Consider the following 72089-nt stretch of genomic DNA (forward strand, 5'->3'; position numbering starts at 1 on the left):
TTAATACGCGGTCAACTGGGGGTAGATTGGGTCGAAAGTTAAACGAAGGGTGCACTTGATCTGACATATTACTGTATGCGGTCACGCTCAGTTATCCTGGGCTAGCTCAGTCGCTCGTCAAAGAGCATCACTTGAGATATACCTGGAAAGTTCGTTAAAAACTGTGATACTAGCAGTCATCAACTGCCTTGTACAGAAAAGTCTTTGCAGGCTGTCGGCAATTATAGAATATTCGAGAGAAGCAACATTTCTGAATGTTGTCGATGTGACAGGCAACTTTCGCGATAGACCGTCAGACGTCACAAGTGGAAGACGACGAGATGGAGGAAGTGTATGGCAGTATTGGACGGGTAACGCAGTATTTAAAGGAAATTGATAATTTAATAATTACGGGAGATAGTTATGTGATTGTAGGGAAATGAAGAAAAATTTAAAGTAGAATATGGACTTGGTAGTAGGAGTGAGAGAGGAGAAAGGTTAATTATGTTCTGCAATAAAGTTCAGTTAATAAAATATAATATACTGTTCAAAAAGTACCGAGGAAGCGATGTACTTGGAAAAGGAGTGGATACGCTGGAAAATTACAGCTGACTGACCACATGATCATAGATTGCGAAATAAGATATTGGAAAACGGCGTACCCAGGAGCAAATACAGACAGGAATCATAATTTAAAAATGGTAAGGGGTAGATTGAGGTTTAAAATAGTCGTTCCGAAGAAGGACACTTTATTTCTTTTCAGTAAAAAATGAGTTTTCGTTACAAGGACACATTATTTCTTTTCAGTAAAAAATGAGTTTGCGTTTTTATACTTCCACAAAACGTTCGTTCCTACTGAAAAATTAAATTTCTTTTAACTGAAATTACTTGTGTTTTGGCAAATTTATAGTTTACAATGAAGCCACATTATGGCAGAAATGCCACTAATGGAAACATACTGACTTTATACAGGGTTTCGGTGTTCAAAATACCCTACGATTACGAACTAATTTAAGGACAGAATTTGCAAAAGTAATTTTTTGTTAATGTGTTTAATCAAGATGTTGACTGGTTTCCCTATTGCTGACTATAGCATTAAACGTAGTCTATATCTAGACCTAACGCAGGTAATAGTATAGTATTAGAGGCACTAAAAGATGTTTCTTAGCCTTTTTATTTACATAATTAGTAGACCACGGATTTTTAGGTCGTAAAAAGTGTGTTTTAGGCACCTAAAGTAGGCTCCTTCAGTAGTTCATTTAGGCTATATAAAACCTAAAATAGGCTCTAATAAAAATGATGCAGTGAAAATAAAAATAAATTAAAATACACAGTGTTGACAGTATGAACATCTTATTAGTCATTAAAACAAGGAGAATGAATATTTACACAGTTACAGAGCTAAGCAATCTACAACACTAATGTTGAACATAACTCCTAATATTTTTGAGTTCCTTCAAGATAAAGATCTCCGTAAAAAATATGTGGCAATGGTTTAATTAATACATTCGTAGTTTCACATATTCTGACCATAGTTGGCTTCACAATAAATAACCAAAATCTTTCCTAGGTTTGTCAGTCAGAATAAATTTATACGCTGAAAAAGAACGTTCTACATCAACAGATGTGGCAGGGGCGTACTTGACTTTCGGCACATGTTGGACAGGAAAGCTGCAGTCAGGGGTGCTGGATTTTCTACTAAGTATGTCGGCAGGTGCACACAACTCCTTCATGCCAGTGTTCTTCTGCAAAACAATTTGCCTTTTTGCCCGTACTTTTTCCCCTACTTCACCTGGCACTTCACTAATTTTCATTTTGACTTCCTCAAGCAAAGAAATATTGTCGTAGATATGTCTCCCTGAGCCTTCTGATTGTGAAATTATTCATGCCATAAATGTGTAGTGGGCCCTAATGTAAGACCCGTTCTGAAGAAGAATCTTTGAGTAACTCCATTGCTGCAGTTACGGATGCAGCATCCTCCGGTATATTTTCAACCACCTTCTGGACAGCTGAGAGATGCGTACTATAGTATTCTGCTGCTATCAGCCACGTGCCCCAGCGGGTGACAGCAGGCTCTGGCAGCAATGGGACATCTGGAAGCTGTTCTTTAAATGCCTGTATTCTTTATGGTGCCTTAACAAAAATTTTCTGCACCATAGACATTATTTAGTTTAGGAAATTGTGGCCTTACTTCCTTTGCTATGTGGTTGATCCCATGCACTACACAAGTTACGTGCAGCATCAATTGGTAGAACACTTTTAATAGTTGAAACGCTGCTATCATATATGCAGCAGCATCAGTGACGGCCAGAAACACCTTATTCTCATCCACTCCGTTTGGGTATAGCACCTTAAGCCCATTGTTCACAAACTGTGCTATTGTTTGTTGGTTAGCTTTTGTAAGTTGTTTTGTATAAATCAAATGAGCCCAGGGTGAAGCATCTGGATCTAGCTTGCCAATAATCAGGTTTGCAATGTAACGGCGAAGACTTTCAGTAGTTTGATCCACAGAAATCCATATACAAGATTCTCCAACATCTTCTCGGATTCTGTGCAATGCAGCATTGTAAGCTGAATCCACATAATTCTTACGTAAAGTAGACTCTGCAGGAATAGACTGACAGCAGTACTTCTCAAGAAAACCTCTGAAAACAGGGTTTTCTAGTTTCCGAAAGGGGATGTTTGCTGCCACAAGTGCATGACATAAATCACTGCAGAATTGGTTTTTTTTTCGGAGGATTCACCAGATTTTTTGGTTAAAAGAGTTTGCTTCAATTTTGACTTTCGTTCAACATTAGCTTTATGCGCGATTCCATCTGCACGCTGAGTTAAATGAGATTTCTTAACACTCGAAACCTAACACGAGAGAAAAGGGAAATGCAGTTTAGAATCGCATATAAATAGTATTTCATATTACTAAAGGATAGCGATAAAAAAGAATCCTAAGTGACAGGAAAATAAAAAGTCTAAGAAATACATCAACTAACCTCCTTGTTGATGCTTCGCAGAAAATAATTTTCCCATCTGTTTTATAATGCCGAAAATCTTGCAGCCACTGCCTTATATTAGTAGACTTTGAACTAGCTGTTTTCGGCATGGCGTAGTATTCTCACACAGTAACTAGAATTTGTATTGCACTTAGAACGTCACTTAACACGTCGGTCGCTATACAATGTATTGATTTGTTTTCGCTGGGAAAAAGTGAACGATGACCTGTTTCCTTTCCTTTTACTGCGGTGCATGGGAGCGGTAGGAGAAGTACCTTATTCGTTGCTGGACATATGGCACCTGACAGATGTTCGCCCTTCTGAACAAACGAATGGACTCTACCGGTGCTTCAGATGAAAACATCTCACTACCGGCACATTATATTTCGAACCGCAAAATTCACGTAAAATCTTTCACGAAACAGAGTAGTTTGATAGGACTGCCTGTAGACAGCAGCGAGAAAATTCGCAAAGGGCAGTAATGTAGATATAGAGGGCGTCTACGACTGACATTGTGATTTTTTAATCCGTGCTCAGCTTAAGGCCTATGAAACCGTTTCTTTGCGAATACACACAGCTGGCCAGAATTCTATGAACGAAATATTTTCAAATATAACATGTAGTACTCCCACTTTCGATTCTAATGTGTAACTCAAATCTTTGACCGGTTCCCATTCGCTCACCGCTCGGCGCGTACTTGGATGGATGACCATTCAACCGTGCCAAGTGCTGTTGATAGTAAGGCAAGCAAAGGAATTGTAAACAGTCTCTAATGACCTTCACCTTCGACGAGACGTAAAGCCCTAAGTTTACTTCCTCTTTCTAATTTTCGAAAACACAAGAACTCTATGTCAGATTAACGAAATAGGTACTTTTTAGGATTTTGATGCCGAAATAGGCAAAATTAGGCGTCAAAGTCGAAATACGCAAATTTAGGTCCTATAGAACTAACGGTATTCAGTTTAGTTAGTCATGATACGCATAAGTACCAACTTATATGCAAATTGGAGCTTAGGAAGAAAAATAGGTTTTAGCCTAAAGATCCGTGATCTGTTTTTTACATATGAATAATAAAACACTTATAAAGAGTATTTGGTATTAACAGGGATAGCGATATAAAAAACACCGAAGTGTTAGGCAAATACGAAGCATGAGCGCATATCAACTAGCCTTCTTGCTGCACGCTGGGCAGACAATATTTTTTTCCATCTGTCGTATAGTGAAACTTCATGGCAGATTAAAACTGTTTGCCCGACCGAGACTCGAACTCGGGACCAATAGTGTGGAAAAATTTGGAGCCACTGTGTTATATGTTGAAATAGGCAGGATATTAAAGCCGAAATAGGCAAAAATAGGCACTAAGGTCGAAATAGGCTTTTGTAGGTCCTATAGAAATAACGCTATTAAGTGTAAATAGTCAAGAAACGCACAAGTACAAATTTATATGCAAATAGGAACTCAGGAACAAAATAGGTTTTTACCTAAAATCCGCGGTCTAATAATTAGTTACAGCATTCACAGAATATTATTTCTCGGCGAATTTTACTGTGCGACATCTAACTTGGCAGTTAGGGAAATATTTTAATCCTTAACTACCAGTGGTGCACTAATTATTCAGTAAGAGTCAGGCGGTGATCATCAATTTGTTGACCAAATGACATATTTACGTTAAAGTGCAGAATAAATATTATATTAAGTTATTGGTTAGTCGCCTGGGTACGAAACTCGTTGTATGCACCTCTAAAATAAAAAATTCCAAAAGCAGTTAAACTCTAAGAGAACAGGTGAAATCTTCAGGTCGTTTTAATTCTCCCTCCCCCTGAATAAAGATAGCACTGTAGCTTACGGCAACTGGACGAGTAAAAACGAACCGTGTGTCCAAACAAACGTATGCACTGGAACCTATATATATAGGGAACTGCTTTTAGTTTTTGTCCTGAAATGATAGAAGCCGGTAAAATCAAACACAGTTTATTCTTCCTTTTGTATCTGGTTTATGGTTCGGCATCAGTTTGTCTCTCAATTCAGCACTGTTCAACTCGCTTAGCTTCATTAGTTGGTTTCTTTATCTTACGAACATTTCAGTATCATTTAGTTACTTCAGAAATTGAACAGTTTCCGATATTCAATTTTTATGCGCAGTCAACTAACAAATTAGTACGCAATGTTCTACTAATTACAGCCATTCATGTAATACTCCAGGATCTTGAAATTGTTCAGAACTCCTGATTTTACACACACTGTCTTTGTAAAACTATTTCCGATGATATTTCCATTACGAACATGACACAAATATTTCTCCCCATACCTTCCGAACTTATTTTTATTTAATCGTCGGTTTTCTGAACGGTTTTGATACAGCGCATAGCGAATTCAGTCCGTGGGCCATACACTTCTCAGAGGAGCCCTTGCACCCTAAGTTCTCAACGATTTGATGGATGTATTCTGATCTCCGTATTTCCATGCAGTTTTCATCCTCTACAGCTCCCTTAGTACCATGTAAGTTATTCCTCAATATCTTAACATAAGTTCTGTCACTTTTGGTCAGTTTTTTTCGATACATTCCTTTCTTCGCGTATTCTCCCGAGAACATATCAGTTCCGTATTTTATCAGTCTACCAACAAACCAATATCCCTCTATAACACCATATCTCAAGCAAACATTATTGTGGACCGTGGTCTTGCTTTTCTGTCGATTCTGATGAGGAGAAGAAGGGTATCTCTCTCACTCACTCCCCTACTTTCCAAAACATTACGAATCCTACTCTCGTTATACCATTGCGTGCTGCTGTTTATGTTACCATATATTGGTCTGACAGAAATCGTTCAGCTCCATTAACCCCTCCTTTGCTTTTCCGTTTTCAGTTTGTGCAGCTTCCCTATGACGTTAAGACTACTGACATTCCGCACACCGTCTCGTAGTTTGTTTCCCTTTCGTTAGTTATTCAGTCTTTTTCTCATCTTCCCCCGGGGACACAAAAGGGAGAACAACCCGTAGCCTTCAGTCGATGAAGAGTTCATCATGACACTTTTACTATTACAGTGGAAACGTTGTGTGAATAAACAACGTGTGTCTTTAATGCAGTGGTTTGCATCGTCATGCAGTTGATCACTGCTGTTTCTTCCGCAGTGTCCCATTCGAGTCAAGAGGTAGTCTTGAATGTCTGTCGACTCCTCCGGCGTCTTTTACAACGCCGTTGGCAGTAGAAGCGTAGCTTTTGTAGCGAAAGTCTTCGGCTACCATTGCTAAAGATTTTTATTCAAACCTGAAGCAGTATCTTGGCTCTAACTCGCGATGTAGGATGGTTCGACTGCTAATCAAAGACGCTACTCCTATACCGTGAGTCTGATACCTTATCTAATACTGCTTTAACTGCATCTCCCTTTTTATAGGCCATTTGTAACTGAGTTTACAGTGAGATACTATCGATATTTCTATTTTATTTCTTTTTAAAAGATGTCATATTTCCTTTCAAACACGTCTAAACTGAAACGTAATTCAATAACGATGATAATCTCGTACAGTGTATTAAAATTCAGATTATTCGAGGGGTTTCTGTGTCAGACAGTCAGAATTAATAACTAGTCTTTGTTTGTTCTTGCCGTTCATCAGAACCTCCTAACGACATTTTGACAAGTAGTGACCAGAAGAGTCACAGGAAACCCTCTATACGACGGTCAAAGTAATAGTCGGCAGACGAGCTGTAGAACAGTAAAGTGCATTAAAACTTTTTCCCCTAGTGCGTCACTGAGTTTGAATTGAGGGTAAACACTCCCATACCCATATGGGTGCCATATAAGGAAGTTTCTTCCTTTCTCTATTACAGTGGTCCGTCACAAAAATAATCCATTAATTTCAGTCTCTGAATTTGGTAAGCCTGTCGAGTGGTTCTAGGCGCTGAAGTCAGGAACCGCGCGACCGCTACGGTCGAAGGTTCGAATCCTGCCTCGGGCATGGATGTGCGTGATGTCCTTAGGTTAGTTAGGTTTAAGGAGTTATAAGTTCTAGGGCACTGATGACTTCAGAACCTTAAATCCCTTAGTGCTCAGAGCCATTTGAACAATTTTTTTAAGAATTTGCTAATTACTTCTCCAGGAACACATTCCAATCGACACAAAGCAAAGAATTCTTAATTACATTCCCTTCACGTAAACTATTTCCAGGACTTATGTGTGCCTCAGCTATCAGAAGTACACAGAAAATCGAAATAGTTTTCACGGACATTTCGAGACGCCCTCATGTAGAGACACCAAACATAGAAAGATTACCCCACTATATACAGGAAGATCACGAATGGGAAGCAGCAATGTAAAAAGGCTCATTGTAACATCTCACTGGTCGCTAGAGTACCGGGAACAACTATTAGCATGCATCCTCTCTCGAGTTGTGATTTTATTAATTGATTTTTCCCCACTATCCGGCTTACACTACTTAGACAAGAAAAATATGGAGAACGCATAGAGCACGTGAGCCAACGGCCTTAACGCAGGGATAACAACGCTTCCCGTCAGATTACCGATGTTGGGCATGGCTATCACTTGGACGGGTAACCATCCGGGTCTGCCGAGAGCTGTTGGCAAGCGGAGTGCTCTCACCTCTTGTGAGGTCAATTGAGGAGCTACTTGATTGAGACATAGCAGCTCCGGTCACGAAGACTGATGACGCCCGGGAGACCGGTGTGCACACTACAAGCGCCACCACATTGGTGTCCAGGGTCACCTATCGCCAGAGGATGACACTGCTATCGGGCAGTACTGTTCGGACGGATAGAACACACGGTAGAAGCACCCATAAAGAGTTGTGGTTTTGGTAATAGTGTCTTATCCACACAAAAGAATTTAGGCTACTCGTAGTACACAGGAACGGTTTATCTCAACGTGTTAGTGAGCGACTATATTCCGATCATCATTGTTGAACAGTGTCCTCATATCGTGACATGTTTCATCATAAATGTTGAACTAAGTGGCAACGGTCGAGATGTCTACAACAGAGGTGGTAGTGCGCACAGACACACACACATACACACATAAATAAGAAAAATAACTGTCAACTGCACAGAGTCCTGCACTCAAAAATGGTGCAAATGGCTCTGAGCACTATGGGACTTAACTTCTGAGGTCATCAGTCCCCTAGAACAGAACTACGTAAACCTAACTAACTTAAGGCCATCACAAACATCCATGCCCGAGGCAGGATTCGAACCTGCGACCGTAGCGGTCGCGCGGTTCCAGACTGTAGCGCCTAGAACCGCTCGGCCACCCCGGCCAGCTCCTGCACTCCTCTGTTATAGTGTATTAGATTTAATACATAGTTTCGACGGACTGAAGAACACTGAAAAGAGAACACCCTGTGTGCCACGATCCGATAGCAAATGTCTGCACTGCAGCTATCGTCCATGCATAATCACGTTATTATGAAACCAACATCGATGTGAAATACGTCGTCAAATATCGGAAGTTTACTATCCATGTGTTTAACAAATAAAAGCATAGGTGCACCTAATTGAGCTTGTTGGATTGTATCACGGAGCTGCTCGTAAACACACGTTTGCCGAACGTGCAGAACCTCACGGCAGAATTGGCACTGAGTAACTGAACACAACGAATGATACGCTTTTGGATTAATTTAGAACCAGCAAAGATTTAAACAGGGAAAATTTTTGCATTCACATTTCCTTGTTTAAACAACTCTCAACTCAAGTAAATGATATAACCAATTTTCTTTGCATCAATGACTACCGTGTTCACATTTGTCCCCGTATTCTAAAGGTAGTGTCCTGAACACTGACGGATGAAGTTAAATCGAATTCTTTCTCTGTTGTTACACCGTGAAAAAATCTCTCCCCATTAATCTCGTTTATTTCCAGGCACACTGGTTTCAGTCTTGTTAATGCCACCTCAATTCCAGGCTGTCGAAGCTTCTCATAACTCACGGTGTAAGCGGAACGTTGTCTGGTTTCCAAACGGATGATCATGAAAAACGCGGACGTAGTTTCGATGGCCGATATGCTGTGTCAACATTAGTTTCAGCTGACCTGCTTCCAGCACAGCGCAGCAGGCACGATAGCTTATCAATACTTTGTGTACAGCAGCTGCCTTCAGTCGAGCGAGACGCTGATGATATTTCGTCCTCACTGAATAATAATAACAGCAAAAAAAGAAAACAGCGTAGTTTGTTTGAGGCTATTCTAATGCAAACAAGGGATCTCAGTCGCAAGCGCAACAGTGCACTCAGGTGACAAAAGTAATGAGATAGCGCTAAGCACATGTATAGACGACGGTAGTATCTGACACAAGAAGTACCGTCTAAAAGGACAGTTCATTCGCGGAGCTGTCATTTGTACTAAGGCGATTTGTGAGAAAAGATTTCCGACGGGATTGTGGACGGACTCTGAACGTGGAATGGTAATTGCAGCAAGACGCATGGGACATCATTTCAAAAATTGTTACGACGTTCAGTATTCCGAGATCCACAGTGCCAACCGTGTGCCGAGAATACGAAATGTCAGGCATTACGTCTCACCACAGGCAACACTGTGGCCGACGGCCTTCATTACCGACCAAGAGCAGTGGCGTTTACGTAGAGTTGTCAGCGATAACAGACGACCAATATTGAGTGAAATAACTGCAGACATCAATGTGGGAGTTACAACTAACATATCCGTCGAGGTTGTGCAGGGAAATTTGGCGTTAATATGTTACAACAGCGTAGAAATTGGAAAAAAACTTCCATAATGTTCGAATACAGCATTAGTATTGTGCTGCTTCAGACGATGTTAGCACCAGACCCAGTCACACCCAAGAAGCTGTACTAACTTTCTTTGAGTTTTTACCAGTTCATCGCTGGTACTCACTCAATTTTTGACGAAATACTCCTTACCAGTACACCCTTAATAACTTTATGACATTTACGTGAAGCCGAAAGGCGTAAATCTAATTTTAGACATTAAAATGAGAATTTAATTTCCTGGAAAAATTATGATAACAGACCCTTCAATGATTTGATAACGGTACTAAATGAAGGAGAGTCGACCAGGAAATGTTATTGTGACTTTCAGAGAGAGTATTTGGTAACGAATGGCTGAAACAATGGAAAGGACACAATGGGAGACAATTGGGTTGGTCTGAGAGATGAAAACGTGAAGGCAACAGAGAAAAAAGTAGGTAAATATGGAAGGCCTAGGAGAAATCGCTCGGTAACACAAGAGATCCGATTCATCAGAAGACAGGAGAACAAATGCAATAAATGGCCAGGCGAAACGCTATACAGTGGTCTGTAAGATTGTTAAAATTCATTCAAAAGCAAAGATGCCGCAAAATATTTATTTTGGTCACAAAAACCAGTTTGAACTCTCGTTGTGCTCTTAGAAACCTTTTTGTAGTTAAACATGTTTATTTTACACTGAACCTCACGCACAAGATGTCAGGTTGATAAAACTCAGCACATTGTATACGCTTGTCTTCGCTAAAATATTTAAAAACACAAAGCACATTGAACGAAAGGCCATGTCCGTATACATATCGCTCACAGATTCATCATACCTGATACAAATACGGTACAGAACAGCGCATCGTGTCCAGCATATGTAAACAGATGTGCTGTTGTGTACCGTCTCTGTATCAGGTAACAGGCATCTGTAAGCGATATTTATATGGACATGGTCTTTTGGACAAGGTACTTTGTGTTTTTAAATATTTTAGCGATGACAGATGTTTATTATGGCCTTATTTTTATCCGCTTGACGTCTTGTGCATGAGGTTCAGCATAACATGAACATATTTACTATAAAACATGTTTAAGATAACAGCAAAACCTGTTCAAACCGATTGTCCTGAATAACAAAATATTTTGTGCGATCTTGACTTTTGAATTGGTTTTTAACAATTAAAACAGATAGCCCATTAATACTCTCATAATGAGAACATTCCATCGAACTAAATAATATAGATCGAAAATGAAGAGCTGTACGAAAGCTGTATGAAAGCTCAGATGGTAATCTAGTACTACGCAAAGCAGAAAAATCTGAAAGCAGGAAGGAAATGTTGCGAAATATTGAAGGGATTGTAAAGCGTGCCTTGAGAAACAAACAGGGGATAGGAACCCATGTCCAGAAACAACGAAACTACGGTGTCGAAGTTACAGACATAGCCCCTGCCACTAGGTCACCATATCGGCAGCAAACATTACTTGGCACACTGACGGGCCATAGGAGAAACATCTCGCAATATTTTCTTGATATTCAGTGATCGAGATTAATTGCCACGATTGCCAGTGGAGAAGATGAAGCTACCTGTAGAGTAGAAAGGCCTCTTCTGCTACGAATTCTATGGTCTGTTGCATCGGTGGATGACGGTTTCAGACACGTGTTCCCTCCCACAGTTTATTTTTCTCCTGGAATACTTTAAATGTAATTTTATTTTGTACAAAGGAGGAAAATGAATTGCTGAAGGAAACCTGTGTCTGAAACCGTCATTCACCAAGGCTTCAGAGCATCGCATTCGTAGGAGACAAGGCCGGTCTAGGCGGCAGCCAGCTTCATCTCCTCTTTCCGCTTACAGGCCGTCAGCGTAAAAATTCACATCAGCTACCGAAGGGATGGCCTAAAGGCAGGCCGTGGCGGCTACAACTTCGACGCTCTCTAGCGGCATTGAATGACATTTCGAGACACGGGTTTCTTTCCTCTAATTGTTACTCCTGATACTCTCTACAGCTCCTCCAAGTTTGTCGCTAGATTTATGAGACGTCCTATGTAAGATTAATTCAAAATAAATGTATTAAATGAAGACGAGAAGGGCAAAAGGACACTGAGTGAAGAATTTGACAGAGTACTGGACGAAGAAGTCGAAAGAAGCCCTCTTCAGTAGGCAATATTCTCTCAGAATTGTTTAGTTTCTTTGGAGATCCACCAACGTACAAACCATTCACTCTGTTGTGCAACATATATGAGGTGAATTACCCTCAGCCTTTAAAAAGAAAGTAATGATTCTAATTGCGTGTAGGATGGTGCTGACTAGTGTATTGCCGAAGCTAAAGTTTAATAAGTTAAGGCTAAAAAATACTGAAACACTGACACAAATTATTTACTGGGGAATGGAAACACTGAAACAAGCCGACCTCACTCAGTTTGAGTTACAGAGAAATTTAGAAACCCGCTAGGAAATACAGCTCTTGGACTTTTCTTAGGAGATAGGTTGAGGTAAGTCAAACTTGTGTTTACTCCACTTTCAGATATAGAGAAAGCTAGTGACAAAGTTGTCTGGAGATTCTGGAAGTATCAGAAGTTAAACAGAGGCAGCGGAAGGTTATTTACAACATGTAACAGAAACCAGACTGCAGTTATAAGAGTTGAAAGACATTAAAAGGAAGCACTGGTTGTAAATGGAGGCAGACGGAGCTGTAGCCCAGTGCCGACGGTATTATGTCTGTACATAAAGCAGCAAAAGTCAAGGAGAAATTAAATAAGCGATTTAAACTTCAGAGAGAAGGAAAAAAATTAAGAGGTTTGCCGACGACCAGTTGTAGGAATGGATTGTGCTTGCGGAAGATATTACAAGATGAACATCAACAAGTACTACACCAAATCTCTTATTTAGGCTGAAAAATTATTAATGAGGACAATGATCGATGAAGAGAGGGCATAAAATGCAGCATAGTAGCATTAATCAAAGCATTTGTGAGAAAGAGGAATTTCTGAACATCTAAGACAAATTTAAGTGCTAGAAAATCTTTACCGCAGCTATTTGCCGACACTATAGCTTTGTTCTAAGTGAAACATAGACTGTAAGAATTTCAGATAAGAAGAGAATACAAGATTTTAAATCATGTGGCTAGTGAATAAAACTGAGGATTAGATAGGTTGGTAGAGTAACTGATGAGGAGGGAAAGCGAAATTTATGACACATCTTGAATAAAACAAGTGATCGGTTGATAGGAAGAGAGCAATTGATACGATTTGAAGTGACAAGGGTGAGGGGTTGAAGTTTGAAAACTATTTTGGGAGATCGAGAGATGCAGTTAGAAATGGATGTTCGTCGTTCTAGCAGCCAAGGAACTAAATAGGCGGCAATATGCTGAAAATTTTCCACTGATTTTCATTTTTGTCACTATTGCTGTTGAGTATGCCAATTTGTATTACGTCATTCACACTTGTTTGACCACAGCGGAGGCGTCTGCGTCACTATGTCGCGTGATAGTACATTTTTGCCGTACACTGCCACCAACTCAACATTGATTTTTGCATCACAGATCCTATTCTGAACCAGAAATCGACTTACCGCACAATACTCTATCAATTGGAGGCACTGTTTCGCTGTCGCCTCTAGTGGCATGCTACGGTATTGTGATGCGAATTTCGATGTGTGTCGTGAATGCAGACATATGTCTGCAAACAAAGTAATGAACGATTATGTAAATTCATGTTTTCGAGATGATAATTACAATTTTATGACTACTTTTACGGTATGCCGTAATTCAGAGAAACTGGAAATGAAGATTTTTCATAATTTATCACGTTACTTCAATGCTGTGTGACGGGAGTGAACGGATATGTGCGGACGCGCTAGAAATGATTTGCTGGCAGTTATCGAACGTAAAGTGTGCGTTGCGGGCTCACCCCTGCGGGTATTAACCCAATCAGGTCAACTGATTGTTTGCGTGTACCGGAATCGATTAGCGAATATCATTAAATGGGTGCTTTTAATTGGCATCTCGAAGTCTTTTTCTGAGTGAAGAGACACTGTTCACTTCCCAATGAAACGTTCTGGCAGCATCCCACGCACCTCTTTACCTATCCAACACAGACATTTACTCAGTCCACACTCGCGTGTTGTTGAGTAATTCTATTAATTGGTACGTCATAACTACGCGTTTCATTTATACTGTTTCCTTCACTGTGTTACAATTTTCGACTACACTAGGATTGTATATGTCGTATGAGACTAGGCAAGCACTGTGGAACATATTTATCTGTGTAAGTAGGCTGTTTAGGTTTTCATGTTGGTAACGCCACTTAGCGCTCTGTATGAAAATCACTGACTGTGCTGTGCGCAGTCTATGGCTGGTTTGCATTGTTGGAATATTTACTATTGTACTGTTGGGCAGTTGGATGTGAACAGCGCATAGCGTTAAGCAGCTGGAGGTAAGCCACCAGCTGTGATGGATGTGGGGAGAGAGATGGCTGAATTTTGAGAGCGGACGATCTGGACGTGTGTCCATCAGAGACAGTAAAATTGTAATATTGGATATCATGAACTGGTATATATATGATGACTTTTGAACGTTATTAAGGTAAATACATTGATTGTTCTCTACCAAAATCTTTCATTTGCTAACTATACCTATCAGTACTTAGTGCCCTCAGTAATTAGAATCTTTTATTTAGCTAACAGTATTGGCGCTCGTTGTATTGCAGTAGTTCGACTAACAAAGATTTTTGTGAGGTAAGTGATTCACGAAAGGTATACGTTATTGTTATTCAGGGCCATTCTTTTGTACAGATTATTGAAAGTGAGGTTGCATTGTGCTAAAAATATTGTGGGTCAGTTTATTGAAGATCTGAATAAGTAAAGAGAGGAATGTCTGTGCATGTTCAGTTTTGCTCTGCTGTTTGAAAATCAAATAACGTAAGGGGTTTATCAGCACAATCATTCATAAATATTTTTAAGGGGAGGTTTCATATGACGACCCTGCCAGGATACCTCACTGGAAACTTCTGATTTTTTCTTGTAGTTTGTGTAATTAGTGTAGCTTTTGTTTATTGCCTGTTCATAATTGTAGAGATAATCTCCTTAGTAGTTGTAATCTTTCATTGTTGTACAGTAAAACAGTTGTGCCATACAAGTAGATTTGCACCAAGTATTTCGCAGCTGCGCTTGCGATTAACTAGATATTATTTTCAGTGCTATGTTAATGTGTTTTCTTGTTTTGGCACTTCAAATTGTGCTTTTCTTATTATTGTGTGAAATACGTCATAATTATGGCGTGTGAAAACGTAACACTAGGGTCCAGAGTAAATTGAGAAATGATAGTGATGACGAGGGTAACTTCTCGGCATCACCGTGCACTGAATTAACAGACATTCAAAGTAGTAATTTGTTAATTGTGCATAGGGAAATGGACTGAGCGGCAAATAATGGTGTAGACAGTGAAACAATTAGTGAACAGGGAAACATGGTCGATCGATGGGTCAGCAACAGCTCACCTCAAGAATCCGAAATGACAGGAAATAATTTTGCAAATGCCGCAGATTCAGGTTTTGCGTCATTACCCGATTCTCAATCAAGTCAAGACACATTTTCTGCCTTTCAAAATGCGAATGTTGCCTGTTATGCACTGCCGATAAGCACACAGGAACAAGTTCGAGACACTAATACATTGTTAATGCATTTCATGCAATGAATGAAATAAAACCAGGAACGAACAAGGCAACAGCTGCACACTTTAGACACAATGGAACAAAATCTTCAAAATTTAAACACAATTGACCAAACGCTTGAACGAACTCATAAAGATTTAACTGCTGAGTTACTTAAAATCTAATCGAAATGTCAAAAAGCCTGTAATGACGTAAAAACACAAATTTGTGAGCATTTTCAACGTATTCTTTCGCTTCATGAAAATGCATTACAGAATCACAAAGCAGCCCTAAAAGAACTGCAAACTATTGTTCCTGAAAATCACCACACCTTGCAAGCCAAAATTGACTAAGTTGCATCTACCGATTCGGTTACGCAACTTGCAAAAACTCAAGGAAACTTAAAGGACATTGTAGATACGTTTCCAACACAAATGGACACTCTGAAACATGGTTCAGAAAAATACACTGACGAAATAAGTTCACTATGGGAGAAAGTAGCCGAACTTTCGGATCAGTTCACTAACTTTTCTACAAAGGTAGATGATAATCTGAGTGACACAAGACCGGTAGTCTTTAATGACACGGAAGAGTACGAACAAATTAGGAAATTCAAACAAAACCAGAATCAAATTAATACACAGTACAAAAGAGAAATCCGGGAAGTACAAGATCAGTTGGCACAAGTAATACAAGATTTATAAATTTCAGAGGACACTCGCGCTCCAACACGGAAAGAGGGACTTAGAAATAGGGAAAAGCCACAAAAAAATTCACACAGGGCATTTCGGAAATTATGAAAGAAATGGGCAAGGTGCACCGAATTTTTAGATGGAACCGCCCACACGACGTAACAATGACCCATATGCGACTCGCCGTCACGATGACTTTGACTATAAGCTGTTCATCACTACACATTAATTCGAAACATTTGTAACTATGGCAAGTAAGATGGGGCTGGACGTTTTAGCTGTTAGTGACATTCGGATAAGGGGTGAGAAAGAAGAGGAAGTGGGAGAATACAATGTCTACTTGTCAGGAGTCAAAGCAGGAATACACAGTGGGGAGTAGGGCTTTACATCAGGAAAGAAATGGAACCCAGCGTAGCTGCAATAAGGTATGTAAACGAACGACTGATGTGGATATATTTGACAGTGTCTAGCAAGAAAATTAGGATTGTGTCAGTATATTCGCATTGTGAAGGGACAGATCAAGATAAGATGGATAGTTTTTACGAGGCACTCAGTGATGTAGTTGTTAGAGTAAAGGACAAGGACAGTGTCCTTCTCATGGGTGATTTTAACGCCAGGATTGGAAATCGAACAGAAGAGTATGAAAAGGTTATGGGTAAATTTGGAGAGGATATGGAGGCCAGCAGGAACGGGAAACAACTCTTGGATTTCTGTGCCAGTATTGGCTTAGTAATCACAAACTCCTTTTTTAAACATAAGAACATTCACCGGTATACTTGGGAAGGCAGGGGAACCAGATCTGTCATTGACTATATAATAACAGATCAGGAATTCAGGAAGGCTGTGAGGGACACACGTGTATTCAGGGGATTCTTTGATGACACTGATCATTATTTACTCTGCAGTGAAATTGCGATTGTGAGGCCGAAAGTGCAGGAGGTCAGGTCCATATATAGGAGGATAAGAGTGGAGAAACTTCAGGATAAGGAAATCAGGCACAAGTACATAACAGCGATCTCAGAAAGGTACCAGTTAGTTGAATGTAGTCAATTACAGTCATTGGAAAATGAATGGACAAGGTACAGGGATACAGTACTAGAAGTGGCTAAAGAATGTCTTGGAACAGTCGTGTGTAAAAGTAGGATGAAGCAAACAGCTTGGTGGAATGATACAGTCAAGGCAGCCTGTAAAAGGAAAAAGAAGGCGTATCAAAAACGGCTACATACCAGAACCCAGGTAGACAGAGAGAGTTATGTTGAAGAAAGAAACAAAGCCAAACAGATAATTGCAGCATCCAAGAAGAAATCGTGGAAACAGGTTAGAGACTATGGGTCAAGCTGCTGGAAAACCTTTCTGGAGTGTAATTAGCAGTCTTCGAAAGGGAAGTAAGAAGGAAATGACAAGTATTTTGGACAGGTCAGGAAAACTGCTGGTGAATCCTGTGGATGCCTTGGGCAGGTGGAGGGAATATTTTGAAGAGTTGCTCAATGTAGGTGAAAATGCGATCAGTAATGTTTCAGATTTCGAGGTAGAATGGGATAGGAATGATGATGGAAATAGGATCACATTTGAGGAAGTGGAAAAAATGGTCAATAGATTGCAGTGCAATAAAGCTGCTGGGGTGGATGAAATTAAGTCGGAACTCATCAAATACAGTGGAATGTCAGGTCTTAAATGGCTACACAGGATAATTGAAATGGCCTGGGAGTCGGAACAGGTTCCATCAGACTGGACAAAAGCAGTAATCACACCAATCTTTAAACATGGAAACAGAAAAGATTGTAACAGCTACAGAGGTATCTCTTTAATCAGTGTTGTGGGTAAAATGTTCTCAGGTATTGTTGAAAGGAAAGTGCGAGTATTAGTTGATGACAAATTGGGTGAAAATCAGTGTGGGTTTAAGCCTCTTAGTGGTTGTCAGGACCAGATCTTTAGCTTACAGCAAATAATGGAGAAGTGATATGAGTGGAACAGGGAATTGTATCTATGCTTTATAGATCTAGAAAAGGCATATGACCGGGTTCCTAGGAGGAAGTTATTGTCTGTTCTACAAGATTATGGAATAGGAGGCAAACTTTTGCAAGCAATTAAAGGTCTTTACATGGATAGTCAGGCAGCAGTTAGAGTTGACGGTAAATTGAGTTCATGGTTCAGAGTAGTTTCAGGGGTAAGACAAGACTGCAACCTGTCTCTCACAGGATGGCAATATGGGGAAAGAACTGGAAGCGAGGTGTAGCAAAGGTAATGCAGTGAGCGCTCAGCTACGATCTACTCTCTTCTGCAAGAAGGAAGTCAGTACCAAGACTAAGTTATCTGTGCACCGTTCAATCTTTCGACCAACTTTGTTGTATGGGAGCGAAATCTGGGCGGATTCAGGTTACCTTATCAACAAGGTTGAGGTTATGGATATGAAAGTAGCTAGGATGATTGCAGGTACTAGTAGATGGGAACAATGGCATGAGGGTGTCCACAATGAGGAAATCAAAGAAAAACTGGGAATGAACTCTATAGATGTAGCAGTCAGGGCGAACAGGCTTAGATGGTGGGGTCATGTTACACGCATGGGAGAAGCAAGGTTACCCAAGAGACTCATGGATTCAGCAGTAGAGGGTAGGAGGAGTCGGGGCAGACCGAGGAGAAGGTACCTGGATTCGGTTAAGAATGATTTTGAAGTAATAGGTTTAACATCAGAAGAGGCACCAATGTCAGCACTGAATAGGGGATCATGGAGGAACTCTATAAGGGGGGCTATGCTCCAGACTGAACGCTGAAAGGCATAATCAGTGTTAAATGATGATAATGATGATGATGATGATGATGATGATGATGATGATGATGTAACTCTGGCAACGACATTCATCCACACACGTGGCTTCATCAATCCTCTCATTGTTTTCCTACCAACTGGTCATTAGAGCAAATATTAGAATTTATGTGTGGCTACTTAGAGAATGAAATGCTGTAAGAATGTGATCGGTCATTCACGATTGTCACAGTGAAGGAGAATTTTATCATGCCTTCCATTTGAGCATATTGGTCTCAAGCTACAGAAGACCAAGTGAAACATAGCATCATAATGATGAAACATTTCGAACAATCTGAAATCCCAGTCTTGTGAAATGTCTTGAACTACCTGTCAAACCCATACAGCCCCTCACAACTCATCCGCATTTGCTTAATCAAATTGCCTGAACATTTACGACGTATTATTTTGGCAGGACGTTGCAAAGACGACATTGAAGTTTTTCAGGGACTCTTACAAAAATTACAAATTGACACAGACAGTCGCAGGATACGAAAACATTAAAACAAACCTTACAGATCACATCTGTCACAATTCCGCGATGACAGAAATAATAACTGGACATGACAAGGCTATTCTTACAACGCAAATCGTGACCATGACACCACCCGTATCACAACAGTTGGCAGAAGAATAGTTACAGAGAAAGATCGATTTCTGTAGTAATGAATATGACTGAGATAACCATAGAAACAGACAATATGGGAACCAAAACAATTATTATCAAGAGAGCCAGATAACTTCAGACGCAACTGTTCAGCACACAGTTACAATTCAATGAGAAATTCTCCACCACGTGACCGACAAGAAAGAAACAATGGAATCTACCGACATGACGACAGATGATATAATCATAACGACAGGCCTGAATGTCATCAGAACTGGCGAGATTCAAACAGGGAAGGGCCCTCTCGACAAAGTGAATTTGTATTAGTTAGGTCTCCTAATCCTAATAACGACGCGCGCCAACAAAGAGACAGACAATGACTCGCACCGCAGGCAGCCACGTGCGCCGGCTGGCGCAGAGAAAAATAACATAGACGCTAACCTTGAGAAAAATTTTACCATTCCTTATCGACGCATACAACACGATAATTGCTTTGAAGTTGAAACTCTGCGCATGAGGAAGGGTAAAAGACTGCACCACATTTCACATGTAAAACCGTTTATTGAGAGATAACCTGCTTTTTAACTTAGTCTTTGCTATAAAATTTTTCACTTCACATTACTAGTACGCTTTGTCACACTTAGAAACTGTTGACATGCAACAATGTTTTGAAGTTAACCATCCAGTCTAGAACCTAGGGAACGTATTTAGACAAAATTACGAATGCATTGTTATAGTGAACAGACGACACAGTGTTATTGTGTTCCTTCGTTCTTGCTTGTGAGTTGCACGATTACGTAACGAGTATAAGGCTCACATACTTAGAACATTTACCACTACTGGTAATGAGATTTTAATAAACATTTTGGTTTACTCCAAAATAATTCTGGATTTAAAGCGCTTTCTGCGAGATACCAGATGACACATTGGTTAATTTATTTGACAGCTACATGAGTATATCACGACGCTACTAGTGTGCGATACAATTTGCATTGTTGCTTTTGCGGTGTATCCGTTTTATATCTGTACAGTTTTCTGAATTTTTCTGGAAAGGAAAACATGTTTTTGTAGTAACTTTTGTGGTATAGCTACAATGAGACAGCCTTTTTCGTAGGACAACAGTACTTTAGGGTATAGTACTTTCTTGATCACAGTACAGAACATAATAACTACGATATCTATACCCATAGCATTTCGCTTTTATTTATTACGAGGTAAGTACATTGACATCTACAGAACTTTGCTTACGAACGACGATAATTACGACACTTGGCAAATTTTTTACCATTAAGTAATGACAGAGATTATCTTACAACAAGACACACAGTTTAGCACTGCAGTACATGTATTTGAGTGATTAATTTTGTACTTAAAACATTTATTTTTATAGATTTTTGAATTACAAAGATACAAAGGTTTTCCGTGATACATTTCATTCCATTGCTGTGATCTGCAACACCTGAGGGTACAATTACATTAATGCTCAGGGCGGTACAGGCCTACTTTGTGTACTAAGTGTGTAGCGAGCGCTAGGAGCCATAGCTAATATGGTATTTGATTATACAACATTACACATAGGTATCATATTTCTGTAACACAGAATTACATAGCTATCTGATCATTTAACTGAGAGAGACAAACATTTTTTTCACTACGTCAGTGACATGTTTACGCAGTTACACAGTTTGATAGCTTCACACTTATGTAATTGTATTTTGTATGTACTTTGTAAACTGTTTACATTTTTTCGGAACCATTGTGATACTATGAGAGCTTTGAATGATGTATTTGGTATAGGATCATGATTTTTAAAGTACGTTTGAGGTAGATGACACTATTGAAATGAGGAGAGAATTTTTTTAGGTTTTGAAATTATTGGAGGAAGCTACGACGATTTTGAGATTTGATTGATGTGCTATGATGTTATTATTACGATGACGATGTGTATTATGCTGTTGAGGTATGTTTATGATCAATAAGCTGATGCTATATGACGAATTTCATTATGCCATGTATTTATTATGATGAAATATTGAAGAAGTTTCGACCATAATGTTTATGTTTAACAAGGTAATGAATAATGAGTAGTGGTTAGGGACTCTGGTTTGTGAAAAAGGGTGGTGGAAACCAAGACTCGTACTTTAAGAGCCGGCCGGTGTGGCCGAGCGGTTAAAGGCGCTACAGTCTGTAACCGCACTACTACTATGGTCGCAGGTTCGAATCCTGCCTCAGGCATGGATGTGTGTGATGTCCTTAGGTTAGTTGGGTTTAAGTAGTTCTAAGTTCTAGGGGACTGATGACCACGGCAGTTAAGTCCCATATTGCTCAGAGCCATTTTTTTCGTACTTTAAGAGTTATGAAAAGTGTGTACATGCGTGAATGTATCACGTTGATGGCGACAATTTTTTGGACACTGTTATATTCATAGGATTTAGTTTCTACACATTTGTAACGCAAAATCTCGACCTGTGAAATTTTTTATATGATACTGTCACTGTAGCGCAAACTGCTGTCGTAAATATTTCGGTAAGAAAGCTAAGTGACCTTGACGTGCTGCGTTATGGGCGCCCATCTGTTCCAGTCACCTGGAGAAAAGGCCATTAGGTGGAGAAAAAAGAGGCCATTAACCTCGCTATTGACATTCCTTTGTAAAAAGCATCGCAAATATGACATGCAATTACTTGGAAACATATGATTATACTGTGGAGCATGTACTTTGTGCTACTTATTGAAAAGCTTATGAATTGATGGGAAATATTCTTACATCTGCGCACCTGATTGTGACAAATGTCTTTCTACGAGAGTTGAGAGAATTTATTCTGACTTATGAAATGCGACATGGCTATTGAATGATGTTTTTATGCTTTGCGTTACATAGTTGCTTATTTCATTTGATATCTTGTTTCTAGCTGTGTTGCAGCATTGGTTATATAAAACAAAATTAAATGCATTTGCTAATGTGAACACTTTCTGTCAACAGATCTATTAAATAATAATTTTATGATCCACATTCTTCGAGAAAGGAGCACTTGGAAAGGAAAGAACAATAAGAAAGGACTAATAACAGTAACTGCAAACATAATTTTCTTTTCAAGTACTTGGTAATTTTTTTGGTAGAATAAGTTGTTGTGGTACACCACCTTAATGACATAGACACTAAGATGTGAATAGACATTTCCCTTATCTGCATTGTTGTCTTTAGTGTACTATTTTTTCTGCTTGAGCTATGTCATATTTGGGTATAAGGTATTGCATTTGCTGCTGCTGTTTGCCAGGCATAGTGATACTTTGTATTACTCTGTTAAGCCTCTTTTACTACTGATTTATTTTTCTTGTTGCTGCACATTGGCTCATATTAGGTGTAATGTTCCATTTACTTTGCTAATTTATATTTATAGCTACTAACTTAGCCAATTACATTTTTTTGTCATTGCTGTTTGTGTTAATTGTTTTGTGCTGCTGCATTGCCTTATACCTTAGTCTATACATCTGAGCTCAGTAGATGTAAGTTAGCTTCAGAGGGGGTAAGCTATATAAAGAATGAGTTGTGATGAATTGGAAGAAATGCATTGAGAAGTTATACGACATTTTCCTTTTTTAAAAAAGGGGTACTGTACAATTAAGAATAATTATTTTGAAAGAGAATATGAATATATTACAGAAAGAAGGTATAGATAGGACTTTTTGGGAATAATGATGAACAAAGGGAGATCTCCGAGAAGTAAAGAAAGTTTTGTTTGCAAAATACTGCAGTAAAACAAACCCTGTCCTTTCCTTTTGTGTTATTCTACTATGTGTTTGTGTACCCTTGTGTACTTGTGTTCTTCCTGTCTTTGTGTGTTTATCTGATAAGAGTTATGTTGTAGAATATTTTAAATAATGTGTTATTTACTTTGTAAAGATGTTTAGGCATTATTTATTCTGTTCTAATGCTCATGTGTGAAATTAATGTATCGAAAACTATTCTCATTATTTTATTTATTTACTTATGTCATAATTCCTGTAACACTGATAAATGGCCTAGTAGATAGAGTCGGAAGTTCCATGCCGCTTTTCGCGGATGATGCTGTAGTATACAGAGAAGTTGCAGCATTAGAAAATTGTAGCGAAATGCAGGAAGATCTGCAGCGGATAGGCGCTTGGAGCAGGGAGTGGCAACTGACCCTTAACATAGACAAATGTAATGTATTGCGAATACATGGAAAGAAGGACCCTTTATTGTATGATTATAGGATAGCGGAACAAACACTGGTAGCAGTTACTTCTGTAAAATATCTGGGGGTATGCGTACGGGACGATTTGAAGTGGAATGATCATATAAAATTAATTGTTGGTAAGGCGGGTACCAGGTTGAGATTCATTGGGAGAGTCCTTAGAAAATGTAGTCCATCAACAAAGGAGGTGGCTTACAAAACACTCGTTCGACACATACTTGAGTATTGCTCATCAGTGTGGGATCCGTACCATATCGGGTTGACGGAGGAGATAGAGAAGATTCAAAGAAGAGCGGCGCGTTCCGTCACTGGGTTATTTGGTGACCGTGATAGCGTTATGGAGATGTTTAGCAAACTCAAGTGGCAGACTCTGCACGAAAGGCGCTCTGCATCGCGGTGTAGCTTGCTTGCCATGTTTCGAGAGGGTGCGTTTCTGGTTGAGGTATCGAATATATTGCTTCCCCCTACTAATACCTCCCGAGGAGATCACGAATGTAAAATTAGAGAGATTCGAGCGCGCACGGAGGCTTTCCAACAGTCGTTCTTCCCGCGAACCATACGCGACTGGAACAGAAAAGGGAGGTAATGACAGTGACACGTAAAGTGCCCTCTGCCACACACCGTTGGGTGGCTTGCGGAGTATAAATGTAGATGTAGATGTACATGTTTATTTCCATTCTTTCGTAAAGCCTGTATTACTACAAATGTTATCTCTATTATTATGTTATAATGATGTTTTCTGTACCTTTGTAGTAGTATTCTCATGTTATAAAATTGTAATTGACACCAGTTCATCAAATTAAGTAGCTAGGAAGCATTCATCTCTGTGCATACAATTCTGTTGGTCATAGTATATACACAATATGTGACATGTTTGGTCTGTTATTGTTTGTACGTGTGTTAATAATTCAGAAAGGGACTGGTTAACAGCATTGCTGGTTCTAAGGACAATTCCAAAAACATTGTGAGTGCACAAGTTGTGGTTCATTGACTTGCTATATTCTCCGCAAGACTCTTCGATGGTGATTGTGCACCTGCAGAGTCGCAACAGATGGCTGCTGGCCGTCTCTACAAGGACTACAATGGATGTACACATTTGATGACCCACCAATACCATTATTTCTGCAAGAACTGCAGTGGGCCTGCACCTCTGGTGGTCCACCAAGACCGTAATCTCTAACAGGACTACAGTGGTCTGCTCTGTGATGACCTACCTATCAATAATCTGTAAAACTTCGACTGACTCTGCTGTGGGTTTGCTCTGTTGTGGCCCATTACCTGTCTGCATGTCAAGAGTCAGCGTTGTCTTTCCGTCGGAAGGACAAACCACTACTTCAAAATTGCATAGAAATCCTCTACTTCCGTGTGCCTCTTCTTTTACTGCTCAGACTTTGAGAAATGAAAACTCCAATTACTACTGTGATGAATGATCAGGACTGTCTTTATAGAATGTGAGAAAATTTTAGCTTTTGACGAAGATTGTATCGATAAGTGTGTGCATTTGATATATTTGTTAGCGTCAATATAAAATATTTTTAACAAATAGGTATTGGCCGGTGCCCAAAACAATTTGTAAAACTTTTTGTTGGGAGCACGGGGACTATGTAAGTAGGCTGTTTAGGATTTTATGTTGGTAACGCCATGTAGCGCTCTGTATGAAAATCACAGACTGTGCTGTGCGCAGTCTGTGGCTGGTTTCCATTGTTGGAATATTTGCTATTGTACTGTTGGGCAGTTGGATGTGAACAGCGCATAGCGTTTGGCGGTTGGAGGTGAGCCGCCAGCAGTGATGGTTGTGGGGAGAGAGATGGCTGAATTTTGAGAGCAGACGATCTGGACGTGTGTCCATCAGAGACAGTAAAATTGTAATATTGGATATCACGAACTGGTATATATATGATGACTTTTGAACATTATTAAGGTAAATACATTGTTTGTTCTGTATTAAAATTTTTCATTTGCTAACTATACCTATTAGTAGTTAATGCCTTTAGTAGTTAGAATCTTTTATTTAGCTAGTAGTATTAGCACTCGCTGAATTACAGTGGTTCGAGTAACGAAGATTTTTGTGAGGTAAGTGATTCACGAAACGTATAGGTTATTGTTAGTCAGGGCCATTCTTTTGTAGGGATTATTGAAAGTCAGATTGCATTGTGCTAAAAATATTGTGTGTCAGTTTATTGATGATCTGAATAAGTAAAGAGAGAAATGTTTGTGCACGTTCATTTTTGCTCAGCTGTTTGAAAATCAAATAACGTAAGTTGTTTATCAGTACAGTCATTCATAATTTTCTCTAAGGGGAGATTTCGTCAGTAATGCAAGAAGCGAGCGAGGGACAGGAACAAGTGACCACACATTTTTGATTACGTATTACGAAGAAAATGACGGATCTACTGATAAAGTAGCAGCCCGAACTCCAGTAACGTTGGATTCGGTGACTGTGTGAACTAACAAAAACTTTTTGCATCATGCCACCTATCTTTACTAAGTGCTTGACAATTTCATTCCACTCTGTTGTTAAAAAATGTTCATGCTACGGATGTACACATGAATTCGCCCACACCTGTAGTGTTTTCCCTCACTGACACATTTTACTCGTAGGATTGGCTTATTAGATGCCACTAAACTCCTGTACCAGCAAAGCCACTTCACCAAATATCGGTCTAGGTTGTGCTCTGTTACATTATTTCTTTGTACCAATACACTAACGTTGTGACTATTGTGTTATTACTTGATTCTTACTAGTAAGGAAATGTTGGAAAGTATAACACTTTTCACAAAAGTCAGTTAATGCGAGACAGTACTGCGGTCTCGACAAAGTAATATATAACTGAGCCATGATCACTGGTATCGGCATCTGCTTCGTGGCCTAATGGCGTAACTTCACCGTTCTGTCGAGCCGCGAGGTGGCGCGTCTGGGAGACGTTGCGAGTTTTGCAGTGGTTGTTAACCGAGTGCAAGTCCGGTGTTACCGGGGAGACGGAGAGGGGAAGAGACGGCCACTGGGGTGGGAAGTGAAGCCCGCGTTCGAATAGTGTGTTGCCTTGCACGCGGGAACCATTACAGTGAAAGGTTGGTGTAAGGGGAAACAGAAAGTTCGGTAAAACTTCTTGGCAGATTAAAACTGTGTGACGGACCAAGACTCGAACTAGGGACCTTTATCTTTCGCGGGCAAGTGCTCTACCATCTGAGCTACCCAAGCACGACTCACGCCCCGTCCTCACAGCTTCACTTCTGCCAGCAGGAGAGCTTCTGTAAAGTTTGGAAGGTAGAAGACGACGTACTGGCAGAATTGAAGCTGTGAGGACAGGCCGTGAGTCGAGCTTGGGTAGCTCAGATGGTAGAGCACTTAACCGTGAATGGCAAAGATCCCGAGTTCGAGTCTCGGTCCGGCACACAGTCTTAATCTGCCGGGAAGTTTCATATCACCCCCAATCCGCTGCAGAGTGAAAATCTCATTCTAGAAAGCTCGTTGTTTGAAAAACTATTTTTCTGGTGCATTCCATTCACTGGCTTAGTGGATCGGACCACCGCATTCCTTGCGGTTTAATTTACCTTAACGTGGACGCCGTGCGCCTCCTGAGAGAATCCCCAGTTTCCTCGTGCATTTGGCGGGACGCTAAATCGCATGGTGGCTAATGCCCCGAGTTGTTTTGGTGCTCTTCACCTGTGCCTTCCACCGTCGTCGTATTGCTCTCCATTTTATTAATGTTACTGTGAGTGCATTTGTTTTCAATAGATCCTTAAGATTTTCCATTCGTGACTGTTTCGCTATCAAGGCCATTGTCTCTCTAACCAAAGAATTTACAAAAAATTCCTATTCAAGTCGTGATCAGTGCTCTACAAGTGATTTGAAGGTTCCTGCACTGAGCTAAGAGTTTCGGGGGACGTCACTGTTGTTTCACAATCTCCTTTGCCGGGCAATAGGATCATACGATATCTGGTTTGATCTTAATCCTGGTTATGTATGTTCATGTTTTAATACGTATTGGTTGTAGTTATGTTTTAGATGCATGGCCTGGCCATGTTCTCAAGGTGTTGCTCTCCATTGTCTTGTCCTATTTTGGAGCAAAATCTTGTTCGGCTTTTGTTACGGGGCTGCACCCGTCCCAGGCCTTAAGTTCATGTCTCAGCACCCAAAAATGTTGGGGACGCTATTTGACCTTCCTCACTATCCCTCAAGGCCAGAAATTGTAACTATTTTCTACTTAATTAATTGGTGTTGCAAACTGTATTAATTTCTTTTGTCTCTTTTAGAGCTATCACTAAATGAATTTGTTTAATACGTTATTCAATCGATACTTAAATTCTAACTTAGTGGGCAATAAGTTGATTCAGTTTGTTTTTAAAAGTTTGTCATTCAATCCCAGCTAACTGAAGGGGCTTAGGTGTTTGCTTACCTTACGCTTCCTTTGGTGAAGTGCTATTGTGCCTGTATTACCTGGACGTGTCTTCCTTAGGTGATTCTGATTCCTTGACTGCGCTGATTCCTACCTGGCACAGCTTCTCGCCTTGGCTGCGAGGCCTGCTACTGGGGTGGCTGTGTACTGTCGCGCGCGTTTGCTTGGCATGGCTGACTCCGGCTCGCTGTTTATCGGGTAGCGAGAGCTCTGGCTCCATCCCTTACCTCGCAGGCGCCTTCCATGCCGCTTCGTCTGCTATGTAAGTAGAGTTTGCTCTCCTTCCGTAACCTTCAGTGCTAGTTTCTCAGTGCTTTACGTACTGATACTCTGTTAGGCGCTTTATCGTTAGTGCTGGTGCAATGCTGTGATATTAAGAATTGGCTGCTCCTGACTCAAATACTTGTTAGTGAATTGTGATTTTGCTAATTAATACGTTGTCTTTGATGGGACCTTTCTTAGAGACTGTTGTTCTGATACTGTTTCGCTGCCAATTGCTAACTTCGTATTGCTTCAAACAAAATAGTAAGTTTTTTGCCTGTTTAGTTTTGTTCAACTCACGAGTTATTCAGTACTGAATATTTGTTCAGCACCTTATATGTCAATTCCTTAAATGTTCTCATTGTCATGGATTGTGAAGACTGTATTTGAACTTGTAATGTCATTAACAGTTTTACAACTGTTAGAATGCTTTAGGGCAAAGTAGCTCTTTTCCAGTTATGATTATCTCCTTAATAAATAAATAAAGTCAAATTGTGAGAAATGATAAATGATATCACAACCCGGACTTACCCTCTCACGAGGAGTCCCAGTTCTTCTCCTAATCCTCGGAGATTTCAATAATTCCATACAAATTTTTCTGATAACACAAAATGAAAGTCATTTAACATCAAACTGCTCCGCCTCTTGTACTAGCATACATACCTGCTTTCTGCGTTAATTAAGACTGACTCGCTCTATTTCTTTGTTAGTTTGACCGAACAAACCGAACAACAGTCGATGCATAACACTGCAGTTAGTTTCAGATTCGGTGGTGAGCGTATCCATGTTGCTCAACTGTGTATCAAAATCATTGATTTTTTGTTGTTGAACAGAGATAATAGAAATTTAGTTTTGTTCATTTTATTTGCTTGGCAGATATATCGGTAAAGTTTCTACATTATTTGACTTTCCTGTAGAATCACTGGATGGGCTTGTTAAAGTCGATAACGGATGCACAGTAGTTTTTATGACCGACAAAAATATTTTGGAGGTCGATCTCCTCGAAACATCTCATTGGTGTAAATATCGACACAAATATTTAACAACGAAATCGTCTTTGAAGGTCTGTTCACACTTCAACAGAAACTTGAAATATAATGGGAAAGTTCGCACATCTATCTAAATGCTCATTGGAATGGCAAAACTAATAACACGGTTGACAATATCTAAATATTCATTTAACATTTGACCCTGAAACAGACACCATATAAAACTATACCAGATTTTTTCCCCAAAAAACCATAATAAACTCTATATAGAGCTTCAGTTTACAGTATGTACCGACATGAGTAAATTGTAGAAAGAAATTGAATTACTTTACTGAGATAAAAGTTGACGAGATCGAAAGCAGTTTTGCTTTCTCACATATGTCACTTTAGAAAAATAAAAATAAAAGTATTAACGCGAAAAAACATTTATGTGCCATTAGTAACTGTGAAATGCTTTTCAGTGTACCGGTATTTTAAAATATTACTTATACAGAGCCGATCGTTCCAATCTCATTTCATTATGCAGCGTATGGGCAACGAATTCCAGCAAATGTTTCGTGAACGAAACTCAATTATGAAATAATTTTCAATCTGCAATTAAATTATAAAACGAACGACTGAATCAGTAAACTGCAACTGCCTGGTACAGCCACAGATAATACTCTCGCCACGTAAATCTATAAAGCCAGTTAAGGCAGGCTATGTCGCATAATTCCATTTGAAACTATAAATAAATACTTCACACAAATTTTTACATTTCGCATTAATTGTTGATCATAGTGTACTGGAGTCAATGCACGAATCTCCTCATGTAAATTTAACCGATAGCCTATGTGATACTTCCCTCCATAAATACAAATAATTAAACGAGGGGTGTTCGCTGTGTAATATCTTGTTTTTGTTGTTTTTCTCGACACTAATCTTTCGACATCTATATAGTCCTCCCTCCTACTGCTGTCTTTCAACTCTTCACCATACGTTGTAATTGTTAATACCAATTCGGTAGTCCCACATCGTTCACTGTCACGACGTATTATAAGTAACAAAATTTCATATCATGTACTAATATTTTTAAAAGATTTTGTTCTTAATATGCCACATTGTAATGTATTAGTTACTGAAAGAAGCTACAAAAGGGTAGCGTAGGCACGGAGCTTAATTTAAGACCAGTTCAGTTCTTGAAAACCATAGTCAGTATGAGAATAACAACTTGCAATATCCTTAACGCAATCAAAGCACAAGACAAACTGATTTCGACTAGCGGATAGGATCGGGCCAAGAATAGTTCACAGTAATAGCTTATAATATGTAATCCTTGGAGCATTCACTATAACTGAACATTATGAATCACCTAGAAGAAAATGACTTATTGATATATAACCAACACGGATTCAGAAAATATCGTTCTTGTGCAACACAGCTAGCTCTTTACTCCCATGATGTAATGAGAGCTGTTAACAAGGGATCTCAGATCAATTCCATATTCTTAAGTTTCCAGAAGGCTCGTGATACCGTTCCTCACAAGCAACTATTAATAAAATGGCGTCATATGGAGTATCGTCACAGTTGTGTGATTGGATTCAGGATTTCCTCTCAGAAAGGTCACAGTTCGTAGTGATAGACGGTAAATTATCGAGTAGAACTGAAGTGATATCTGTCGTTCCGCATGGGAGTGTCATAGGCCCTCTGCTGTTCCTGATTTACATAAATGTTCTAGGTGATAATCTGAGCAGCCCCCTTAGATTGTTTGCAGATGACGCTGTAATTTAGCGTTTAGTAAAATCATCAGACGATAAATTCCAATTACAAAATAATCTAGAGATATTTTCTGTACGGTGCGAAAAGGGCAATTGGCACTAAACAAAGAAAAGTGTGAGGTCATCCACGTGGGAACTAAAAGAAATCCGATAAATTTTGGGTATACGATAAATCATACAAATCTAAGGGCGGTAAATTCACCTAAATACCTAGGAACTACAATTACGTGCAACTTAAATTGGGAAGACCACATAGATAATATTGTGGGGAATGCGAAACAAAGACTGCGTTTTGTTGGTAGAACACTTAGAAGATGCGACAAACCCACTAAAGAGACAGTCTACATTACACTTCTCCCTCCTCTGCTGGAATATTGCTGCGGGATATGGAATCCTTACCAAGTAGGATTGACAGAGAACATCAAAAACGTGCAAAGAAGGGCAGCTCGTTTCGTGTCATCTCGCAGTAGGTGTCAGACTGTCACTGACATGGTACGAGAGTTGGGGTGGCAGTCACTGAAACAAAGGCGGTTTTCTTTGCGGCAAGATCTATTTATGAAATTTCAATCACCAACTTTCTCTTCCGAATGCAAACATATTTTGTTGACACCCCCCCCCCACGAAGGGAGAAATAATCATCATAATAAAATAAGAGGAATAAGAGCTTGAACGGAAAGATCTAAGTGTCCCTTTTTCCATGCACCATTCGAGGGTGGAATGGTACAGAGGTAGTATGAAAATGGTTCGATGAACCCTCTGCCAGGCACTTAAGTGTGAATTGCAGAGTAACCATGTAGATGTAGATATGCAGAATAGTGATAATAAAATTAGCGTCCGCAATAAACTGCAGGACAGTTAACTAGGAGACAATGTTGTTGTTGTTGTGGTCTTCAGTCCAGAGACTGGTTTGATGCAGCTCTCCCTGCTACTCTATCCTGTGCAAGCTTCTTCATCTCCCAGTAACTACTGCAACCTACATCCTTCTAAATCTGTTTAGCATATTCATCTCTTGCTCTTCCTCTACGATTTTTACCCTCCAAGCAGCCCTCCAATACTAAATTGGTGATCCCTTGATTCCTCAGAATATGCCCTACCAACCAATCCCTTCTTCTAGTCAAGTTGTGCCACAAATTTCTCTTCTCCCCAATTCTATTCAATACCTCCTCATTAGTTATCTAATCTTCAGCAATCTTCTTCTGTAGCACCACATTTTGAAAGCTACTAATCTCTTCTTGCCTACACTATTTATCGTCAACGTTTCACTTCCATACATGGCTGCACTCCATACAAGTACTTTAAGAAACGACTTCCTGACACTGAAATCTATACTCGATGTTAAAAAATTTCTCTTCTTCAGAAACGCTTTCCTTGCCATTGCCAGTCTACATTTTGTATCCTCTCTACTTTGACCATCACGAGTTATTTTGCTCCCCAAGTAGCAAAACTCATTTACTACTTTAAGCGTCTCATTTCCTAATCTAATTCCCTCAGCATCACCTGATTTATTTCGACTACATTCCATTATCCTCGTTTTGCTTTTGTTGATGTTCATCTTATATCCTCCTTTCAAGACACTGTCCACTCCACTCAGCTGCTCTTCCATGTCCTTTGCTGTCTCTGACAGAATTAAAATGTCATCGGCGAACTTCAAGGTTTTTATTTCTTCTCCGTGGATTTTTATTCCTACTCGGAATTTTTCTTTTGTTTTCTTTACTGCTTGCACAACATTCAGATTGAATAACATTGGGGATAGGCTGCAACGCTGTCTCCCCCCCTTCCCAACCATTGCTTCCCATTCATGCCCCTCGACTCTTATAACTGCCTTCTGGTTTCTGTACAATTGTAAATAGCTTTTCGCTCCCTGTATTTTACCCCTGCCACCTTCAGAATTTGAAACAGAGTATTCCAGTCGACATTTTCAAAAGCTTTCTCTAGGAGACAAGTCTCTCATGTAATAAATGCTACTTACATTAGCACTTACCTGTATGTAGATCTATGACCCCTCCTATCGCCAACTAGTCACTGAAGTGAAGCTATTATCAATCATCTACAACAATAACTTCACAAATTTTTCTATATAATTTTCTGTGTCCTATGAAACACACAACATATCATTTTTAAGGAGTAAAATAACAAATTTACAAAGGCTCATACGTAATCAGTCGTGTTAACAGCTCAATAATAATAAAATCTTTATCGCTCGGACATAAACAAAATATATGCACGCTCCGTTTGCCACCACAACCTACCATAATCTCCGCAGTGTATCCACAGAACTCTAATGCGTAATATAACTGACCAACCGATACACTCAATGCATAGTATGCATTCTTCATTGATGTTGCATCATTTGCTGACGACTACTGAAGAACTTAGATAGTGCTCCTCTCGTAACCTGGAAGCCCCTGTCTAAGTATAACCACAGGACTCTCGCCCAAGTACAGCTACCAACCACTCCATCTGATTGTTTCTGGCTACACACAGGCACACCGCGTACTGACCGTTAGTGAGGTCTCTGACTGCTCCTTGGCTCACCAGCTTGGAGAAAACTTCTCATTATTTGTTTTCCATGAACTGAAGGCATTCACTCGCCCATGGCTCCTTCCATCTCAGCTCCAGCAGCTCGCATGTTAATCACGGTTGCGCGCAGTCCGCCCTCCAGCGGCACCAGCGTGACCACCGGCCAGGCATAACGCTGGCTGTGGGCAGAACAAATATTCCATTCGACGTGGCACAAATCATGGAGCGCTTACTGAAGAGACTGGGGACATTTCACGAAGTTGGTGTACTTAATTCAGATACTCAGATGATGTGGAGCCCAAGTGATTAGAATCCCGAATACAGGTTCCTTTTATTCCTTTGCCTTCAAGGCTTCTATATCTTATAATCTTAATCTTCGCAATAAACAACGGTCTTGGCTTAAACGACACACATCTGCAACTACATCATACTCCTCAAGCCACCTAATGGTGTGTGGCGGAGGGTATCGTCGGTACAATTCTCTGATCCCTCCTACCCTGTTCCATTCGCGAATAGTACGTGAGAAGAATGATTGTCGGTAAGCCTCTGTATTGTCTCTAATTTCTCGAGTTTTCTCCTCGTAGTCGATACTCGAGATATATGTTAAGTAATACGATGTTCGACTCCTCCTGAAAAATGTCGTCCCGAAATTTCAGTAGTAAATCTCTCCGTGATGCACAACGATTCTCTTGTAACGTCTGCCAGTGGAGTTTGTTTAGTATCTCCGTAACGCTCTCGCGCCAGCTAAACGAGACCGTGACGAAACGCGCCGCTCTTCGTTGAATCTCCTCTATCCCCCCAACCAGCCCTACCTGATGGGGGTCCCAGATGGATGAATAATAATCATCGGGCGAACAGTCACCTTATAAGTCACTTCCTTCGTGGATGAGATACATTTCCTTAAGATTCTTCCGATGAAACTGGGTCTTGTGTCTATTTTTCCCACGATCTGTTTTATGTGGTCATTCCACTTAAGGTTGCTCTGGATTTTTACGCCTAGATATTTTACGGCAGCCGTTGTCTCCAGCTGTGCATAGCGGATTTCTTTTTCTACGTATGCCTTAAATGTATTTACTTTCAGGGTTATCTGCCAGAGTCTGCACCATTCATCGATTCTCTACAGGTCGTTCTGCAAATTCTTACTATCTTCTGGCGTTGCTACTTCGGTATTAACAACTGCATCATCTGCGAACAGCCTTAAAGAGCATTCGACTCTTCCTACTACATCATTTATATATATTGTGTACAGCAACGGTCGTATCACATTTCCCTTTTGTACTCGAGATATTACCTTCTCATCTGTCGATTTAGTTCCGTTAAGAGCGACGTGTTGAGTTCTGTGTGGAACAAAGTCTTGAATCCAGTCGCAGGTCTGCTCCGGTACTCCGTAAGCTGGTATTTTTTTCATTAAACGGCAATGGCGGACGGTGACAAATGCCTTATGAATTCAAGGAACACGACTTAACTAAATTCACGAAATGAAGATCTGTAAAATTTTCAGACTTAACATTTTCTGTAGACTGCGCTGTGTAGACCTTAACTTTCTTTAACCTCATCATAGAACCAGCAGACGCTGTCATTGTGAACATCTATTGATAGACAACAATGTTAGACAGTCGTCCAGTCGCAGATTAACACTACATCAATTTTAAAGAATTTATTTTTCTTAGTGTCAGATACTTCACTGCTATTAGTTGCTGCATCAATCACATATCTCAGTTTCTCTTGTCATTTAAAATGATAATGCAATGGACTGAAAAAGATAAAACTGTATTCACTTCAATTAATAAAATTAATAGTAATGAAATTTACTAACTGGTTACTGGTTCGTCGATAAGTTGTCTGAATCATTTAATTTTTATTTAATGTTACAATCATATTGAAGGACAAAAATCAATCGATAATATCTACTAAATTTACATTCTATACCTATACGTATGTCGACAACTTGCAGCCGCGGTCTATGAGTAGCGTCTTTGGTTCATAATCAGAACGTCTTCGGTTCCGCCGCTGCTTAAATTTTGATTAATGATCAGATTTGGCAGCCAAAGAGTTCCAGCAAAAGAAGTCACCCTCATTCTGCAAACGACTTTGTCAAAGATGGCGGAGGAGAGATCAGAGTTTCATGGCACTCTCTTGTCACAGGGGTGGGAAACTGTCCTTAAAGGCGGAAGAATCAGCAATGATCACTGGCATGAGGAAGCGGAAGGCTATGGACACCACTGCATTAACGTGTATCCACAAGACATGTGGCCTGTGATTGAGCAAGTCTTATGATGCTCTCTCCATTGGCAGAAGATTGCGCAATAATCCCCCATTCGAATGTCCGGAAGGGGACTGCCAATTGGGATGTTACCATGAGAAAAACATTCAATAAGCAACGAAACAATAACGTTCTATGAGTCGGGGCGTGGAATGTCAAAAGCTTGAACGTGGTAGGGAAACAAGGAAATTTGAAAGGGAAATGCAGTGGCTCAATCTAGATACAGTAGGGAACAGTGAAGAGGACAGATCATTAGGGTAACATCAACAACAGCAGAAAATAATGTAACGGGAGTAGGATTCGTTATGAATAGGAAGGTAGGACAGAAGGTGTGTTACTGTGAACATTTCAGTAACGGGGTTGTTCTTATCAGATTCAACATCATACCAACACCGATAAAGATAGTTCAGGTATACATGCCGACGTCGCAAGCTGAAGATGAAGAGATAGAGAAAGTATATGAGGATATTGAAATGGTAATACAGTACGTAAAAGGAGACCAAAATCTGATAATCATGGGAGACGGGAATGCAGTTATAGGGGAAGGAGTAGAAGGAAAGGTTACAGAAGAATATGGGCTTGGGACAAGGAATGAGAGAGAAGAAAGACTAATTGAGTTCTGTAACAAGCTACAGCTAATGAGAGCGAATACTCTGTTCAAGAATCACAAGAGGAAGAGGTATGCTTAGAAAAGGCTGGGTAATACAGGAAGATTTCACTTAGATTACATCATGGTTAGACAGAGATTCCGAAATAAGGTACTGCATTGTTATAGGCCCTCTATTGTTCCTGATGTATATTAACGACATAGGAGACAAACTGAGTAGCCCTCTTACATTGTTTGTAGTTGACGCTGACATGTATTGTCTTGTAAAGTCATCAGATGACTAAAATGAATTGCAAAATGATTTAGATAAGGTATCTGCACGGTGCGAAAATTGTCAATTGACCCTGAATAAAGAAAGGTATGAAGTTATTCACATGAGCACTAAAAAAAATCCACTAAATTTTGAGTATGCGGTAAGTCACACAAAACTGAAGGCTGTAAATTCAACTAAATACTTAGGCATTACAATTACAAATAAACTAAATTTGAACAACCACAAAGAAAATTTTGTGGGTACTTCAAACCGAAGAATGCGATTCATTGGCGGAACACGTAGAAAGTGCTACAGTTCTGCTAAAGATAATGTTTACACCACTCTTATTCGCCCTAACCTGGAGTATTCATGTGCGGTGTGGGATCCGCAACACATGGGACTGACGCATGTCATCGAAAAAGTTCAAAGAAGGGCAGCTCGTTTTGTATTATCGCGAAACAGGGGAGATAGTGCCACAGACGTGATACATGAATTGGAGTGGTAATCATTAAAACAAAGACGTTTTTCATGGGGACGTTATCTTCTCATGAAATTTCAATCATCAGTTTCCTCCTACGATTGCGAAAAAATTCCGCTGGCACACACCTACATAGGGAGGAATGATAATCACATTATAATGAGAGAAATCAGGGCTCGCACCTAAAAATTTTGCGCTCGTTTTCCCTCGCGCGGTTCGAAACTGGAACGGTAGAGAGAGAGCTTAAAAGTGGTTCATTGAACCCTCCGCCAGGTACTTTATTGTGAGTAGCAGAGTAATCACGTAGATGTAGATGTATAAGACCCCATTGGTGTACCCTTGATGGTTGCACGACACAAATCATTACGCCTTGCCTGGGACCGTCAATATCGAAATGAGACTGTTGACGACTGGAAACATGATGCCTGGTCAGGTGAGTATAATTTCAAATTGTATCGAGTGGATGGACGTGAACGGGTATGGAGACAACCCATTAATCCATGGACCCTGCATGTCAGCAGGGGACTCTTCAAGCTGCTGGAGACTATGTAACGGTGTGGGACGTGTGTAGTTGGAGTGATAGAGGACCCCTGATGCGTCTAGATACGATTCTGACAGGTGACACGTACGTAACCATTATGTCTGATCACCTGCATCCATTCATGTTCGTTGTGCATTCCTACAGACTGTGGGCCACTACAGCAGGACAAAGCGACACCTCATGCGTCCAGAACTGCTACAGACTGGCCCCAGGAACATTCCGAAACACTTGCAGACTTCCCAGATAGGAACATTATTGAGCATATCTGGGATGCCTTGCAACGTGCTGTTCCGAAGAGAAGTATACCCACTTGTTTTCTTATGGATTTAATGGACAGCCCTGCAGGTTTCATGGTGTCAATTGCCTGCAGCACTGATTCAGACATAAATTGAGTACATGTCACGTCGTGTTGCGGTAAATCTGCGCGATCGCGCGCACTACCTCGTATGAGGCATGTGTATCAGTTTCTTTAGCTATTCAGTGTATAAGCAAATATTATCAGTGCCGAAACTTCCTGGCAGATTAAAACTGTGTGCCGGACTGAGACTCGAACTCGGGACCTTTGCCTTTCGCCGGCAATTGCTCTACCAACTGAGCTACCCAAGCACGACTCACGCACCGTCCTCACAGCTTCACTTCTGCCAGTAACTCGTCTCCTACATTCCAAACTTTACAGAATTTCTCCTGCGAACCATGCAGAACTAGCACTCCTGAAAGAAAGGAGCATGGCTTAGCCACAGCCTGGGGAATGTTTCTAGAATGAAATTTTCACTCTACAGTGGAGTGTGCGCTGATATGAAACTTCCTGGCAGATTAAAACTGTGTGCCGGACCGAGAGTCTGGCAGAGGTCCTGGCAGAAGTGGAGCTGTGAGGACGGGGCGTGAGTCGTGCTTGGGTAGCTTAGTCGGTAGAGCACTTGCCCGCGAAAAGAAAAAGGTCCCGAGTTCGAGTCTCGGTCCGGCACACAATTTTAATCTGCCAGGAAGTTTCATATCAGGACACACTCCGCTGTAGAGTGAAAAATCTCATTCTAGTATTATCAGTGTCGCTCAGCCAGACTGCGGCTACCATACAAGTGAAGAACTGGTTGGACTGCGATCCAATACAAGCAGCACGTTCATGTATGCCAACAGACTCCTTATACCATAAACTCAGTAGTTAATCATTGAAATACAGGAACACCTCCTTCTACACAAAAAACTCGTCAGATACAAGTTAGCCACTTGCAACCATGATGACAGACAAGATTACTAATTTTTGCTTGATTAGTAAAAGATAAGTGCTCACCAGATTACATAAATCCGCGCTGTCTCCACAATACATACGGCAGATTTCCAAGCCAACACCGAAATAAGAGTGTGATTCAGTAAAGGGTCACGTTTCCGTCTAAAGGACAGCAATCACTCCTCCAAGGCACCCCATTTGAGTCCATATTTTCGCTTGCTGCCAGAAGCGATTCTAGCCTTGTTCAGGATACCAGAATCAGTTGCCTTCAATCAGCCAACAAACCCCGCACATTCCGCTGGGCCGTAAAACACTTCGCTGTCTCTCTCGCTCCCTCCTCTCTCTCTCTCTCTCTCTCTCTCTCTCTCTCTCTCTGTCACTCACTTCCTCTACCTCTTTGTCTCTCTGCAGCCGCCGCAGCAATTCCTTTGTAAGTAGGCTTTTTATGTTTTCTTATCGGCAACATTACGTAGCGCTCGGTATGAAAATCACTGGCTGTGCTGTGTTCAGTCTGTGGCTAGTTTGCATTGTTGTCTGCCATTGTAGTGTTGGGCAGCGGCAGCTGGATGTGAACAGCACGTAGCGTTGCGCAGTTGGAGGTGAACCGCCAGCAGTGGTGGATGTGGGGAGAGAGATGGCGGAGTTTTGAAATTTTTAATACTGGATATTATGAACTGCTATGTATATTATGATTTTTCAACACTATTAAGGTAAATACATTGTTTGTTCTCTATCAAAATCTTTTATTTGCTAACTATGCCTATCAGTAGTTAGTGCCTTCCGTAGTTTTAATCTTTTATTTAACTGGCAGTAGTGGCGCTCGCTGTATTGCAGTAGTTCGAGTAACGGAGATTTTTGGTGAGGTGAGTGATTTGTGAAAGGTATAGATTAATGTTAGTCAGGGCCATTCTTTTGCAGGGATTTTTGAAAGTCAGATTGCGTTGCGCTAAAAATATTGTGTGTCAGTTTAAGCACAGTCATGTATAAATTGTTCTAAGGGGACGTTTCATATGTCGACCCTTAGCCTAGGATACCTCGCTGGAATCTTCTGATTTTTTTCTTGTAGTTTGTGCAATTAGTGTAGCTATTGTTTATTGCTAGCGCGTAATTATAGAGAGAATTTCTTTTGTAGTTGCAGTCTTTCTTTGTTGTACAGTATAACAGGTGTGGCACGCATGTAGATTTGCAACAAGTATTTCGCAGCTGCGCTTGCAATTAAGTAGACATTATTTCCATTGCTATGTTATTTTATTTTGCTCTTCAAATTGTGCTTTTCTGTGTTATCGTGTGAAATATTGTGACAATTATGGCGTGTGAAAAACGTAATACTAGGCTTCAAAGTAAACTGAGAAATGACAGTGAAGACAAAGGCAGTGTGTTAGCGCCGCAGAGTAAAGAATTAACTAATGTTCAAAGTAGTAATTTGGTAATTGAGCATAGGGAAATGGAGCGGGTTGCAAATAATGGTGTACGCAGTGAAACAATTAGTGAACAGGGAATCATTATCGATCGATCGGTCGGCAACAGCTCGCCTCAGGAATCGGGAACGACAGAACACAATATTGCAAATACCGTAGACTCAGGTTTTGGGTTCTCACCGTTTTCTCAAATGAGTCAAGACACATTTTCCGCTTGTCAAAATGTGAATGTTGCCGGTGCAAATTCACTGCCGAAAAGCACTGAGGAACATGTTTCAGACACCAGTGCACTGTTATTACAGTTAATGCAACAAATGGGACAAAGGCTACAAAAGTTAGACACAACGCTTGAACAAAATCAGATACAAATGGGACAAAATCTTCAAAAGTTAGACACAATGGAACAAAATCAGAGACAAACACAGCAGAAGCTTCAGAAGTTAGACACAATGGAACAACACCAGAGACAAACAGAGCAACAGTTAGACACAATGGAACAAAATCTTCAAAAGTTAGACACAATGGAACAACACCAGAGCAAACACAGCAACAGTTAGACACAATGGAACAAAAGCTTCAAAAGTTAGACTCAGTGGAACATAAGCTTGAACAAACACGTGAAGATTTAACTACTGAGTTACATAACATTGAATCGAAATGTCAAAAAGTCTGGAATGATGTAAAAACACAAATTTGTGAGCATTTTCAACCTATTTTTTCGCGGCATGAAAATGCATTACAGAATCACGAAGCGGCCATAAAATAACTGCAAACTATTGTTCATGAAAATCATGAGACCTTGCAAGCTAAAATTGACTCAGTTGCATCTACCGATTTGGTTACGCAACTTTCAAAAACTCAAGAAAACTTAAAGGGCACGGTAGATACTCTGAAAATTGGTTCAGAAAGACACATGGAGGAAATTAGTTCATTATCAGAGAAAGTAGTTGAACTTTCGGATCAGCTAAATAATTTATCTACGAAGGTAGATGATAATCTGAATGACACAATACCAGTAGTCTTTAATGACACAGAAGAGTGCGAACAAATTAGGAAATTCAAACAAAATCAGAATCAAATTAATACGCAACACCAAAGAGAAATCCGGGAAGTACAAGATCAGCTGACACAGGTAATACAAGAATTACGTATTTCAGAGGACACTCGCGCCCCAATACGGGAAGAGGGACATAGAAATACGGAACAGCCACAAAACAATAACACAGGGCATTTCGGAAGTTATGAAAGAAATTGGCAATGTGCACCGAATTTTGAGATGGAACCGCCGACACGACGTAACAATGACCGACATGCGACTCGCCGACATGATGATTTTGACTATAAGCTGTTCATTACTACATGTAAATTCAAAACGTTTAAGAATTCTGCCAACGACATTCATCCACAAGCGTGGCTCCATCAATTCTCTCATTGTTTCCTCCCAACTGGTCATTAGAACACAGATTAGAATTTATGTGTGGCTACTTGACGAATGAAGAACCACCGAACAGAATCAGAGAGCTTGTACCTTTCCCGAACACGCGTAAACTTCGACACAAAGACATAATTGATTTGGCCCTTAAAAATATAAAATCTGCAGCTGACAAAAGGAGAAAACTACACGGTAAAGCAAATGCAAAGAAATTATATATTGGTCAGAAAGTTCTCATTAAAGCTCATTCATTGTCACATAAGAAGAAACACTTGAGTCACAAATTCTTTCTAGTTTACAATGGACCTTACAGAATCCGACGTATACCACATGATAATTGCGTTGAAGTTGAAACTCTGCGTACTAGGAAGACTAAAGGTTTACACCACATTTCACAAGTAAAACCGTTTATTGAAAGATAATCTGCTTTTTAACTTTGTCTTTGCCATAAAACGTTTCACTTCACATTTCTAGTATGCATTGTCACACTTAGAAACTGTTATCATGCAACTATGTTTGAAGTTAAATATCCAGTCAAGAACCAAGAGAACTTATTTAAACAGAAATTACAAATGCATTGTTATTGTGAACAGACGTCACAGTGTTATTGTGTGTGTGCATTCTTGCTTGTTAGTTGCACGATTACGTAACGACTATAAGGCTCACATACTTAGAACATTTACCAGTACTGCTAATGAGATTCTAATGCAACATTTTGGTTTACTTGAAAGTACATTCTGGATTTAAGGTACTTTCTGTGAGATACCAGATGAGACAATGGTTAGTTTATGTGACAGCTACACGATTTTATCACGACGCTACTGATGAGTGACAATTTACAATGTTGCTTTTGCGGTGTTTCTGTTTTATATCTGCACAGTTTTTCTGTATTATTCTGGAAAGTAAAACATGTTTTAATAGTAACTTTTGTGGTATAGCTACAATGAGACAGCCTTTTCTGTAGCATAACAATACGTTACAGCACAGTAATTTCTTCATCACAACAATAAGCGTAATAACTAAGATATCTATACACAAAGCATTTCACTTTTGTTTATCATGAGGTAAGTACATTGACTTCTGCAGAACTTAGCTTTTGGAGGACAGTAACTACGACACTTCCATAGAGATTATCTTACAGCAAGAAGCACATTTAGCGCTACAGGACACGTATGTGAGTAATTAACTTTGTACTTGAAACATTTATTTTTAAAGATATTTGAAGTACAATGATACAAAGGTTTTCCGTAACACATTTCATTCCATTGCTGTAATCTGTAACACCTGAGGGTATAATTACATTAATCCTCAGGGGGGTACATGCTTACTTTGTGTATCATGTGTTTGGCAAGCACAAGGAGCCCTAGCTAATATGGTATTTGCTTACACAACTTTACACATCGGTACCATATTTCTCTAACACATAATTACACAGCTATCTTATCATTTAACTCAGAGAGACAAACTTTTTTACTATGGCAGTGACAGATATTTATGTAATTACACTGTTGGATAACTTCACACTTACGAAATTGTATTTTGTCTGTACTTTGTGAACTGTTCATATTTTTTTGGAACCATTGTGATATTATGAGAGCTTTGAATGATATATCTGGTATGGGATCACGATTTTTAAAGTACGTTTGAGGCAGATGACACTTTTGACATGAGCAGAGAATTTTTTTTTAATTATTGGAGGAAGCTACGACGATTGTGAGAGTTGACTGTGGTGTTATGATGTTATTATTACGATGACTATGTGTATTATGTAGTTGCGGTATGTTTATGATCAATAAGCTGATGCTAAATGAGTTATTTGATTAAGCTACAGATCTGTTATGATGAAATATTGAAGAAGTATCGACGAATAAGGTAAGGAATAATGAGTAGTGTTTAGGGACTCTGGTTTGTGGAAAAGGTTGTTGGAAACCAAGAATCGTACTTTAAGAGTTATGAAATGTGTGTAAATGCGTGAAGGTATCACAATGCCGGCGAAAATTTTTTGGACACTGTTATATTTATAGGATTTTGTTTCTACAGATTTGTAACGCAAATTCTTGACCTGTGAAATATTTTTATAATAGACTGTCACTGTAGCGGAAACTGCTGTCGTAAATATTTCCGTAAGAAAGTTAAGTGACCACCTGCACGTAATGCGTCGTGGGCACCCAGCTGTGTCAGAGGCCTGGAGAAAAAGCAATTAGGGTGTGCCTTTCCAGAGAAAGGTAGAAAAAAAAAGGGAGGCCATTATCCTCGCTGTTGACATTCCTTTGTAGAAAGCATTGTAAATACGACACCCTCAAACTTGAAAACATGATAACACTGTGGAGCTCTTAATTTATGATATTTACTGCAATGCCTAATGAAATGACGAGAAATATTTTTATGTCTATAGACCTGATAATGACTACTGTCTTTCTAGTTGAGAGAAATGCCATATGGCTTGCTTTATGTATTTATTTGCTCATTTTCTTTAATATCTAGTTTGTAGCTGCACTGCAGCATTGTTTAAAATAAAATTTTATGAATGTACTAATATAAATATTTTATGCCTACAGATCCAGTAAACAACAACTTAAAAAAAAACGAAGGAGCACAAAAAGACATTTCTCTTCACAGGACTTGCATACATAATTTTCTTTTCAACTACTTGGTAACATTTTTCGTAGAATAAGTTGTGGTGCACCACTTTAATTACATAGGCATTAAGATGTGAATATACATTTCCCTTATCTGTATTGTTGTTTTTACTGTAATATTTTTTCTGCTTGAGCTATGTCATGTTTAGGTATAAGTTACTGCTGTTTGCCAGGCATAGTGTTACTGAATTTGACTTTGTGTTACTCTGCTAAGCCAGTTTATTACTGATTTATTTTTCTTGTTTGCTGATCATTGCATATTAGTTGTAATATTGCAGCTTACTTTGCCAATTTGAATTTTTTGTCATTGCTGTTAGTGTTAATTGTTTTGTGATGCTGCATTGCCTCGTCCCTTAGTTTAGCATCTGAGCTCAGTAGATTTAAGTTAGCTTAAGAAGGGGTACACTATATAAGAGAATGAGTTGCGATGAATTTGAACAAATGCACTGAGAGGTTATACGAGAAAAATACAGAAAGCATGTTTGGATAGGATTTTTTTGGTGGAAGCAAAGGTTGAAATAAGATGAACGATCAGTGGAATGAAGTTTTGGGTTGGACTGCAGTACCAAATGTTCCACAAAAAACTAACCCTCTCCTTTCCTTTGTGTTATCCCACTATGTGTTTGTGTACCCTTGTGTATTTGTTTTCTTCCTGACTCTGTGTACTTTCATAGAATTTTTTCTTCTTTTAATACTAAGCTACATTCACTGTGATGAGGAATACTGTTCTCCTCAAATATAATTGGCATTAATAATATGTTATTTACCTTGTAAATATGCTTAGAAATTATTTATTCTGTTTTGTTTTAATGCTCATGTGTGAAGTTGATGTTTCAATAATTATTCTGATCTTTTATGTATTTACTTATGTCATAATTCCTGTAACACTGATGTATATGTTTATTTCGATTCTTTTGTAAAGCCTGTACCACAAATGTTATCTGTATTGTTATGTTCTTTAAAGATGTATTTTGTACCTTTGTAATTGTATTCTTATGTTATAAAATTGTAATTGACACCAGTTCATCTTATTATTAACTTGTTAGTTACATTTCACTGCAAACTTTTCTGTTGGTCATAGTATATGGACAATATGTGAGAAGTTGGGACTGTTAGTGTTTGCACGTGTGTTAATAATTCAGCAAGGGACTGGATAACAGCATTGCTGGTTCTAAGGACAATTCCAAAAACTTTGTGAGTGCTCAAGTGGTGGTTATTGACTTGCTATATTATCCGCAAGACTCTTCAATGGTGATTGTGCACCTGCACAGTCACAACAGATGGCCGCTGACCATCTCTACAAGGACTCACCAATACCATTATCTCTACAAGGACTACAGTGGGTCTACACCTTTGCTGACTCACCAATACCATTATTTCTACAAGGACTACAGTGGGTCTGCACCTCTGGTGGCCCACCAATACCACAATCTCTACCAGGACTACAGTGGGCCTATCCACAATTTCTACAAGGACTGCAGTGGGTCTGCACCTCTGGTGGCCCACCAATACCATACTCTTTACCAGGACTACAGTGGGCCTATCCACAATTTCTACAAGGACTGCAGTGGGTCTGCACCTCTGGTGGCCCACCAATACCATACTCTCTACCAGGACTACAGTGCGTCTGCTCTGTGATGACCTACCTACCAATCTTCTTCAAAACGTCGAATGACTCTGCTGTGGGTTTGCTCTGTTGTGGCCCATTACCTGTCAGCACGTCAAGAGTCAGCACTGTCTTTCAGTTGGAAGGACAACACTACTTCTTCAAGACTGCATGGAAATCCACTACTTCCGTGTGCATTGTCTTTTACTGCTCAGACTTTGAAAAAAAAAAAAGACACTGAAATTTTACTGTGATGAACAATCTGGACTGTCTTTATGGACTGTGAGAAAATTTTAGCTTTTGACCAACACTGTATAAATAAGTGTGTGCATTTGATATCTTTGTTATTATAATTATGAAAAATTTTTATCAAATCATTACTGGCCTCTGCCCAAAACAATTTGTGAAATTTTTTGTGGGGAGCATGGGGGCTATGTAAGTAGGCTGTTTATGTTTTCTTGTCGGCAACGTTACGTAGCGCTCGGTATGAAAATCACTGGCTGTGCTGTGTGCAGTCTGTGGCTAGTTTGCATTGTTGTCTGCCATATTAGTGTTGGGCAGCGGCAGCTGGATGTGAACAGCGCGTAGCGTTGCGCAGTTGGAGGTGAGCCGCCAGCAGTGGTGGATGTGGGGAGAGAGATGGCGGAGTTTTGAAATTTGTAATACTGGATATTATGAACTGCTATGTATATTATGATTTTTCAACACTATTAAGGTAAATACATTGTTTGTTCTCTATCAAAATCTTTCATTTGCTAACTATGCCTATCAGTAGTTAGTGCCTTCCGTAGTTTGAATCTTTTATTTAGCTGGCAGTAGTGGCACTCGCTGTATTGCAGTAGTTCGAGTAACGGAGATTTTTGGTGAGGTAAGTGATTTGTGAAAGGTATAGATTAATGTTAGTCAGGGCCATTCTTTTGCAGGGATTTTTGAAAGTCAGATTTCGTTGCGCTAAAAATATTGTGTGTCAGTTTAAGCACAGTCATGTATAAATTGTTCTAAGGGGACGTTTCACCTTATGTTCGTTCATTGTCGCTAAGCCATCTGCCATACACACAATTGGCCATGCGACTACGGCCCATCGCAGCTTGCTTGCCTGTATTACCTCCGACCATGCTTGCACACTACTTGACCACGCGATACACACTGTTTGAATCGACTGTGGCGTCAGCACTCTCTCACTTACCCATGAAAGATTAACATAGCTGCTGCCGAATCGATACGAACCGTCCCACTACGGCTCATGATTATTAGGTCCAATTCTTTAAAATGTGTCTACAGAATATTTGTGGTATTTGGGGTATACGACACACAACATGTTATTAAATTCAGTTTTGAATTAATATTTATCTTAGTATACAAGCGCTCAGAAATACAATTTGACTTAGTCTTAATTTTTGTAAGTATGGGAAATGAGCAATTATTCTAGCAGTTTCATTGTAAATTCAGCATCTAAAGGCCCTTCCGAGTTAACTAACACTCATATTTTCAATATGTGTTCCCAGGAACTATAGGATTTATTGTTAAATCAGAATGCAGTAACAACCAAATGGGAATGAATAATACTTAATATTTATTAGGACTACCCTTAAACAGATTTTTAGTCGCTGCTGTTAACATTTTATTCCAAACATCACGGCTAAACAGGTGTTCTGAAAAACATTACAGCACAGATAAACGCCGAAGCTATCGCCTACACCAGAAAACAGGGTGATAAACTACAATTACATTTGCACCAACCGTTCTTTAATGTCCTCTGCTGCCGTGCTGTCCCAGAGGGGCATTCAGAGAAGAAACACGGAGCCTTCCACAGTGTAACGACCTCCAGACGCTACACGTCGGCTGCGAGATTGTATCGTGGTGAATGCAGGCCTCCTCGCTCCTGAATTACGTGATTCTGCCTCGGATGGCTGCCGCTTTGCTCCTGCTATCCTCGCCGCGAGATGAAAGGCAAACTACTCTCTCCTGAGAGGTAACCTATTTTCCAACTCCGGTTCAAATGGCATGCAATTAGATGCCGCCGCAGGGAGGTGATTAGAATATGTCCGTAATGAACTCAGAACTCGGAAGCGGCCGGGTCTTAACTCCAAGAACGAGTTTATACAACAAACTTCCGACTCTGAATTCAGGCTTCGTTGACTTTGAAGGATGTCTCGCACCTGCTAAAGATGCCCTAGAGGAGGCGAACCCTTTTAGGTAAAGTGTTCTTCTCTGCTCAAGGTTAGACGAGTATTACGTGCCAATCTATTTCGTTAGAAAAAGAAACAAAATATCGCAAAAGGTTGTCTCCTTATTCCACTTGTGTTATACGATAGTTATTTCCTTAAAATGTGTATTTTTGGTTTGGAAGCTAATTGTTGTATAATATTTGAACTTAATATTGGAACAATTTGAAAACTAACCATAACTCTTCAGGTGTCGCCCTATACTATTTCCACTGATCCTCAGTTTCCTTTTTCGGTATCTACAGTAGTGTTACCGTAGTCTGATGATTATAATTTTCATGGGTCGACTTAAGTAATAGTGGAGCACTTTTGTGTATTTTATTGCATATATTGGGCCAATACAATTGCGTTCATTTAGAATTATCGCATTTCCTGTGTTGAAGTAGTCTTGACTTGAGGTAGGATATTTTTGCATAGCATTTTATAATTATTGGTCAACATATCGCGTTCTTTTAGTACTGGCCAGTTTGTCCTTCACATGATTGTCTTTGTCAGTGGTGCTCCTGTCAGTAATCCAGCGGGACTATTTTGCACAAGTGCTTGTCATATAAGAGATCGATCTACCCTATAATATGGCGCGGTGGTGTCATGATTTTGGTTGTGAATACCTAGATAGCTGTAACTGTTTACTCATCCCTCATTTCGTTGACGTTGCATGTTTGTCAATACTAGGCTTCAGAGGAGTTTCATCGTGGTATGGTCGGTTCCGTGAGTGAGACATGTAGTTTGTTAGCGACTCATTGTATTCAGATCGCGCGATATCTGTCGTAACTATAGTATCGATTTAGTTAGAATAACCCCTGATGATTTCGGCACGGCAGTGTCTAGTCATGCGTCATTTCTGCGTCTTAGTAAATTTCATATTGTTATTTTTCAGGGTTTTTCTTTGGACAATAGATGTTACTTTTGTTAAGCAATATTTATGTACCTCTACATTATTTATGCCCTTATAAGTTAGACTATTATGTTTCCCACAATATACACTTCTTCTTCTGTATTTTGTCGTCTAAGAATTTTAGTATGAATGTATTTTTTCAACCTTACTATAACGCACTGACTGTTTAGCTGAGGCATACGATATGTCACCTTCATATGAGCTCGTAGATCTTGTTTTCTACAATTCTTTGTATCCGCTTCATAGCAGTCTACTCCCTTGATAGGCAGCAAATCTTTATTAGTGACCACCTTTTCGGTTACTTGATATCTTGGACGCTACTTTTATACTTAGAACTATGAAGCATTTTATTGCTTTCTCATATTGGGAAATAGTCTGATCTATTGCTTGCAATTTTAGACCCAAATTGACCCCATTCCCGAGTTCACTTGTGGGAATTCGGTACGTCTTCACTACACCTATGAGTATGATTAGGACCTGGTTAGTCTATCAGCATGTCAAAGTTGTCCTTACTTCCTCATACAGCTAAGGGGGAATGTTTTGAAGTTATTACTAGATATGAGTTTCATGGAATTAGATGATGTTACTCGCTTTATGGGCTTCAACTTTCTGATAGGGTGGTCTTTACACACTCATTTACCTTTTAATTTTTTCGTACCCATGCTCCCTATCGCGTCACGACTTGCTATGTATTATTATTTAAATGTTTTGTCATCTACAGATAGGTCGTTAAGGTAGAGTCTTGACTCGCAGTGAAACTGTATGACGATGTCGGCTGAGAACTTGGAGGATTCGCCTGGCTTAACTAGAATTTGTGATCTTTGTGGGTTTGTTCCACTGTGGTAATGCTGACTTGTTAAATAATATAAAGGAAACCAAATGATATCTATTTTCATTCGCTGAAAAACACAAGGTAACTGTGAATATTCTTAGTGTTCGTTTGCATGGTTTTTTTCTCTTAATATGTCGACTACCGTTAGGTTTTGCTTCGAATGATGTGACAGCTACTTGTACCACCCTCCTTGATAATGCCTAGGCTGTAAATGTGCATACTGTTGTACTTCATAGCTACTATGTAGTATTTTACTTCAATTGAAGATTGGTCCTCACACATTCTATGTGCTTCCTCATCTATTGGAATTTTATATAAAGACTAGCTAAAGAAAGTTTTATTTCAACATGTCTTCGTAGTATGCTGTCTACTGCTGATATTTTTTATGTATTTACATGTTCCCTTGTAAATCTGTGATGTTTAATAGTTATGACTAACAAATATGTAAACATGTCTTAGTCTAAAGTGCTGGATGTACACAGAGATTTGGTTTAACGCTGCTAACACATATGTACGTATGTTTTAGTTTATTGTTCTGAATGCACACAAAGATTTCTTTTAACGCCACTACTTTCATTTTTAAGCTTAAGAGGTGTTATGATAACCCGACACCTTCTGTAAGCTTGCTTTGTACACACTTATATACTACATGTATAGTCTTTTACTACGGAGGGCCTGAAGATGGCATAATGAAAAGCCGAAACTGGTTGCTTACAGAATAAAATAAATAATATATAAATGATAGAGTGCAGCAATCAGTTACTTTTTTGCAGGTTTTTTTAGGCAAACCCATATTCCGGCAAGTGCCTAGCCATTATCATAGTTCTTTGAATACTGCATTCAAAGAACTGTGACTGACGCCCCAACAACAGGGAACTAACATGCATCGAGATTAAAAAATAGTGCAATGATAATGGCTAGGTACAAACCTAAATCTGGATTTGCATAATAAAACCTGCAAAACAAGGACGACAGACTGCTGCGCTCTATCATTTATAAATTACGTAATGGTCGGGGGATCAGTGCACCCACTTTCCTAATGGAAGGTAACCTGATGATATAAAATAATATCTTGAACTATACAACTGTTGGTGAATTTAATTGAAATTGACAGTTACTTACCAGCCGATGCCGCTGGCCATAATGGACTAACAGAGAAAGAAATGATTGTGATTAGTTACTTTGAGACCATTTGCAGCCATTCATAGACTTCACGTTATGGATTACAGTACGCCTTATCATTCGGCCACAGATGTTCGCGGTTGGTTTGAAGAACATTTTAGACAGTCGAGCAAATGATCCGGCCGCCCAGATCGCTCGACATGAATCCAATCATTTCGTGTACAAAACCCTGCTATGGCTGGCCCGTTTGAAGTTGTCAACAAAATTTACAGGCGTTTATGGTTTACATGCCAATGTGGCCGTCATATATCGGGCAGCCCATCAGAACAATCGATGAAAGATTTATTGAATGCGAACGAGGAGGTAGCAGACTAGTAGCTGAGGATTAGACTCTGCCAGAATCTCTATGAATTGTTAACATCTGGTACTCATAAAGAAGCACATTTAAATTAAAATGGTTTAAATCATTTACCTTGTGACTCATGGCAACAACTAAGAAACTCATTGCATCTAGTCTCTGAACTGCTTATAAGCAGCCAAATTGAAAATAGAAAATAATAATGGAAGCAAAATGGCAGACAACTAGTTGGGGAAAGAAACTCTAGGTGTGCAGAACCGGCGCGTGCCAAATGCGGCGTCAGGATGCGAATCCAGCACAGAACGCCCGGCACCTGGCCGACCACATAAGTGGCTACGATACCGGCTCATGTCTACGTTGTCGATCCGGCCGTCTGAATAAGAATTTTTGCTCTTTAAGTCGTACTAACAAATGTAGCATTCTCTGTAGGATATAACCCCAATATCCCATTTGTCCGTGGTCTAATGAGATGCACAATGTTCACCCACCATTGCATATACATCTAGTGTATACCGTTGCAATACTCTCGCCGTCCAACCAGCAATTTTCCGTACATTGCACCTCATCCAGGAGGCAATAGGTCCTCTTTCTCTCTTTTAATTATCAACAAAGGCCAGCCGAAACATTATGACCACTGCCTGCCCCGATATTGGGTCCCACACGATGGCGTTGCGGGAATGTGATGCGGTAAGGAAAGTATGTCAGCTGAGCAAAGGCGGCTGGGGTGTCATTCTAACGACTATAAGGACCACAAATTGGATAAATCCACTGACTCAGGACATATTAGTATTACCCGGATTCTGTGAACGAGTACCACGGGAAGGGCGAAGCTGGTCGATTTGCACGTGCTACAGTTGTGAGCATGTATGGAAAGTGATAGAGGGACAGTAAAACTACCTACAGACGCTAAATGGTCGGACGTCCACGACTCTTCAAGGAATGCGACGTTCCCTTTTTAAAAGAAATTTGTGCTCATTGTTTTCTTATGTTTAGTGTTAATGTATTACGTACTCCTCAGTTGTTGACATCGTTAAGGGTTGTGTAGGGAGTGCCTATATTGTTGGCGACACCCCAAATCGCTTTCGGCTTTCCGACCAGTGTTCGGTTTATACTGCGGAGCTTTACGCTGTTCTCCAGGCTGTCCACTACATCCGCCGCCATCAGCGGATACAGTACGTTATCTGCTCCGATTCTCTCAGCTCTCTCCTCAGTCTCCAAGCTCTTTACCCTGTGCACCCTCTGGTCCACCGGATTCAGGACTGTCTGCGCTTGCTCCACCTGGGGGGCGTCTCGGTGGCGTTCCTCTGGCTCCCGGGACACGCCGGTATCTGTGGGAATGAGGCGGCCGATATAGCGGCCAAGGCTGCAGTCTCTCTTCCTCGGCCAGCTATTCAGTCGCTTCCCTTCACCGATCTACGGAGCGGTTTATGTCGCAAAGTTGCTCATTTATGGCATGCGCATTGGTTAACACTTCCCCGTAATAAATTGCGGGAAGTGAAAGCCCTTCCTTGCGCTTGGACCTCTTCCTCCCGAACGCGTCGTCGGGAGGAGGTAATTTTAGCTAGACTCCGGATAGGGCACTGTCTTTTTTAGCCATCGACATGTTTTAAGCGGCGATCCTCCCCCACTCTGTCCCCACTGCTCTCAGCTGTGGACGGTAAGACACCTTTTACTTGAATGCCCCTATTTTAATCCGTTACGCTCCCGTCTACAGCTATCGCCTGATCTATCGTCGATTTTTGCAGATGACACGCGCTCAGCCGACCGCGTTCTCCTGTTTATTAGTGACAGTGAAATGACGTCAGTCATTTGAAGCTTTTTTGGGGACAACCACCCCCTTTCTGTAGTGGATTTTTAAGCATTCCTTCTATTTTTAGTTTCTCCAATTTTATGACTTTGTTCCCATTGCTGCTGGTTTTCAATTTCGGTTTTTTACTGTCTTAAGTCACGGGCTGGGCGCTAATGACCATAGAAGTTTTGCGCCCTAAAACCACAAACAAAAAAAAACAAAAAAATCGTTAAGGGTTTCATTTTCCTTCTGAACTAGGTATTCTGGTTTGTTACGTGTGATAATTTTAATGTCATCAGCTTATGTAATTCCTAATTCTTGTTTTATATTATCTGAAAAACCTCTGACCTAGATTAGTGGCAAAACTAGTCTTGAAACTCTTCCTTTCGGTAATATGTATTATATAAAATGATTCACTCACTAGCTTCTTCTCTTGCACATTGTATTTTATTTCAAGGAGCAGTATCTTACAATCAACAGCGTCAAAACCCTTGGTCAGATCTAAGTGTATGATCGTAACACATTGAGGTGACAGAAGTCATGGGATGGCGATATGCGCATATACAAGTGGCAGTAGCGTCGCGTACACAAAGTGTTAAATGGTACTACTGCATTGGAGGAGCTGTCATTTATACTCAGGTGATCCACATGTAAAGGTTATCCACCTGATTACAAAGGGCAAACGATTTTTTTAAAACGTATTTTACTTTGAGACCTGAACTTTATAGATTTTTATGAGCTGAATCCATATCTTCCCTTAGTTTTTTGTATCACTCATAGTCTCCAAGCAATATGCTTTTTACTATATAGTACAAAAATAGTATGCTATACGGTGAACGGGGAAATTGATGAAACGTTTTCTTACAACATAAGCATGGTCCGTATTTACAATAAACTACTTAAAACAATGATGTGTTAACAGTGGTTTCACTTGTAAGCTGGAATTGGTTTGTATTTTCTTTCTCTTTTTTCTTTGAAGCTTCTTGTGTAGCTTTTTCTACGATGAGTCGCTCGCTGAACTTCTCCGTGAAGTGACCAACATTAGTCCCCCATCGTGTTGGTGTTCCAGTGGCCATGGTAGCGTCTTCCCATCACTTTAATATGCCGGTGAAAACGCTCTCCTTGCTCCTCACTAACATCTCCCATATTGGCCGGGATGTAATCAAGGTGATTATTTAAAAAGTGAACTTTCAGGCTCCTTAAACATCCTAATGTTTTAAACTCTTTTAAAATTGTAGCTATAATACAAACGTATTCTGGGTCTTTTTCCTGTCCTAAGAACTTTGTTACTACTTACGTGAGTGATACCCATGTAAGATCGTTGTGGATTCAGCGTTAACATCAAACATAAATTTTCCAATGTCAGGTCCGACAAAGACGCATTCTTGTAGTTTAGCTCCTGAAACGTATGGAAACTTTTGGCAGAGATACTTAAAACATGTTACATCTTTAGGCAAAGCCTTGACAAACTGTTTCATTAGGCTTAACTTTGTATGTACAGGTGGTAGAAGTATGTTTTTTGGATCTACAAGGTTTTTGCGTAGAATGATCTTCTAACCAGATTTTTAAAGACTCCCTCACAGGACAGTTCTTTCTGCACCAGTGTTGAGCCCTAGCCCTACTGTTCCATTCACAAAAGAAACATGAGAATTTGGTAAAGCCACCTTGCCGACCAAAGGGCATGCATATTACATTTAGATCGCCACATATCATCCAACAATGTGCAGATTAGCCGATTTTATTTAGCACTATTTCTAGGTTTTCATAGTTTTATTTCATATTTACAAAATGTCCAATGGGTATAGATGCATACATTTTACCATTGTGTAGTAAAACAGCCTTTAAACTAGTTTTGGATGAAAGAATAATCAGCCTCTTGTCTTCCTTTTCGTATTCAATAACAAACTCATTTATCAGACCGGGCATGTTTGAGCAGTACACTAAATCACCTTCTTGTTGAAAAAAACTTGGAAAATTGCTGCTCTCTCTTTCTATACATGTATATGCTGGTTCCAACTGCCAATAGGTTCTTTCCTTATAATCTAGAGCCAAGCAATTCGGCTTTTTCTTTCTTTAAGGCAAATCCCAAGCCAAATCGTTCAGCTCGGTCTGAGTAAACAATTTGGGCTCTGTATTGCAATGAAATACACCATCAACTGGTTCATCTAAATCAGATTGTACAACAGAAAATACTTCTGTTGGAATAGAATTTAAATCATCTAGTGGTTCATGAACCGGCAAATATACACCATGCCCCACTGGTTGGGTGGCGGACGGAAGGTTAGGGTAGCTTATTAGCTAAATGTTTTTCGAATTATGAACAGTAATATCAACAATGAAAAAGTAGCAATCATCGGAATGATATCTTTTCTTCCTCCATATCATAGTAAGAGCAGATCTAAAGGCGTTTTTCTCCGTTTTGGGCCATTTTATCAGATCTTAAACACACACATAACACACCTTATGTGGCGCTAAAGATTTATCTTGACCACAAAGTTTAGATCCAAAGCATGATAGGTTAACCTTTCTCACAAAGTCGGCAATGTTTCTTTGGTGTTTTTCAATCACAAATTCACCACAAATATAACAAGAACTGTCAGCAGAGTTTTTACAACCACGATTAGGCATTGTACTGAGCACATGTACAGGAAACGGGAAAGTGAGGTTAGATTGACAGTGAATAAAACACCATATGTTAACACAAAAATAGAATCGAACTTTTTTTGCCAGCAAATGTTTTTCAGCAGTGCTACCAACGTCATGTACATTAACTACACCTCCTTTTTAAATTATTTAATAAATTTACCTGTAAAATGTGAAGAAATTGTGGGTAATACAGTTTTTTAAGTATCTTATTTGGATTTACAACCCTAAAGAACACAAGAATAAGGTATTTTCGGCAAAGAAGTTTTTCCGTCATTGGCCTGTGTCATGGCTGCATGACGGAAATTAATAGACTTTGAACGCAGCATTGCAGTTGGAGCTAGACGTTTGGGACGTTCCATTTCGGAAATCTTTAGTGAATTCAATATTGCGAGATTGACTGTGACGAGAGTACCAAATGTTAGACACTGTCTCTCACCACGGACTAGGTAGTGGGCGATTGCCGTCACTTAACGACCGAGAGCAGCGTCGTCAGCGCAGCGTTGTCAGTGGTTCAAAATGGTTCAAATGGCTCTGAGCACATGCGACCTAACTTCTGAAGTCATCAGTCGCCTAGAACTTAGAACTAATTAAACCTAAGTAACCTAAGGACATCACACACACATCCATGCCCGTGGCAGGATTCGAACCTGCGACCCTTAGCGGTCGCTAGGTTCCAGACTGTAGCGCCTAGAGCCGCACGGCCACTCCGGCCGGCTAGTTGTCAGTGCTAACAATGAACAATGCGTGATATTACAGCAGAAATCAATGTGGGACGTACGACGAAAGTATCCATTAGGAGAACGCGCCGAAATATGGCGTCAAAGGGCTACGGCAACAGACGACCAACGCAAGTGCCTTTGCTAACAACACGTCGCCTCCTGGGTTCCTGACTTAATCGGTTAGAACCTAGGTGAGTTGACAACTATTGTCTGGTCAGATGAGTGGTCTGGTCAGGTAAGTCCCACTTTGAGCTGGTTATAACTCGCGGTTGCTTACCAATGTGGCGCTCATCCTACGAATTAAGGACCCATGTTGTCAACAAGGCACTGTGCAATCTGTTGGTGGCAGTGTTAGTGTGCGGACTGTGTTTACATGGAATTAACTGGATTCTCTGGTCCAACTGAACCGACCATTGACTGGAAATGATTATGTTCATCTACTTGGAGACCATCTGCATCCGTTCAGGGACTTCAGGGTCCCAAACAACGATGTTATGTCACCGGTCCACAACCGTGTGCGATTGGCTTTAAGAATAAGCTAGACAATATGAGCGAATGATTTGGCAACGCACAACAACCGACATGAATCCCATCGAGCATTTATGGGAGATAATCGAGATGTCTGTTCGTGAACAACATCTTGCACCGACCATACTTTCCAATTATAAACGGCTATAGAGGGAGTACGGCTCAATATCCCTGCAGGGGACTTTCAACGACCCGTTGAGTCCACGCCACGCAGAGTTGCTGCAATAAGCAAGGACATCCGACGCGATGTTTGCCATGACTTCTGTCACCTCGGTCTACAGCGATCCCTGTCGAGCGCTTCATGCACCATAAAATTAAAATTAGTGCGTAAACTCCAAGGCTATATGGACTTCTTTAGTGCTATTTTATAAGTAGAAAATGGTCTATTACTTGTCAGCTTCGCTCATTACGACACCACACTGCTAAGCGTAGTGACATCGTCTTCTGTGAAGGTGGCACCACCACTCAAACTGAGTATATGTGATATACATGTACAGACAAACAAAAAATTGAAATTTCATAAAAATCGGATCGTTTATACAAGAACTGGAGCTTCGAAAATTGAGCAAGTCAATAACGCAGAGTTCCACTTCTGGCCCTTACGCAAGCAGCTATTGAGCTTTGCATTGATTGATGAAGTTATCCGATGTCTTCCAGAGAGATATCGTGGCAACGTCCAACTGGAGCGATACATCCTTAAATTCCCGAGATGGTTGAACGGCCCAGCCCAAAATGCTCTGACACTCTGAACTGAGGACAGATCTAGTGACCTTTCTGACCAAGGTAGTGTTCGTGAAGCACTAATGAACACAGCAGAAAAACTTGCCACATGCGGACGAGCGTTACCTTGCTGAAATGTAAGCCACCGATGGCTCACCATGAAGGGCAACAAAGTGGGGCGTAGAATACCGCCTTGCTGCAAGGGTGCCACAAATGACAACCAAAGATGTCCTGTTATGAAAAGATGTGATACCCCAGACCATCACTCCTGGTTGTCGGGCCGTATGCTGGGCGACAGTGAGATTGGTATCTCACAGCTGTGTTCGGTGTCCCAACACACGTCTTCGCTAGTCATTTGAACTCATCCCTGAAGACAATTCTTCTCAAGTCAATGAGATTCCAGGCCCATTGAGCCCAAGACCACTGCAGACGGGCCTATAGTTGTACGGAGATCACTGCTAGTCGGCGGAAGTGATATGAGCCCCCTCTATGTAGGCCACCTATCGTTGATACCAGTGGTCGTTGAAGCACAGTTTCACGTCGGATTGCTTCATTCTTGACGCTGTGTTGGACCACCGTGCATCCACTCCTCCAAAATCGTCGAAGAGAAGCATCCCTCCTTTTCAAATGTCTAGCAATTCGCCGATTACTTCAACTGGATTCTTTGCTCCCATCTACGCATCCTCTCTCAAATGCTGACATCTTCGTATATTGTCCACATGCCTGTTGCGAGGCGTAGTAACTGTCCAACTGGTTACACGCAATGAAATTCACAAAAACATGTCTTCTGTTTATTATCCTTTACAGATGCGCGGAGAAATTGGGCTGCACCGTCATATGTTTATCCATGGGCCGCCCAAGCTTACGAGACAGCCTGCTCCCATACACCTCCAGCGTATAACTACTGTTCCGTTTAATGTTATTGTACATTCATATCTCTAGAGCTCTCTAGCTGACAAGTTCCAGTAGGTAGAGCACGAGACACCAAGCTTCATCATACGTGATTCAATGTTTATTATGTAAAAACTATAATAGTCTATAATCGCAAGTATTAGTGTATGCAATAACCGGTTTCTGTCACAACGATCGTCCTCAGAATTATTTGTGTCCTTAAAGTCAACAAGGACACAGATCAATCTCAAGATGGTTATTACAATTCAGACCAGTCAATGAAGAAAACGAATAACTTTTGATATAGCGTCTTGTAGTTTGTGCCGGCCGCTGTTGCCGAGCGGTTCTATGTGCTTCAGTCCGGAAACGCGCTGCTGCTACGGTCGCCTCGGACATGGATGTGTGTGACGTCCTTAGGTTAGTTAGGTTTAAGTAGTTCTAAGTCTAGAGTACTCATGACATCAGCTGTTAGGTCCCATAGTGGTTAGAGCTATTTGAACCATTTGTCTTGTAGTTCGTAACTATTTTCAAACTTCTGATCACTGTTATCTTCAATGCGACAACGTCGCTCCTTGTCAACGTTTATTGGTGAGACAATGCCGATCAACCGTTGATTCTTAATGTGGTGTTACTTTGGGAAATGTGCGCACTAGGAAGATATGTTGAAAATTGCAGTACTCCCTTGAGCAACAGAGTCCTCTACCAGTCACAGCGGGCAACACAAGCAAACAGTAGTCGCAAACAGCCTTCAGGTCTCCGCGAAATAAACTATCGCAATAAGTGTCTGCGCAGTAAAAGCCTGTCAATTATCCCGAAGTACTGAGCAGATAAAAGCCAGGGCGGCTGAAGTCGATAGCGAATTGAGAGCCACAATGACGAGGGCTCCAATTCCTGGCGCAGTTCCAGGTCAGCGGCTGACCCGGTATAGACCCCCTGCGCGGTATCTTGATTACGCCTGCACCAAATTTGTTTCGATGCAATCTGGCGGTAGTTCCGAATCGGTTTCAGATCGGAATACCTTTCTGAAAGAACTCTTCACAAAGGGAAAACTTGTTTGTTAACATAATACTCAAAGTACACAGGTACAAAATCGACTGTGATTTATGTATATTCAGATTTAAAAAATTAAAAACATTTCAGCGTTATCAGGAGAGGACACTTGATATGGAAAAAATTCATAATGCTGCTCAAAATTTTGGTGGTGTACCACTGAACGACAACAGTAAGCACGATAATTACGATTTCAATACAAACAACACTGGAAACATACCTTGTGTGTCTGGCTTTAACTTAACATTCACAGCGTAATCTCAATTGAATAATGATCATTAGTACAGACTTGTTTCGACAGATTAAATCGGATAAAATGTGAGAATTTTACATTTCTATACGATATAGCAGCAATTGCGGAAATTATTAAAAAAACGGCTGATTCCTGATTAGTGGGTGTTGAAAAATTTTCTTCCAGGTAATAAAACGAAGATGAATATACTGAAGCTACGTTTCATAAGCGTGTACTTATTTATTGAATAATATTCCAGGGACAGTCGGGAGGTAATATGCAGATAGTGGTTTCAAGATTTGCGAGGTCTTCGCACATTATCGTGGCTATACTAAAATGAAATACGATCAGCGCAGAGTTTATCCCAGTCTCCAGTTCGTAGCGATCGAAACGACGCAGGCAAATCCCAAAACATTTTAGCGTAGTCCCTTACAAAGTGCTGCACCTTTTTGATAACTGTAAAAACTATACCAGTTTGGATTAAGTAAATCATATTGGTGGGAAAGAATAGGTAGTTTTAAGAGGAGAAAATCTGTTGTACGTTTTAATACCATTGACAGAAAAGTTTAGCACAAATTCCGTCTTGTTAATCTTAAACAGCTTCGCAGGGACATCTTTCTCACGTAGAAGAGGACTGGTATTGCTTTTTCGCTTTAGGAAGCACATCTGCAATCATACATAGCTGATTTAACGCACATTTAGTTAGTAAAATATTTTATGACAGGAAGCAAGTAATTTTTTATCTAAGAGAAACTGCATTAGCCATTAAATGTACACAGATGAATAATTGAAATGGGTTTGCCGTTTGGAAAGAAGTGTCCCATAGACGCCGAGCTATCCATTGTTCTTCGTGAAGCGTGTGCTTATGATGGCTCTGGCCTTTTACGAGCTACGCAGAATTTGCAGCACCTCTTTTCTGAGTGTCCAATATAAGAAAACGTGATCCAAATAGTCGGCTGTAATGTAGACGTTCTTTATTCAATATCGTCTGTATTACAGCTTACTAAGGACCGTGTTTTCTTTTATATTGAAGACCGTGTATCCCTACAGAAACCATGTTCTCTGAAAGTGCTTGATCTACCCTAAATTAAACCCACGCAGAAATACCGGTTATACCCATATTTGCAACTGTGCATTTGTACATTACAGAATAAAATGAAGGGAACATTAACTGACTGTAACTAAAGTTATTCCTTAAGAAGAAAAGGAAAGACGATGGGAAATATAGCAGAAGAAAAGTCAACCAGAGGGAAGGTCTAGGAAAATTAAGCCCACTAGTCCTGCTCTGCTGTTGCTTTCAATGTATCAATTTACATCTAATGATGATGACCAAATGGTATTTGTCTAATGTTAATAATGTAATGCTACAATCTAAAATCTAATGAGTCATTTCTTCATCTGTTTTCATACTGGTTACTTTTTTATTCTGATTACACGTTTTTATTGACCAGTGTTGGCTAAAACCCTAATATGTTTTGATCTGTTTAAACTAGGTTTACGATGTTAACGCTATGCAAATCCGTGGCAGTGACAGTGTCTTCGGTTTCATCAGTTAGAGCATATGTTTCAGTTATTCGCGCTTTTCTTTTCCGTTGCTTGTACAGCCGAACTTGTCTGTATTCATTGCCTTTAGTAGTGTATATGTTATATTATATAATATATTGTATTTTTAAGTTACCGTAGGTTTGCCCAAGGTTTCCCGTGTGTACAAATAAACTGTGCAGTATAGTGTGTTCAGTGGATACTGTATGCCCGGAAGTGGATTTTTGTCTTGGAGTAACTTTTACGCGTCTTAAATCAGTTGGGAAGCACCTGGTCCCACAATAAAAGGACCATGCCACGATTTGAGTCCATATGTCCAATTTCTAGGCACTCCATGACGTCGGGCAAGAGAGCGTGTGCTCTACTGCCCATAGTGCTGTAGTCCCATTTCTTTCGGCACGTATACATACGCCATCTTCTCGGCTTTTGTGCTTTATATTCCTTCCTGCTAGGACCAGTACCGAGAGCATCTTTCCATCTTTACAAATCTCTTGTGACGAATATGATCAACATTATATTGGACTAACAGATCGAAACTTCAGTATCATTTTAAAAAAACATACATCAGCCACTTCTTATAGTAAATAAGTCTTTTGCCACTATTTAACACATCAAAAGCCTTCTGAAGTATCCAGTACGAATAATTTTAAAATTGATCATTAGGCCCCAAATGGACTTTACTGAATACCTTGGAAGTGACAGAAATTTATACTCTTAACGTAAATAATCTTTTGTCCTTATTGAACAATTAGACTTCAGAGCAATATATTTTCCGACTTCCTCGATGACTGAATAAAGAGTTCTTTTGTGTGTTGCTTTTAGCTCTCAACAAACAGTTATTTCTTATTTTATATTTATAATTCTGATTTCATTATAACATTCTTCTGCATCTCACATACATTTGAATTACTTTACCATATGCCTAATTTTTGTTTCATGGCTGAAAATAATAACACTCTTCATATTTTTATTATTTGACCTGTTTTTACATCTTGTAACGTTGATTTTATGTTTCTTTGGTCCTTTTACGGCAATCTGCTGATCTTCATTGCTAATTATTGGTAATATACCAGTCTTCATGGCACTGCTGATCCCTAAGTAATATACTGTTTTACACTTAACGCTATGTGCGTTTCTGTCGCCCGATTCATGGTGGTTACTTCACAGTGTTCCACAATGTTCTTCAGCGGTTTTCATGCACATCAAACGCTTTTCTTTCCTGCATACTGGCACACAGTGGCGGCTATTTGCTGCCGCGCCTTTTACGTCTTTTTGCGATAGTCCTCGATTATCGATAACTTCATTCCACCTCCACGATAACCAGCGGCGTCACATAGCTCTAAATTTGCTACGAAAAACTTTAGTTATAACGTGGCATTGTTGGCCGGGCGGCCCCGTCCGGGCAACTTCGGCCGTCGGATGCAAGTATTACTTCAGGTGACGCCACATTGGGCGACTCGTGCGTAGGTGGTAATGAGACGATGATGAGGACAACACACAGTCCACGGGCGGATAAAATCTCCAACCTGGCCGGAAATCGAATCCGGACCCGCTGTATGTTAGGTAACAACGTTACCACTCAGCTACGCAGGCGGACATCTTTGCTATGATCCCACTCTATAAGATTTCTTCAAATGCCCATAGAAGGAAGTCTGTACTGACGCGATTTCAGTTGGCTAACCTTCTGTATCTTTTTACACGAAATGCGACAAACTGCTTCATACAGCAGACGTATATCTGATATTATGTAAAGTAGTTTGTCAGTTTTTTACAATCTTTTTGCTGAACATCATTTGTAATAATACTTTTTCTGTCTTACGTGCCTGATTGGTTGTTACTGACGTAATGCGGTAAGTGGCTGGCAGAGCATCCAGTACTTAACCCACAGCCCCGCGCGATTAGCCGAGAGGTACAGGGCGCTGCAGTGATGGACTGTGCGGCTTGTCACGGCGGAGGTTCGAGTCCTCCCTCGGGCATGAGTGTGTGTGTTTGTCCTTAGAACAATTTAGGTTAAGTAGTGTGTAAGCTTAGGAACTGATGACCTTAGCAGATAAGTCCCATAAGATTTCACACACATTTGAACTTAACCCACAGCCCTCTACGCAAATCAGCATTTGCCGTTCATGGATCCATGATACCTGCACTGTTGGTCGCCACTGCCTGCCATCATGGGTGTAAGTTATTGTAATTGTGGTCACATTTTACGTATCTCTTTTAACTGTTATTATTAGATTCCCTCTAAATTTATATTTCAGTGCGTGTAAAGATGGTAGCTATTTGTCCCAAGCCGGTTGATATTTTTAATTTTAAAACATAGCACTACACACCAAAGTCAGTGACTTCTTTGGCAAGAGATGGATCGCATGACCGCCTGTGAACGTCGACGACAGAGACCTTGTTACATATATTCCGATAAGCGTAACTCGGTACCTAACATTAAATTGTAACAACAGAGGTCGTCAAATATTGAAACAATGTATTTTTGTCAATTCTGAAATCACCCAATTATGTTAATTACAGTCTGACTCTTTTCTGTTATATTTTCCATCGTATTTATTTTCTTTCTTAAAGATTTACTTTAGTTAGAGGCAGTTAAGATTAGCTTCTTTTTATTCAGAATGTACAAATGTACAGTCGCAAATATGGATATAACCGGTATTTCCATGCGAGGTTAATTTAGGATGGATCAAAAATTCTTAGAAATCTTTGTTTGTGTACAGATCCCCAGCCTCTAAATCACTAATAAAAGAAAACACAGACCATAGTAAGCATTAATGTAGACGATATTTATTTAAATGGTACACGATCTCAATGAACAACATCTTCATTACAGCCGTCTTATTGGATCCTATTTACTTCTTCTATTAAACAGAATACAGGTGCTGCAAATTTTTTGCAGCTCCTAAAAGGCCAGATCCATCATAGGCACCCACTTCGCGGAAAACCAAGGATTGCTCGGCCTCTAAGGAATATTGTCTTTCCAAACGGCAACTCCAGTTGCTCGTCTGTGTACATTCAATTGCTGATTCAGTTTCTCTTGGATAAAAAGTTATCTGTTTTCTGTCAGAAAATATTTTACTAACTCGGAAGTTTCATGTTTAGTTTTATTACCTGGATCAAAATTATTCAACTTCTACTAATTAGGGATCACCCGTTTTGCAAAAATATATGTAGTTGATGATATATCCGCACATCAAAAAAACGTTTTGCATCACCCCGCTTTCAAGAACTCCTGAAGATAGACGTTGACTGTGGATACTGTACCACAAACACAGTCCATTTGACTGTTCAGAGATGTCACTAAACCCGCCCAAAGATGTAAACAACCATGGATGAGCAGCGCCTATTAGACGGACGGGGTCCGACAGCCGATCAGTTCCAGTCATTCCACCAGGAAGGAGGTACACGGCTCGTGTTGTATGTAGTTCAACCATGCCTAGACGTTCAATACCGCATTTCGATCGCGTCCACATTGTTACGGCTCTCAACAAGGAAAGGAAACAAATCGATGTTGTTCGAACATGGAGGAGATACAGAGATACAGGAATTGTCGGTGACATGCCTCGCTCAGACCGCCCATGAGCTGCTACTGCAGTGGATGACCGCCACCTACGGATTATGGCTCGGAGGAAGCCTGACAGCAACGCTACCATGTTGAAAAATGCTTTACGTGTAGCCACAAGACGCCGTGTTACGACTCAAACTGTGCGCTATAGGCTGCATGATGCGCAACTTCACTCTCGACGTCCAGGGCAGCCACGACACCATGCCACGGGGTGCAGATGGGTCCGACAACATGCCGAATGAACCGTTCCGGATTGGCATCACATTTTCACAGACGAGTGTCGCATATGCCTTCAACAAGACAATCGTGGGGGACGTGTTTGGAGGCAACCCGGTCAGGCTGAACGGAGTAGACTCACTGTCCAGCGAATGATGGTGGAGGTTGTCTGCTGTTTTGGGGTGGCATTATGTGGGGTCGACGTACGCCGCTGGTGGTCATGGATAGCGCCGTAACGGCTGTACGACACGTGAATGGAATCCTCTAAGTGATAGCGCAACCACATCGGTAGCATATTGCGAGGCATTGATCTTCATGGACGACAATTCGCGCCCCTTTCGTGCACATCTTGTGAATGACTTCCTTCACGATAACGACATCGCTCGACTAGAGTGACCAGCATGTTCTCCAGACATGAACCCTATCGAACATGGCTGGGATGGATTGAAAATGGCTGCTTATGGATGACGTGACCCGCCAACCACTCTGGGGGATCTACGCCGAATCGCCGTTGAGGGGTGGGACAATCTGGAGAGTCCCTGGTCCGAGCAGGAGTCGCGCCCGTGCCATCTTGGTTTCGAGGCATGCGCTTTAGTGTTAGGCCATCAGTCCCACAGGGCAAAAATACTAAAGGAATGAGGATTCTTAATGTGGAACTAATACCACCATATAGAGCTCATATTTCGCTCCAATCTTTTTTCTCTTGTTTCCAAAAGACAGCTGGAGGACAAACATTTTCAGAGGAAGTTCAAAAGAAGATAATGGGAGGAATGTTTCTCCTATGATGATTTAAGAATTATGGGAATCACATGCGGATTTAGAAGTAAGTAGAGGTTGGTTGCTAATCCTGATGTTTTCCCAGTGTACTGAAATGTTCCAAGAGAGCGGTTGGCCGTCGGATTCTACCAAGCACAATATTTCATCTTGATAACTTCCTGCTCACCTTTAAGTGGGCCGTCAAAGACAATCTTCAGCAGATCAGCTTACGATGATGAGCGCACAGATGAAGCATCGGGAATGGTAGAAAATGACGATCGGCTGCAATTCATTAAAATTAAAGAGTAGAGAATATTGTAAAAGTAAGTCATCCTGACAATAGCTGTAATCTGCAGTCGTACTCTAGACGATGGTTATAAAGTTATAGTTATCACTTCGAAAAATTGATATTAAGTTCATAACTTTTGGTTTGTGTGCTACTGCGTGTCTGTAGCCCTGGTACACATATAAATATCTGCAACACAGTACCAGAGCACGCCACCAAAGGGGAGGAACGAAATAAAAGCACTCTGTTACGTTAATGCGTGGTATCTGTCCCTTCGAGCATGTCCGAAAGAGCAAACACCACGCGGAATCCGCAGCTGCGATACGTATCATGTAAACTGGAGGTGAAGGGGGGATAAAAGTAATAAAAGGAACGGAACTATTGACATCAGCTTCACCGGGAATTTACGCGGAATCAGCATTGGTGAGTGAAAATGCATGTCAGACTGGGTTTCGAACCCAGGACCTTCCGCTTGCTAGGCATTCGCGTTAAACACTGCGCCATAGGGACACAGTGTTTTATGTAACTGCATAGACTCTCTCGGCTTTCGTAACGCCCGACTCACATTCCTACCTAGAGCCACCTATTTTCAGTCCCGTCATGTCCTCTACGCTCGCTACTTTGAGATTCCTACAGGAGGTGGATAGTAATTGTGCATCCAAACTGAAGGTGGTGGATTCACTGCGCTTTGAGGCGAGTCAGTTACACGAAAGCATGTTCTCTCTTCTATCGCACCTGTACTTGGATTGCAATGGAAACAAGATATTAGCCACGTAACTGTTTTTCGAGGTAATAAATAAATTTGTATTTCTATACACCTACCTGCAAGTACTAGCGTAGCCTTTAGTAATTCCGTGAAATGCTGCTGTGGATTATGTCTCAATATTTACTTGTTTGCATGTCAGCTCTGATGCTATAGTAATCGAGGATGACATGGTCGTACAGCGACGTATCGATGTCACGCTGATTTGAAATTTCAGAAGCCGATAAGTCTGCAGTCTGCTATGGTACTTTGTGGCGTCTCGTTGCGGAAGCTTGTCTAGCCCATCATTCAGTACATCTGTGACTGTATTGCAGCATTTGGGAAACAGAATTAAAATATTGAATCCCCTTTGGAGAATCTCTCGCCAAAGATTTCAGTTGGCTAATTACCTTTGTTCTTTTTATAGATCGCTGCTAATTATTTTCTGAACTGAAGTCCTTTCACAAATAAATTATTTCCTGAAGTAAAATACACAGCTGGAAAGAAAATTTGTACACCTGGAAAAGATGACGTCGGCTTTAATCCAGTGGTATCACCTGAGCAATAGAAGATGTGCTGATAATGGTTTCAACGTCGACTGCCTACAGATAGCGTAGTGGCATTTCTACAAGAGCGCCATCTATGCCTGCCTTTTAAGAGGAAATCCTCACAGCCAGAAGACTCAACGTGATGGAAACGTATGAAGCTAGTAGATAACCATGCCACCTACAGCCATCTGAGCGACTTTGAAAAAGGTCAAACTGTGGCCTTCCGAGCGTCGGGATAGTCCTTTCGGAGAATTTCCAGATACGTTGGAAGTGCTACGTCAGTTATGCAATGGTACTGGTATCTGTGGTCACTTGAACATTCTCACAATCATAGGTTCTGGACATTCACAAAGCACAGATACCCACCAGAATCGTCATACTGCAACGGCTGCAGTAGTGGCTTGTGCAGCTACCACAGGACAGATGCGAGTGCGAGTAAGCCCAGATGCATCAACACGAACCGTTGGAAACAGGATATTAGCAATAGGACTACGGGCACACACCTCTTGCCCGTCTTCCACTCGCACCAAAGCATCAACGTGCATTGCTTAACTGGTGCCGTCAGAGTATCACTTCGGAGATGGATTGGTGCGTTGTATTATTAAACGGTGAGACACCTTTGGTGTTCCTACAGCGAACGCTAGCCAGCTCTCAATACATGCAAAATATTGCTAGAACCGTTCTTTTGTGGTTCTTGCTACAGGAAGGTGGTGTCTTGTTCGACAAGATAATGCTCACCCACACACTACCCGTGAAACACAAAGAGCTCTGCAAGACGTACAGGAACTTCCCTGGTCAACATGATCTGTGTGACTCGACAGCCAACTACTCTTACAGAAGTATGGAAACAGGTCGAGCAGGCGTTGCATAACGTATCCCAGGAGCGTATCCGCAATCAGTGTGATAGACTGTATGCCAGAGTCAGCGCCTGTATACCGCCCGTCAACGCTACTCCACGTACTAATATGGGGTGTTTCAGCATGGGTCGATATGTGGTACCTCACTGTTTGAGCTATTGATGTGTAAATTGAATCATCCATGTACGCCGTATGCACTGTTGAAATAACAAATCTTGAGTGAAATTTAAATCTCTAAAAGGATGTGCAAAGTTTTTCCCGTCCTGTGTTTGTAGTATTACGCGTAAGGTGATGATTTGTCTTCAGATCGCCGAGATGACAACATTGTATGGTTTCTGTACAGTCAGATTAAATACTTGAGTGTTTGACCTATGAGTGTTGGTTTACTACAGGACATAATTGTAACACGTAAATAGTGTGAAACAAACTCCGTCCTAAACTACATTTCTACCGTACGTACCGGGTGATCAAAAGAACTTAATAAACCACGGAGCAATGTAGATAAAGTAAAAATTGACACACGTGCTTGGAATGACATGGGGTTTTATTAGAACTAAAAAACAAAAAACAAAGTTCACAAAATGTCCGACAGATGGCGCTGGACAGCAAAACGTCAGTGACTGCGCATGACAATCGTGTATAATAGGAGCTGCAATTAGAGAGAGAATCAGATGCGCCAGCAGTCGCAGCATGTTGACGTTACCTGAAAAGGCGCTTTTAATGAAGCTGTATTATCAGGATGGGGAATGTGCTAGTTCAGCGTTACGACCCTATCGCCATAAGAAGGGGATTCGAACGGGTAAAGGTCCGTCGACAAATGCAGCTGTGGCGAGAATGATTTCGAAGTTCGAAGCTACAGGTTGTTTGGATGATAGACCCCGTAGTGGCCGACCGAGCACAAGGTGTAATGCTGCTGAGACAGTTCAGGAAGAAATGGATACTGTAGCGGGTTCGTCTATGCACGGGGAAGTCAGCGCTCGTGCAGTCTCACGTCGCACCGGCATTCCACACACTACTGTTTGGTTGGCACTTTGGCGTACCCTCCGATGCTACACGTACAAAATCCGTCGGCATCATGAACTGTTACCTGGCGATTTAGTGAAGCGGAGGGCGTGTGGGCGTTTCAAAAGATGGCGGAAGATGACGATTGGTTGAGTAACGTGTTGTGGACCGGCGAAGGTCATTTCACGCTCCGAGGGTCTGTCAACGCCCACAGCTGCAGGATTTGGGCTACCGAAAATCCTAAAACTGTCGTGGAATCTTCATTGCACGAAGAGAAGGTCACGGTATCGGTTAGATTTACCACATCTACCGTTATCGGGCCTTTTTTCTTCGAGGAAATGCGTGATTTTGTTTTTTTAATTGCTACCGTGACGGGTGAGAGGTACGCCGATTTGTTCCAGAATCGCATCATCCTCGCATCATCCCCAGCATGGCTTCTGGAACGTACGATGTTTATGCAGGATGGCCCTCCACCCCATATTGCTAGACGCGCGAATGATCTCTTGCGCGCGTCGTTTGGTAATGATCGTGTGCTCGGCCGCCACTTTCGTCATGCTTGGCCTCCCAGGTCTCTAGACCTCAGTCCGTGCGATTATTGGCTTTGGGGTTACCTGAAGCCGCAAGTGTATCGTGACCGACCGACATCGCTAGGGATGCTGAAAGACAACTTCCGACGCCAATGCCTCACCATAACTCCGGACATGCTTTACAGTGCTGTTCACAACATCATTCCTCGACTACAGCTATTGTTGAGGAATGATGGTGGACATATTGAGCATTTCAAGTAAAGAACGTCATCTAGGCTTTGTCTTACTTTGTTAAGCTAATTATTGCTATTCTGATCAGATGAAGTGCCATCTGTCGGACATTTTTTTGAACTTTTGTATTTTTTTGGTTCTTTAAAACGCCATGTGTCTCCAAGCATGTCTGTCAATTTGTACCTCTCTATCTACATTATTCCGTGATTTATTCAGTTTTCAAATTTATACTGACTTTTTGATCACCCGGTATGTTTGTTCTCCGGTTTGAGGAAAGAAATGGTATGAGTATCATATCTGATGTAGTATTTTTGGTGTTAATGAACGTTACGCTGTCTGGCCCATAAGCTAGTAATGACTAGCAATCCTGTGACTTAGTTTCTCCTAACGAAGTGGTAATCGGTTGGGAACTTGACTAGTACGTAGTACCCATAGGTTAACCAACACAAGCAATTAGAAGTGACGTGAGTTGTCTGTTATCAGAAAAGCAATGAATAGAGAGCGCATTTTCAAACATTCTACCTCCATTTCAAAAGCTATAAGGCATTAAATTTAAGATTTGAAGGGATTCGGTCGGTAGCGAAGCTTCCTCGTTCACGTAGGCCAGAGTTTGTGTCTATAGAAGAGACTCTTGATGTTGTCGCGTATTGTTTTGTGCAAATCTCAAAGATAAGCCTGAAGCACCTAAAAAGAATCAGAAAAACTGGAAACTGAGGTCTCATAGGTCTACTGTACGTCAAGTCCAAAATGAAAATAGTTTTGTCAGGCGTATGGCGTCCATCGATTTGTACACAATCGACCAAGAAACCAATCCCAAATTTCACAAAAGCATTCTGGGAGCGACGATGCGACTTTTAATATGAATGGCAGATTGAACACACACAAATGCGTCTGCTGAGTATCTACGAGTCCAAAAAAAATGGTTCAAATGGCTCTGAGCACTATGGGACTCAACATCTTAGGTCATAAGTCCCCTAGAACTTAGAACTACTTAAACCTAACTAACCTAAGGACATCACACACACCCATGCCCGAGGCAGGATTCGAACCTGCGACCGTAGCAGTCCCGCGGTTCTGGACTGCAGCGCCAGAACCGCTAGACCACCGCGGCCGGTTCTAGGAGTCCCCAAGTGGCAATGGAGATAGAGCTAAATTTTCTTGGTATGAATGGATTGGCAGGGATTTCCACCAGTAGGCTAATAGGGCCTTATTTTTTTAACAGTACTGTTGATTTTGTAAATCACCTAAATATGCTTCAGAAATTATTGTTATAACCGAAAAGTAGCTTCCTATTTAAGATCTTAAGCCATTTAAGTTCAAATGGCTTCAAGCACCATGGGATTTAACACCTTAGGTCATCAGTGCCCTAGACTTAGAACTACTTAAACCTAACTAACCTAAGAACATCACACACATCCCTTACCGAGGCACGATTCGAACCTGCGACCGTAGCTGCAGCGCGGTTCCGGACTGAAGCGCCTACAACGGCTCGGCCACAGTGGCCGACGCCATTTAAGTAAAATTTAATATGGCAACCAGGCGGAGCAGCCCCGCGTTATGGAGTTCTTGTGAAAATAAAGACTTTGATTAATATATTTGCTGTGAGGACACTAGTGAGTGGACTCCAAGATTCACGGATATAACACTCATGGGTTTTTCAGTCTGAGTTGTGCTAAAAAATTGGATTTATTTCGTCAATATTCGTGATGTTGAGCACTTGAAGGAACACATTCAGTCATATTTATAAAACATGCTGTGCAGAAAGTATTACGACAAAATTTGTAAA

This window comes from Schistocerca cancellata, chromosome 7 (genome assembly GCF_023864275.1).
Source record: "Schistocerca cancellata isolate TAMUIC-IGC-003103 chromosome 7, iqSchCanc2.1, whole genome shotgun sequence".
Lineage (NCBI taxonomy): Eukaryota > Metazoa > Arthropoda > Insecta > Orthoptera > Acrididae > Schistocerca > Schistocerca cancellata.